This window comes from Dasypus novemcinctus, chromosome 26, assembly GCF_030445035.2.
Source record: "Dasypus novemcinctus isolate mDasNov1 chromosome 26, mDasNov1.1.hap2, whole genome shotgun sequence".
Classification (NCBI taxonomy): domain Eukaryota; kingdom Metazoa; phylum Chordata; class Mammalia; order Cingulata; family Dasypodidae; genus Dasypus; species Dasypus novemcinctus.
Window position 1 is genome coordinate 48,376,296 of NC_080698.1, and position 62,552 is coordinate 48,438,847.

The window sequence follows — 62,552 nt, forward strand, 5'->3', positions numbered from 1 at the left end:
CAAATTTTTCTTTATACTCACCCAGTGTTTTCATAATATCCCTTTATCTCTTTAGCCATATTTTCCCTCATCTCCTTGATTTGATTTAGCAGATTTGTTCAAACATCTTTGATTACTTTTTCCAAATTCTGTGTCTCCTCTCACTTTTTAATTTGTCCTTTTACTGGGCATACTAAGAAACCTCCTGTTTCTTAGTATGGCTTAGTATTTTTGCTAATATCTAGGCATCTGATTATCTTGATGATTTTACTCTGATAGATTCTCTCTTGCCTGCGGTTTTATTGTTGATTGGCCTTGTGTTAAGGTTCTTCTTTGACACTTGGTTCAACTTATTATAGATCATAGATCTTTTTTTTTTTTAAATTTATTTCTCTCCCCTCCCCTCCCGCCCCAGTTGTGTGTTCTCTGTGTCTATTTGCTGCATCTTGTTTCTTTGTCTGCTTCTGTTGTTGTCAGTGGCACGGGAATCTGTGTCTCTTTTCGTTGCATCATCTTGTTGTGTCAGCTCTCCATGTGTGCAGTACCATTCCTGGGCAGGCTGCACTTTCTTTCCCGCTGGGCGGCTCTCCTTACGGGTGCACTCCTTGCGCGTGGGGCTCCCCTATGTGGGGGACACCCATGCGTGGCAAGGCACTCCTTGTGCACATCAGCACTGCACGTGGGCCAGCTCCACACGGGTCAAGGAGGCCTGGGGTTTGAACCGCGGACCTCCCAAGTGGTAGACGGACACCCTAACCACTGGGCCAAGTCCGCTTCCCTTATTATAGATCTTTAGATCAGTTTTTAACCAATCAAAACAGGGCCATGGACCCAAGAAAGGTGCACAGATCAGTTCTAAAGGGCCCTGGCCAGAGGGTCAGGAAAGATCCCAAAAAACCTTTTTGTTGGCTTCTCAAGACTGCACTTTCCCAGCCTCTCCAGCAGATGGCGCTCTTGACAAACTGTTCCCTGCAGCCCTAAGGAAGGCTGTATATATATATATTTTTTAACCTCCACTGAGCAGCACTGAAACAATTGTCACAGGGATCCATGTATGGGACAGGCTAGAATTGCTATTCAGAGCTGGGACCTACAGATCCAAACATGCTGATCAGAAATGATGCTTAGCCCCTGACCCTGTTCCCCCTGCCCCCTATTCCCAGGGAGGAAGGCCTGCACGTCCCTCTCCATCCACAGCAGCCAGCCACAGGCTGTACCTGAGCTGCTGGTCTCAACAGTGGGGGATGGATGCTGTCCACTGCTGTGGAACGATTCATTCACATTTTTTTTGCTGCAGCTTCTCAGCCTCATCCTGCTCTTTCCTGGATGCGGTACAGTGCTCCCTGGCCTCAGGAGCCCCAGAACTATTGTTTTTGCCTATCCACTAGCTGTGTTTGGAGGTGTGTGTCCTGTAGCTCCGCCTCTGCCATCTTCCCCCTACCTGACTTCTGTAGTCTATTTTATCTGTATTAATAGAGACACCAACTTTTTTCCTGATTAGTGTTTATATAGTATATCTTTTTCCATCATTTACATTGTTTTGATCTATCTGCTTTTTCTATATTTTTAAAGTGGGTTTCATATAAACAGCATATAGTTGGGTCTTTAAAAAAAAATTAAATCTGATAATCTCTGCCTTTTAATTGGAGTGTTTAGATGAATTACATTTATTGTAATCCTGTAAATAGTTTCATTTAAATCTGCCATCTTACTATTTGTTCATCAGTTCCATCTGTTCTGCTCCCCCCCCTTTTCCATGCCCACTTTTGGATTGAATATATTTTGATTTCTTTTTATCTTCACTAGTAGCTTATTAGTCTTACTCTGACTTATTCTTTTAGCATTTGTTCTAGTTTCACAGTTTATAATTTTAAAGATTTATTTGTTTTTTCATTTCTCTCCCCTTCCTTGCCCCACCCCCAGTTGTCTGTTCTCTGTGTCCATTCGCTGTATGTTCTTCTGTGTCTGCTTGTATTCTTGTCAGTGGCACCGGGAATCTGTGTCTCGTTTTGTTGCATCATCTTGCTGCATCAGCTCTCCATGTGTGCGGCGCCACTCCTGAACAGGCTGCACTTTCTTTTGCGCTGGGCGGTTCTTCTTATGGGGCGCACTCCTTGCATGTGGGGCTCCCCTACGGGGGGGACACCCCTACGTGACACAGCACTCCTTGCGCACATCAGCACTGCGTATGGGCCAGCTCATCTTACACGGGTCAGGAGGCCTTTGGTTTGAACCTTAGACCTCCCATGTGGTAGGTGGACGCCCTATCCTGGGCCAAATCTGCTTCCTACAGTTTTTAATTTTAATGATAACCTTTCATATACTGTGTAAGACCTTAGCAGAATTTTGTTCTCCCCAGTACATTGTTGTTTTTGCTTAAAGCAGTCAATATTTGGAGATGCAAGAAATGTGCAATAGTCTTTTTTTAAAAAAAGATTTATTTATCCCCCTCCCCAGCACTTTAAAGATGTTAATTTCTTCTGGTTTGCGGAATTTCTGACAAGAAGTCAGCTGCCATTCTTATCTTTGTTCGTTTGTATGTAAAATGTCTCATTCTCTGGCTGCTTTTATAAATTTTTAAATTTGCTTGTATGTGTTTTAATATTTCTCTGAGTTTTATTTCCTTGCATATGTGGGGTTATAGTTTCCTTTGAATATGTAACATTTTGGTGGTTGTTTCTTTACATATTTTTTTTTGTTCCCTTACCTTTCCCCTTTTTCTTGGATCCAGTCACACATTTTAGACTACTTGATATTGTCCCACAGGTTACAGTTGCTTTGTTCGTTTTTTTTTTCCGTTCTCTTCTTCAGATCATATAGTTTCTATTGCCTGTACTCTTCAAATTTACTGGCCTTTTCTACTGCTGTGCCTAATCTGTTCTTTATCCCATCCAGTTTAAAATTTTCATTTTAGATGTCGAATTTTTCATTTTTAGATCTTCCATTTCTTTCCTCTTTTATGTTCATTTCCCTTTACATTGTTAAACATATTTCTAATAATTATTTGTAAGGTCCTTACCTGCTACTCCATGTTCTCTTATCTTTCTGAGCCTGTTTCTATGATTTTTTTTTTCTCTCATGGGTATGGGTCATATCTTGTTTTGCGTGCCTCATAATTTTGAACTGGATGCTGTACCTTGTCAATTTAATGTTGTCAGGTGCTGGATTTTATTTATTCCTGTAGGGATGGATTTTAATATAGCACAGAATTAAATCACTTGTGAATCAGTTTGATTTTTTGGGGGATTTTTAAGGGGCAGAGCAGCCGTTACACTAAGGCTAATTTAATGTGTATTATTAAGACTTAACCCCTGGAAATGCCCTATTTATTGTATTTGTTATGTTGTTCCACTCTGGTTATTTGGAACATGAACTCTCCCTCCCTCCCTCCCTCCTTCCCCTGCCATATGAGTTCCAGGAATTGTTTGGCTACTGCTTTCAGGTCATGTGGAGTTTACTCTTCGTATACGCCGATCAGTACTTGGTCAGACTGCAGGAGTCCCTTCACCTCTCACCTCTCTGATAGTCTTTTTTTTTTTTAAAGATTTATTTATTTATTTAATTTCCCCCCTCCCCTGGTTGTCTGTTCTTTCACCTCTCACCTCTCTGATAGTCTTTTTTTTTTTTTTTTTAAAGATTTATTTATTTATTTAATTTCCCCCCTCCCCTGGTTGTCTGTTCTTGGTGTCTATTTGCTGCGTCTTGTTTCTTTGTCCGCTTCTGTTGTCGTCAGCGGCACGGGAAGTGTGGGCGGCGCCATTCCTGGGCAGGCTGCACTTTCTTTCGCACTGGGCGGCTCTCCTTATGGGCGCACTCCTTGTGCGTGGGGCTCCCCTATGCGGGGGACACCCTTGCGTGGCACGGCACTCCTTGCGCGCATCAGCACTGCGCATGGCCAGCTCCACACGGGTCAAGGAGGCGCGGGGCTTGAACCGCGGACCTTCCATGTGGTAGACGGACGCCCTAACCACTGGGCCAAAGTCCGTTTCCCTCTGATAGTCTTAAGGCGTAAGCTCTAGCTGTCTTAGTGTTCCTGAGCTGTGATCTCTGTCTCTTGAACACAGTGAAATTGGTAAGACTGTTTCCCTCCCTGTCCTTTGGTCTGAAAACTGCCTGTAGGCAGGCAGGAAGCTGGGGCAGTTGTGGTGTTCATCGAATTTGTTTTCCTTTTCCCAGACATTGCCTATTGTCCCATGTCTGAAAACAGTTGTCCCATGTATTTTGTGTGGCTTTCTAGTTGCTTAGAGTGTGAGGAACATTCCTCTAGCTATTACTCCCTTGTGTGCGGAAGTGGAAGTGTCCTCTTGAACTCCCTTGGAAATGAAAGCCTGTGAACCTCTTAATTTTGAAAGTTGCCCTCATGTTGGCTTCCTGAATTTTCTATTCAGCATGGATGCATATTTAATGGCAATTCTTGAGATCCATCTCTGCTAAGACCATAAAAGCCCCCCTTTTCCCCCTCTGCTGCCTCATACGGCTACTGACCCTACACAGCTATCGATGCTATGGATGGCTTGGCTCTATTTCTTCATGTTCAAAGGTTTGAGGGACTAAATTAATGAAAATGTTGCCCTTGGGTTTCTTCTGCTACCCTATATTTTTTTTCGAGGTACTGAACCTCAGACCTTTTATGTGGGAAGCCAGTGCTCAACCACTGAGCCACACTGCCTTCCCTGGGTTGGTTGTTTTTTCCAGGAGGCACAGGGAACCGAATGTGGGATCTGCCATGTGGGAGGATGTGCTTGAGCCACATCCGCTCCGTCTCTGTACCTTTTTTTCCCTATACCTTTTAAACTGCTTGATTCAGTCAGGATTTTGCACAGTAAAAGAATCAAGGCATATACGAGGGTGTGTATAAAGAGAATGATTTTAAGGAATTGGCTCATGATTAAGGGGGCAGGCAAGGAGGTCAGGCTGGCAACTCAGATAAGAGCTGATATCGTAGTCTTGAGGCAAAATTTCTTCTTTAGGCAATTTCAGCATTTTGCTTTTTAAGGTCAAGATATTGAGAGTAATCTTCCCGTAAGTAATTGTAGATTTTAATCACATCTACAGAATACCTTCACAGCAACATCTGGACTAGTGTTTGACAAATAACTGGACACAACAGACTAGCCAAATTGTCACATAAAATTACCCTTATGCTCATATCATTTGGGCATGATGTGAAATGGTATTTCCACTGACTAGCCCATTTTTGGTAAAAGAAAATTTGAGGAATTTCCCTTACCCCTGGAATGCCTTAATGGCTATCATCACTTCCAGCAGACGGTGGTGGTGATTTTATTTCCCTCTGGATTAGTTTAACTGGTCTTCAGTGGTGTAATTACAGCGCATGTGGTTGGGAGTCCCGTGACCTACTGCCAAGCCCACTGTGTGTCTCTGCACTGCTCCCTTCTCATGATTCATGTTACGTTACCAGGCACATAAGGAAGACCAGGCCTGTCTTTGGGAAGCAGAGCTTATGGGGATGGCAGATGTTTACAGAGCTAACCAGTTTTGTTGTTGTTGATTGAAATTCAATGTTGGGTTTCCCGAGGCGTCTTCTCTTCCAGCACTTTTCACAGTTCCCCTAATATAGCTAACCAGAATTAAGTGAGATCTTCGCACATTTGAGAAGTGTAAGCAAAGGTGCTGCCTTAGGCCTTTTTTTACTTGAAAAGTGGAAACGAGGAAATAGTTTTCAATTTGTGGAATGACTTCAAACAAAGCATTTCTACTTTTATTCATTGTATGTATTATAATCTAAGATTTAGTTCAAAAAAGCAGCTTTGTTGCTTAGAAAGAAAGCAACCACAGAAGTAGCTGCCCTTTTAGACTTTTCCTTGATACCTGCGTTCTGTGAGAGATTTAGTGATAGGGTTATACATACAGTTTGATGCTTTCTGTGAGACTTGCTTCTTGTAGGATAGCTGTGTCTCTCCACATTCCATCTTCCCTTAAAGCTGCCCGAGGGACCTTCTTTATCTTACTAAGCTCTAGGTTTAGTGCACTTGGCTTTCAGAGACCCTTACAAACATGGTGGGGAATGAGCTTTCCCAGCGGTCACCACCCACGCGTGCTCTTCTTCCACACTGCGCTTGGAGCCAGAACAAGGCCCAGAGCCTCATGCGGGCAGAGGGGCCGTTTACATGAGAAGGCAACTGGTGAACCTTATACCCAATAGCAACTCCAGGGTTTTGAGACTAAATAAAATAAGGTACTTAGAGCAGAGGCCACAGGGGCATGTAGTAAAATGGTCAGCGAAGACTGTCCTGTCGCACAGAAAGGAAGCATGTGCCAGATGATTTGAACAAGACATTCTCCTCCTCTTCAGGGGCTTAAAATCCATTGGTGGACTTAGTCTGTGCTACACACCGGCTTTGACAAAATCACAGTGTTGCAGCACTTGTTTCTCGCACAGATTCTGAACCTGACCCCAGGACAAGTTAATGATGCCTCCCACAGGGGCTCTTGCTTGTGTGGGGGACAGGGACCGAGCACTCTCTTCTGAAGCTGGATGCTCTTGTGACCCAAGTCACTGGGGACATGGATACTTACAGAGTACAGCCAGGTCAACCCAGAACAGGCCTCTGTGCGTGCTGAGTTAGGCTGAGCTTTGGAGGGTTTAGGGATCATGCAGCAGGAATTATACACAATATGGTTTATTGAGTTACTTTGGAAATAATACCTCCAAATAACATGTAAATCCAAAACGTACATAAAATGACAAAAATATTTTTAAGATCAGTTGTAATTCTGCCCCACCCACTCATCCACCCAAACCAAGAGTGTTTTCAGCTAGAATTAAGTTACAATCCATACCAAATCATGTTAAGGCAGATGATCAATCTGTGGCTATAATTGTAACGGTAACTATTCCTAAGAAAATAATCTTTTCTTGGAGTTGAGCGTTTTTCCCAGTTGTTTGGTCAGCTGGCCCAGAAGGGGCAGTCCTGGCGGTGGTGGGCTGGCTTGCCTGTCCTGTCACTGCTCATTCTGCTGGCTCTCTGTGAATGAAGTTGACACAGAACCCTGGCCTTTGTTGACGTCACTGATGCACACCCATTGCCCGTCAACTGATTCCTTCCACAGGGTCACCTGCAAATCAACACGCACAGACTGTCACAGGTCTGCCACCGATCCCCTTCACTGTTCTCATCTCACTGGTTCCCTATCAAGACCAACCACTGCTCAGGATTGTCAGTGAAACAAAACACTTATCTTGTGGCATGGAAGTAAAGGAATACATTTTCACAAAGATTTAAAAAAAAGGAGTGTGTGTAATAGTTGCTGATGGCTGTGAAGGACAATGATGTAAACAATGGATGACGTTTTAACCGAGTTGCAATAGCTGTCCTGAGATGATGCAAGCAGTACAGAACAATGACCCTCAAAGTCTGTTCCCCAGATCAGAGCATCTCTACCACCTGGGAGTTTTTAAGATCTGCAAATTCTCTGGTCCCAGGTCAGATCTCTTGATTCAGACATTGGAGGTAGAATGTCAATCCATGTTTTAACAAATTCACATATAAGGAATCCTTAGTAAGACTGACATCTGATTTTTCATTAGAAACCATATAGGCAGAAAGCAGTGGGAAGACAGAAATGCTGGATGAAAAAAATTAAAACTAATATCTGGTAAAGGTATCCTTCAAAAATGAGGGAGAAAATAAGGCAAAAAGCTGAGGAAGTTCGATACCACTTAGACCTGCTGTACAAAAAAATACTAAAATATTGAAAGGATACTAGACAGTAACTCAGCTGTACACACAAAAAAAGGCCTCTGGTATAGATATGCAATCTAAATGCCATTTTTTTATTGCAGCTTAAAATTCAAATGTATAAAAAACATATATACACAGTGGAAATGAGAAGTGATTCAAACTAGATCACTTTAAAAGATCATCTAAACAAAAAGGCAGGCAATAATGGAGGAAAGGAAAGACAAAAAGCAATTAGCAAAATGGTAGAAGTTGTACCTTATTAATAATTATCTTAAATGTAAATGGGTAAAAAAGAATGACCCAATTATATGCTGTTTATAAGAGACCTGCTGCATGGACAAAAAATATTCCATGCAAACAGTAACCAAAAGGGAAATGGGGTGGTTATACTAATATCAGACAAAGTAGACTTTAAATCAATTGTTACAGGAGACCAAGAAGATATAAACATATAAGAGCTACTACATAAAAGTCGTAGAAGATAACAGAGACAAATCTTCATGACTTAAGAGTTGTTAACGGATTCTTAGATATGATACCAAAAGCAGAAGCAACAAAAGAAACAAATTCAACCTCGTCAAAATTAAAAACTTGTGCCTCACAAGGACATTATCAAGAAAGGGAAGATACCTACAGATGGGAGAAAATAGATACAAACCATGTATAAAGTAAGTGCTTAGTTTCTAGAATACATAAAGAACTTGAATAGACATTTTTCCACAAATGGCCAATAAACATATGAAAAGATGCTCAGCATTAGCCACAGGGAATGCAAATCAGATACCACTTCATATCAACAAGAATGGCTGTTTAAAAAAACTAGAAAATAACATGTGCTGGAGAAACTGGAACTCCAATTTATATTATATCAATCAATGTATATGACGCAGCCATTGTGGAAAACAATGGGGCAGTTCCTTAAAAAGTTAAATGTAGAATTACCATAATGACCTGGACATATATACAACAAAATAATATTCAGCTGTGAGAATGAAACTTTGAGACACATGGCAACATGGAAGAACTATGGAACAGTAAGGACAAATAATGCACCCGTCACTTAGAAGTGTAGAAACAGCAAACATATGGAGACAAAGTAGATTAGAGCTCATGAGGGAATATAGAGAGGGGAGGAATATATGTTTAATTTTATTTACAAACACTCCATATCCACCAAACTGCCTAAAGCTTTGTACATGTACTTCTTTGATAAAAAATAAAAATAACTCCTGCTTTAGGGATACTTTTTCCACTAAGCATGTACTGTGCACAATGTTCTGAAAATAGGCCTTCTAGCTAGGGGTGCTATGGAAATAGCAATGTAGTTGAACTTGTGGAATACAACTTTATAAAGAAAAGTGTAAGGAGCATAAAAGCATAGTGAAAGCAGATCCCAAACTGGGAAATGTGCAGCAAGGCACTTGATTACTGCCTTGTAGAAATTACTATAGAGCTTCTTGAGGCAAGTCCAGGTCCCTTGGCCTGTCCTGGATGCCATCAAAATTAGATTCTAAGGATCTAGTCCTGATCTCTACTAGACAGGTTTGATCAGCAGTCCACTGAAGGCCATTCTAGTTCCAAAATCCTGTGGCTTTCATGGTCTGTTAGGTTTTTCTGTGAATACTGGAGATGAAAGGGACATAGGCCGGAATAAACTCTGGCTGGAGAAAGGAGGAAATGCCATCTCCCCAACAAGTCAGAGGACCCAGAACTTCATCGGTTAGGTTCCAAGGGGAATGTTGGTTTCTCAAGTATATTTGCTCTTCAAAAGTCACTTGGTTAGGGTTCTCCAGCCCTCACTGCTTTCTTTCTATCCTCCGGTGTGTTGGGTCTTTGTTTCACTGTTTTCCAGAGGCCACTCTGGCTCTACGTCCTACCTTTCCTTGGGGTGGCTCATAGCACAGCACTAAGAGGTACACAGCAAGAACGAATAAGTCATGACATGTACTGATTTTTAATAGTGGCTTGGACCAAAAACCCCATGTACCTCCTTTATGGGTCCTTTTCCTTATATGCTTCTTTATTTGGCAGAGCTTATTGAGAACCACCATGAAGATGAGGTGCCTATAGGTTAGAGAGATGGATTAGGGCAGTGACTCTGTCACCTAAGAGCTTTGTGACCTCTATGCAAGTCCAATGGCCTCATTTGCTGTAAAAGGGGACATATTACCTCTCTTGCAGTTGTGAGATTTAATGCTCTAATCAAGAGACATGCTCAAAATGCACTCATTAAAGTTCCTTCCAAGCCTGAGATTAGATGGAAATGTCAACTGTGCTCTCTAGTGGGCAAAGTAAAAACCATCAGGGCCCTATCCACGATGTCACTGGAAATGGGGTGTACCTTATTGTCTCCACCGGAGACAGCCAGGATGTTGGCTGTAATAGACCAGCTTACATGCCACACGACATCATTGAATTTATGCAGGAGTTTGGGGGACCATGTATTGCTTGAGGCATCATCACAGGTCCAGATGAACACACGGCCATCCTAGGAAGAGAGAGGCGAGTCAGAAGATGGGAGGCAGGGAGGCTGCGTCTGTGATGGCTTCCCCATCCGGAGCCACAGTGGACCTTTCTGTAGGAGTAGGATGGGAGTAAGAGGAAAGAAAGTCTATACTTTCTCAACTGGAGTTGTATGACGGCTGTCAAAATCAAGCTCAGAGAATGAAAAAGGACAAACTAAAAACAAGTCGCACAAAAATCCCCCTCAAATTTAGAATGGGAAGTTAAGGCTTAGCATGTACATGGTTCCTATTTGGAATGATGGAATTGTTTTAGTAATGGATGGTGGTGATGGTAGCACAACATTGTGAATGCAACACACAGCGCTGACATACAGATCTGGATATGATTAAAAGAAGTGTGAGATTATATATATGGTAACAGAATTAAAAAAAAAAATCTTTGGAACTACACTACACAGTGAACCTGAAGTTAAACTACAGATTTTAGTAGTACAATTATAAAAATGTGCTATCATCAATTGTAATGAAAGTTTCCACACCAATGCAAGGTGTCGGTGGTGGGTGGTATGGAGGAAACCTGTATTTTATGCATAATTTGTTCTATAAACCCACAACTTTTCTGATAAAGGGAAAAAATATCTATCATTGGGAAAAACAAACCAAAAAACCCCACAAATACCCTTCAAATTTAAGCCAGACAACTGACTTAACTGACATAAGAGACCTGGCTAAACTCTCATCTGGCTAGAGGGCGTACATAATTGAAGGCTTCTCCTTGCTTTCACTCTGGTGATCTGTTGGGGCACCTGTGGCTGGGTAGGTGAGTCTGCAGTCCTAGAAATCCCAGCTCCCCTGGTCCTTGCTTGGGAACATTCAGAATTGTACCTGAGCATTTCCATTCCCCACTTTAGGGTGAGGTGGGGAAACTGATCCTGAATTTGGTCTCCCTCTTGGGACTGGTTCCACTGTACTCACTTCATCTCAGTGGAGACAAGCCATTTGTGGCTACTGACCAAGACTTTACCACATGACGAGGTGACTCCATGTGTTTCGACTCTGCACTGATCCAAAGGTGCCTACTGCTCTCTTTCCTTACCTTCTAAGAGGGCTGCTCCACAGCGACGGGACTCACTGAAAATTAAACACAGAACTTTCATGCGTCTAAGCTGACCTGGGAACAGCTGGCAATGGTGCTGGTGGGCAGACCAATGGAGGGGGCCCAGGCCACGTCGCGAACCCAGTCACTGTGAGCTTCCAGCTTCTGCTCCTCCTTCCACTGGCCATCTTCCTCCTCCCTAAGAGGAAACCAGAGGGGGAATTCAGCAAGTAGGAGCTCCAGCTGCCACTCCCACCCCCCCACCCCTCCATTCCTCTCCCACCTCTCCCATAGGTTCCACGGGCCCAGAAGCGATTTCATTCAACGAGCCTGTAGAATTTTATTCAGTTTACCCAAGTACTAAGAAAATCTCCAAGTAATGCTGTTATTCCACAGCCAGAAAGTCAGCCCCAGGTTGGGAACTGGGTGATTAGTATATAAGGTTGTCCTCTAACCGACTGAAAACAGTACTTTACTGCTAGAGGGAAAAAGAAAGGTGACACTGTTTCCTGTGAACTGTGGTTAAGTTCTGTTAGGCAGGGGAGGGTGTAAGAAGTACCTCCCTTGAGAAGTCCACATAACCCCACTTACTTCCACAGCCTGATGAGATTGTCGCAGCCCCCTGATGCAAACTTCTTGATGTAGTTGGGTTTCTGCCCCGAGGGCTGGTCTATGAGGCTTCCAGGTACAACAGCAGGGGCCCAGCTGACGGCATTGCAGCCAATCTGTAAGGAGGAGACGTAACTTTGCCCTCTGGCCCTGCAATACAACACTGCTTCTGCAGACCAAGGCTTCTAGTCACTTCCTCTTCAATTCTCAGGACTGGGTTGTGTAGGACACAGATTTAATGAACCAAGGATTAGACAACTATTTATTCCTCTAAATTCCTAATTGTGTGTGTGTGTTACAGCAGTATGTGTTTAAAGCAGGGATCACTCTCAGGAATTTAGGATACAGAATATACTTTTTCAAACACATGAAAGAAGGGCACATTGGTGCCTACCTTTTAAAAACCCTATTGTAAGTAAAATAGATTCAGACAACCACACACACAAAACAAGGCTTAAGGAATCCTCTGAGGCAGCCTTGAACCACACCAGATCCAGAACCCTGCTCCCTGCCCGCCCTGTCCTGTGTTCCCCCCTAACCACAGGTCCTCTGTCCCCCTGGAGACCACAAGCCTGCCTTCTAATCTTTTCCCTGTGTGTGTTTTATCACCCAATTATGCATCCTCAGACACACTGGCACATCCCCCATTTAAAAATACTATGTTTTATTACATTTTGTAATCTATGGATTCCCTCTCCAACTTTTTTTCCCCCTTCCAATTTTTCTGCTGAACTGGAGTCATCTGACTGTCGTCTCTCAGTCTGGATTTTGCTGATAAAACATAGTTCAACACGCTCCTCTGAATTCCTGAAAATTGTCAGGACTACAGGAGGAGCTGTGTCCTTTCATCAGGAGCACATGATGTGTCTTTCTATGATATGAGCAGCTGTCAGTGCTTTATGATTTTAATTCACTGGGGCTTGCAAAATGGTTATACTGTAATTCTGTCTTCTAAAATTTATTATACAGATTACTCAAGATGGGACAACTGTACTCATTAACCATTTGGCTAACCCCAGGGTATAAGACATATAAAAAAGGCAGAATAAACGTTTGACCCTTTCTGAAACTGGATCCCTATCATTGTCTAAAGACGACTAGTTCTTTCTCTTTAAATATCATTATGAAGTCATGATTCTAAGCATTATTTGATGGGTTTCAATTCATTGTAATTTTCAGTTTTGACACTCAAACTGCCCGTCTTTGGTAGTCTGAGCTTGTTCAAGTCGACTCCTTTTGACAAAACCCTGGTATGTGAAAGTAATTCTTTGATCATTGCTTTCCTATCTGGTATGACAAGATATTCTAGGTACAGCTTGTATATCTCCTGCTTCAGACCTGGGGTCAGCCATTTCTCCAAGAAGTTCTGATCTCTGTTAGAGAGAAAAAGTATTTCAAGACTATAATCTGAGTGCAGGGGATACTCACTGCCACATTATTTACTGACACAGCAGTTTCAGAATAATGATGCTAATACTACCACTAATGATTACTAAAATCATTAACTATTTTTTTGCAAATACTCTCCCCATCTCCCTCCATTATTTTTAGTATTTTAATGATGCCTAGATTTGAACCTTTTCACACCCTTAAAACTGTGAGCCAATAAATGTCCCTTGTTTAGGCCAACCCACTGCAAGGTATTTGCTTGAGCAGCCAAGGAAACTAAAAGGGTCAAGATGACAGAGTGAGATGCTCCAGGACTTTGTCCCCCACAGGAACTTTAAGCAACAAACAAGACCTGACAGAACCATTATTCTCAAAACTCCAGAAAAACAGATAAAGGATTGCAGTATTAGGGTGAGTGCTGAATCAAGAAAAAGAACTTAAAAAATGGTAGGATCTCTTCGTCAACAAGTAGTGCTGGGAAAACTGGATGTCTGCATACAAAACACACCATATACAAAAATTAACTCAAAATGGATCAAAGACCTAAATGTAAGAACTAAAATTATAAAAGTCTGGTAGGCCGAGTCTCTTGTGGACCCCAGAAAAATCCTATTCTTCAAGCTAATCCATTCCTGTGCATGTAAGCCTATTGTGGGTGGGACCTTCTGATTAAATTACTCTAGTTCATAAAAGCTAAGGAAGCTCAAGGACCACCAGCACTGGAATGTTACAGACTTGGGGAAAAACCATTGCCTTGCCAATGCCTCTATTTTAGACTTCTCCTAGCCTCAAAACCACTGTTCATTACTATTGCATAAAAAACTACTGAGACTCATGGCAGGGAAGATGGCATTGGAGTAGCTCAGGCAGGGTATAGTTTTCTTAAAAAATTGGGGAGAGAGTGTAGAAGTCATCAGAGGGAGCTACTTTGGGGACCTGTAAACCAGAAGAGAGCTGCACACATCATCCAGGAGGGACTGGGGACAGAGAGATGAAGAGGCCAAAAGGAAAACTGAGTTGCTGGCCCCTGGGCTGGGACCGCCACCCATCTCCCTGCCCTGGAGGTAAAGAGCCTTGGTAAAACCTGTGGCTAAGCAGCCAAAGGAGAGGAGGGGAAAGGACACAGTCCTCCCTGGGAAGAGGGCGAGAGTGGCTTCTCTTCAGCATAACTGGTTTTGAATCATGAGCTCAGAAAATCCCTTCAGTTGAAACTGAAGGATTCATCCCCGTGGAAAGATCTGCCAAAGAGTACCATCTGCTGGCCAGCTGGGGAAATGAAGGAAGACAAGGCTTGCCTCTCCTGTTTCTATCCCAGCACTGTAGATCTAGTCCATGCCTGCCCCTGTTTTGGTAACATAAACAGGATAATCTTTAAGTTAAAAAAAAAAAAAAAAAAAAAAAGAAATTGAACTCAAAATCAAAGAACAACAGTGACATAAAACCACTAGGAAACAGAGAAATTGACTGTTAGAGTAAAGTCAATCAGATGCCTAGATACCAACAATAAATTACAAGCCATAAGTAAGAATCCAGATGAAACACAGGATTTAAGACATCTAATTAATGATCACACAAATCTCCTTAGTCAACTTAAGGAGTTGAAGGAAAATATGACTAAAGAGATAAAGGATATTAAACTGACACTGTATGAGCATAAAGAACAATGTGGAAGCCTACAAAGAAAAGTAACAAATTTTTGGAATGAAAGACACAAGGGATGGGATTAAAATTACATTAGAGGCATATAACAGCAGATCTGAATTACGTGAAGACAGAATTAGTGAACTGGAAGACAGAACATCTGAACTTGAAAAGACTGAAGAACAGAAAGAGAAAAGAATGAAGAAACTTGAACATGGTTTCAAGGAATTGAATGACAGTGTAAAATCCACAAATGTACACATTATAGGTGTCCCAGAAAGAAAAGAGAATGGAAAAGGGGCAGAAAGAATATCTGAGGAAATAATAACCCAAAATTTCCCAAACCTTATGACAGACATGAACATCAATATTCAAGGACAATGTACCCCCAACAGAATAAATCCAAACTGACTTACTCTGAGACATCTACTATTCAGAATGTCAAATGACAAAGATAAAGAGAAAATTCTGTGAGCAGCAAGGGAGAAACAAGCCATCACATACAAGAGACACCCAGTAAAACTTAGTGCAGATTTCGCTTCAGAAACCATGCAGGCAAGAAGGCAGTGGTGTGCTACAATTAGGATATGAAAGAGAAAAACTGCCAGCCAAGAATTCTTTATCCAGCAAAATTGTCCTTCAAATATGAAAGTGAGTATAAAATATTCACAAACAAACAGAAACTAAGAGAGTTTGCAAAAAAAGAATCCTTTGCAGGAAATATTAAAGGAAGCCTAGAGCCTGAGAAAAAGACAGGAGAGAGAGATCTGGAGGAGAGCACAGAAGAAAGAATAGCAGGAAGGGTAACCAAAAGAGTAAAAAGACGAAAATATGATATGATATATGAAAACCAAAGAAGAAAATGGTATAAGTAAGTAATGCATTTCCAGTAGTATCATTGAATGTGAATGGACTAAACTCCCCAATCAAAAGATATAGGTTGACGGAATGGATAAAAAAACATGAACCATCCATATGCTGCTTACAAGAGACTCACCATAGACACAAGGATACAAACCAGGTGAAAGTGAAAGGCTAGAAAATGCTACTCCATGCAAACAGTAACCAAAAAAAGAGTAGGGGTAGCTAAACTAATAGTAGATAAAACAGACTTTAAATGCAAAAAGAATTTTAAGACATACAGAAGATCATTATAAATTAATAGAAGGGACAACCCACCAGGAAGATTTAACAGTCATAAAATCTACATACTCAAAAGAAGGTCCCAAAATACATGAGGCAAACTCTGACAAAACTGAAGGGAGAAATAGGGATCTCTACGATAATCACTGGAAACTTCAATACACAACTCATGTCATTAGATAGAACAACTAGACAGAAGATCAATAAGGAAACAGAATTTGAGCAATATGATAAATGGGTTAGACCTAACAGACATGAAGCAGTTTGATATTGTTTATGAATTCCAAAAATAGATATTGGATTATATTTGTAAATTTGTCTGTCCCTCCGGGTGTATCAGATTATACTAGATTAAGAGGTTTCACTTTTACTTGATCAGAGTAAGGCTTTGATTGCGCCACATCAGTAGGATGTTGCATCCCTGCCCCCTTGGTGGGCGGGGACTCAGAGAAACTGCACCACAGAGAAGGGAGTTTGGAGTTTTAATGTTGGAGCCTGGGAATTAAGCTTACAGAGAAGCAGAGAGAAGGCTCAATTAGACATGGCAGAGGTCCTGGGAAGACAGACAAGTCATTTACCTGATAGTCTACAGCTGGCCCAGAGAGAGGCAAGCCCCAGGAAGAGAGGAACCCAGGAAGCCTGAATCCTCACCGACATCGGCAACCATCTTGCTCCAACATGTGGCAATGGGCTTTGGGGAGGGAAGTTATAACTTACGCTTTATGGCCTGGGAACTCTAAGCTTCTACCCCAAATAAATACCCTTTATAAAAGCCAACAGATTTCTGGTATTTTGCACCTGCACCCCTTTGGATAATACAAGACATAGCAGAACCCTGCAACCAAACTCAGTGGGTTATACATTCTTCTCAAATGCCCATGGCTCTTTCTCCAGGATAGAGCACGTGTTGGGGTACAATGCAGTGCTCAGTAAATATAAAAAGACTGAAATTATACAAAGAACCTTCTCAGATCATAATGGAATGAAACTGGAAATCAGTAATAGGAAAGAGGTAAATTTGCAAATGTGTGGAGGCTAAACGACACAGTCCTAAATAATCAGTGGGTCAAGAAGAAATTCCAGGGAAGAGGACTTGGCTCAATGGACAGAGCATCTACCTACCACATGGGAGGTCTCCAGTTCAAACTCAGGACCTCCTTGACCCGTGTGGAGCTGGCCCACGCGCAGTGCTGATGCGCACAAGGAGTGCCCTGCCACGCAGGGGTGTCCCCCGTGTAGGGGAGCCCACACACAAGGAGTGCAGCCCATAAGGAGAGCTGCTCAGCGTGAAAGAAAGTCCAGCCTGCCCAGGAGTGGCGCCGCACACACAGAGAGCTGACACAGCAAGATGATGCAACAATAAGAGACACTGATTCCCATGCCGCTGACAAGAATAGAAGCGGACACAGAAGAACACACAGTGAATGGATACAGAGAGCAGACAATTGGGGGAAGGGGGGGAAGGGGAGAGAGAGAGAGAAAAAAAGAAATTCCATGTGAAATCAGTAAATATACTGAGACAAATGAAAACAACAATGCAACTTATCAAAATTTATGGGATACAGGGAACAACCAGCAAGATGGTGGCAGAGTAAGGAGCTCCATGAGTAAGATCCTGCTACAGAGAAGTTAGCAATCACCCAGAGCTATCTAAAGCACCTGTTTGGGGGCTCCAGGAGACCAGAAGAGCATCCTGCAACATCCTTGAAAGAATGCAGGAGACTGCCCATCTGCATAGAAGACTTTTAAGTAGAGCACTCCAAAGCCATGGAGGCCGGTGCCCATCCTCCAGGGGCAGCACAAGTCACCTCGGAGCTGTTCCATGCCTGGAATTGGAAGCTCTATTCCCCCAAAATGGGAGAGGAAGAGATGGTTGGGTACCAACCTCAGCTACTGATTAGTAAATTTGGCAGGCCAAAGTATAATACTAAGAACAGCTAACGTTTCAACCTGTCCAACTCAAAAAGAGGCCAGCAGCTGCAATTTTAACTCCACCACAGGCATGATGGGAAGTGGGGCTGACTGAAAATCACAGTGCTGGTAGGGAACGGCTTCTTTCTATCCAGATCGGATTGCAGCTCTAGCCTAAGCCCCAGCCCCACCTCTGGCAGGGCAAAGGTTGGTGGGACTTGTGCCAGCCTCTCCGGGAAAAGTCAGGCTATGCCAGGTAGGCTGGTGATCATCCTACTCAGGCTGCACAAGCCACTTCTGGACCTATTCTGTGGCTGGAGTTGGAAATTCCATTTCCCAAAAATGGGAGAGTTGGCCACCGAGTTCAGCTACTGATTACTGAATTCATCTGGCTAAAGTAAATTCCTAAGAACAGCTAAAGTTTGAACCTGTCCAAGCTGGAAAGAGGCTAGTAGCTGCCATTTTGACTCAACCCCCAGCATGAAGGGAAGCTGGGCTGATTGAAAGGGACTGGTTTCTTTCTACCCAGATTGTACTGCAGCCCTAGCCTAGGCATGAGCCCCATCTCTGGCAGGGAGGAAGCTGGCAGGACCTGCACCAGCCTCTCCAGATAACTGCAGGTATGTTTGGCTGGCACAGCCTGAAGAGTCAGAAGTCTACCGGAGCAAATGCCGACAGACTGCTGCCCACACCTGCAGCTGCATCCTTGTCTGCAAGGGAGGAAGGGCCATGAAGCTTCATTGGTCTCTCTGGGCAACTACAGTCTAGGCCTGCACAAGTTGGCTTATTACACATGGCTGTGGTTCTGTCCCTACCTCTGGCAAAGGAGAAAGTTGGGAGAATCTTCATTGATCCCTTAGGGTAATGTGGGCAGCTTTAGCCTCCATAGCAACAACTACATCCTTTGCTCCTATTACACAATCAGCAAGGGAGAAAGGACAAAAAAGCCCTAAACTAAGGAGAGAAACTGTACCTGGAATAAATACATCTAGTAAGCCAGATGCCAAGATACCAAATAAATTTACAATCCATATCAATAAACAGAAAAATATGGCTCAGTTAAAGGAAAAAGGTAAGCCTCTACATGACAACCAATCACAGATGTTCAAACAAATTTCCTTAATAAATTCAATGAGATGGCTAAAGAGATTAAGGATATTAAGAAGATACTGGTTGAGCACAAAGAAGAATTTGACAATATACCTAGATAAGTAGCAGATCTCATGGGAATGAAAGGCACAATAAATGAAATTAAAAACATACTGGAATCATGTAACAGCAAATTTGAGAAGGCAGAAGAGAAAGGATTGGTGAGCTTGAAGAAATGGCCTCTGTAAGTGAACACACAAAAGAACATGAAGAATGGACAAAACTGAACAAGGTCTCAGGGAACTAAATTGACAGCAAGAGACATGCAAACATACTTGTCAAAGGTGTCCCAGAGGGAGAAGAGAAGGGAAAAGGGGCAGAAGGAGTATTTGAAGAAATAATGGTAGAAAATTTCCCAACCCTGTTGAAGGACATAGATATCCATGTCCAAGAAGCAGAATATACTCCCATCTGAATAAATCTGAATAGACCAACTCCTAAACACATGCTAAGCAGAATGTCAAATGCCAAAGACAAACAAGGAATTCTGAAAGCAGCAAGAGAAAAGCAATGCATAACATATTGGGGATACCCAATAAGACTAAGTGCCAATTTCTCATTGGAAACCATGGAGGCAAGAAGACAGTGGTATGATATATTAAAGACACTGTAAGAGAAAAACTTCCAGCCAAGAATACTGTATCTGGGACTGACTTTCAAAAATGAGGTTGAGTTTAGAATATTCACAGGTAAACAAATAGAGAGTTTGTAACCAAGAGACTGGCTTTGCAGGAAATACTAAAGGGTGTGCTACACTCTGAAAAGACAGGAGAGAGAGAGAGAGACTTGGAAGACAGTCTAGAAATGAAAAACTGCCTTTACAGTACATTGAATGTTAATATATTAAACTCCCCAATCAGAAAACATAGACTGGTGGAATGGATAAGAAAATATGAGCCACCTATATGCTGTCTGCAGGAGACTCACCTTAGACACAATGATACCAATAACTGAAAGTGAAAGGCTGGAGAAAGATTTTCCAAGAATGCAATAAACAAACAAACAAACAAACAAACAAACAAACAAAAAAGCCGGAGTTGCTATCCTTGCATCAGATGAAATAGACTTTAAAAGACACTAGAATGTGCAAGCTGAGAAGGAAGTCAGGAAAAAAAATTTCCATTTACAACAGTGACTAGAAGAATCAGATATTTAAGAATAAACTTAACCAATGATCCAAAGCACTTGTATTCAGAAAACTATAACACACAGATGAAAGAAATTTAAAAAGATCTGAATAATTGGAAGAACATTCCATGCTCATGGATTGGAAGACTAAATATCATTAAGATGTCAATTCTACCCAAATTGATAGAGAAATTCAATGCCATCCCAATAAAAATTCCACCAACATTTTTTATATAATTATTAAATTTATTTGTAGGAGTAAGGGGTCCCAAATAGCCAGAAACATCTTAGAAAGGAAAAGCGAAGGTGGAGGACTCTCACTTCTGGACTTTAAATCATATTACCTAGCTACAGTGGTAAAAAACAGCATGGAACTGGCATAAAGACAGGCACATATACCAATGGAACCCAGCTGATGGTTCAGGAACAGACCCTCACATCTATGGTCAAATTATTTTTTGACAAGCCTGTCAAACCCACCCAGCTCAGGCAGAACAGTCCATTCTATAAATGGTGCTGAGAGAACTGGATATCCATAGCCAAAAGAAAGAAGGAGGACCCTTAGCTCATACTTTATGCAGAAATTAACTCAAATGGATCAAAAACCTAAGTATAAAAGCAAGAACCATGGAGCTTCTAGAAGAAAATGTAGGAAAATATCATCAAGACCTGGTGGTAGGTGGTGGATTCTTAAAGGAGATAAGAGGAGGACTGAGATGGCTACTGATGCTTAATGTTTGTAGAAGTTTTAATTAACTTTACTGTGTAAGTGTGTAAATGTATAGAGTTGTTGGTAATACAATGTAGTGAGTAATAGCTGGTTTATAAGTGGGAATGTGGCTGGAAAGGGTAGTCTAAGGATGTAAATGTCAACTTAGAGAAAGCTTGAGAATAATCTAGGGACCGAATAACACAGTGAACCCAGAGGTGGATGAGAACTGTGGTTGACGGTACAGATGCAGGAGTGTCCTTTGTGAGCTAGAGCAGATGTACATCACTATTGCAGGGTTGTGGCAATGCGCAGAAGCGTGGGAAAAATACAACTTATTGGCTGTGGTTAACAGCAATACTGTAACACTAATGCATCTATGCCAAAGCTGTACTGTGCGGATATGGAAATAGTGTGCCAGTGTACGCTAAGGACCATGGTTAGTGGTAATAGTCTGTTGAAGATATCGCATAATCTGTAACAAATGTTCTACCACCATTTGGTATGTTGATAGAGGGGTATTGTATCATAATTCTGCACATGTGCATGACTGTTTTCTAAATTCACAACTTCTGTAATAAAAATATCTTTTAATAATAAGGTGGACTGAGGGAAAAATATACCAAATATAAGATATGGAATATAGTTAGTAATAAGATTTTGACGATATTCTTTCATAATCTGTAACAACAGTCTCACAACCATGCAAGGTGTTTGTGGTGGGTGGATGTATGGAACCCCTGTATGATGTGATGCCTGTTTGCTTTGTAAGTTTGCAAACTTTTACTATACACTTCTTGTTTATATATGTTCATGTATAAACGATATAAACAAAGAAAGTAAGGTGGGTTGGGTGAAAAATACACCAAATGTAAGACTAAAAAAATAATAAAGCTTACAGTTACAAAGCGAAAAAACAAAAACAAAAAACCCCCACAAAACTTATGGGATACAGCAAAGGCAATTGAGAGGGAAATTTACAGCCCTCGATGCCTATACTGAAAAAGAAGAGTGAAACTCAAAAGATTTAACTAAATGACTGGAGAAACTAGAAAAGAACAGCAAACCAATCCCACACCAAACAGAAGGAAAGAAATAATGAAGATTAGAACAGAATAAATGAAATTGAGAACAAAAAAACTATAGAGAAAATCAACAAAACCAAAAAAGCTGTTTCTTTGAGAAGATCAATAAAATTGACAAACCCCTAGCTAGACTAATAAAGAAAAAAGAGGGAGAAGATGCAAATAAATACAATCAGAAATGAAAGGAAAGAATTTACACTGACCCCAAAGAAATAAAAAGGAGAAAGATATTGTGAGAAACTGTATGCCAACAAACTAGACATTCTAGATTTAATGGACAAATTCCTAGAAATGCACAACCTACAATGATGCTGAAAGAAACACAAAAACTTAACAAAACAATCACAGTTAAAGAGATCGAATCTATCATCTAAAATCTCCCAACAAAGAAAAGTCCAGGACCAGATGGCTTCAGGGGGGAATTCTACCAAGAATTTCAGAAAGAATTAACACCAGTACTGTTTGAACTCTTTCAAAAAATTGAACTGGAGGGAAAATTACCCAACACATTTTATGAAGCCAACATCACTCCAATACCAAAGCCAGATAAAGATGCTACAGGAAAAGAAAATTACAGACCAATCTCTCTAATGAACATAGATGGAAAAATTCTCAACAAAATACTTGCATATCACAATCAAGTGGGATTTATTCTTGGTATGCAAGGCTGGTTCAACATAAGAAAGTCAATCAACATAATACACCACATTAACAAATTGAAGGAAAAAAAACCCACATGATCATCTCAATTGATACAGAAAAAGCATTCAATGAAATCCAGCATCCTTTCTTGATAAAAGCAATTCAAAAGATAGGAATAGAAAGAAAATTCCTCAACATAATGAAAAAACCCACAGTCAAAATCATACTCAATGGGGAAGGTTGAAAGCTTTACCTCTAAGACCAGGAATAAGACAAAGATGCCCAATTTCATCACTGTTTTTCAACATTGTATTAGAAGTTCTAGCTAGAGAGATTAGACAAGAAAAATTTTTTTAAAGGTATCCAATAGGAAAAGAGAAGTAAAACTCACTATTTGCAGATGACATGATCCTATATTTAGAAAATTCTGAAATGTCTATGACAAAGCTACTTGTACTAATAAATGATTTCAGAAAACTGGAGGATACAAGGTCAACATGCAAAAATCAATGTTTTCGTACAATGGTACTGAATAACCTAAGTAGGAAATCAGGGGGAAAATTCCATTTACAATAGCTACAAAAGACTCAAATACCTAGGAATCAATTTAACCAAAGATATGCAGGACCTATATGTAGAAAACTACAAAACAATGCTAAAAGAACTCAGTGAAGACATAAACAAATGCAAAGACATTCCGTGTTTCTGGATTGGAAGACTAAATATGAAGATGTCAATCCTACAAAAACTAATTTATAGATTCAATGGAATACAAATCAAAATTCCAACAGCCTACTTTACAGAAATAGAAAAGGCAATTACCAAATTCATTTGGAAGGGAGAGTGCACCCGAATATCAAAAGCATTCTAAAAAGGAACAGGAATTTCACTGCCTGGCCTTGAAACATATTACAAAACTACAGTGGTGAAAACAGAATGGTAGGGAAGTGGACGTGCCCAGTGGTTAGGGTGTCCGTCTACCACATGGGAGGTCCGTGGTTCAAACCCCGGGTCTCTTTGACCCATGTAGAGCTGGCCCACGTGCAGCGCCGATGCGCGCAAGGAGTGCCATGCCACGCAGGGGTGTCCCCGTGTAGGGCAGCCCCATGCGCAAGGAGTGCGCCCCATAAGGAGAGCCGCCCAGTGCGAAAGAAAGTGCAGCCTGCCCAGGAAGGCGCCCCACACATGGAGAGCTGACACAAGATGATGCAACAAAAAGAAACACAGATTCTTGTGCCGCTGACAACAACAGAAGCAGACAAAGAAGAATACGCAGCGAGTAGACACAGAGAACAGACAAGTGGGGCAGGGGTGAGAGAAATAAAATAAATAAATAAATCTTTAAAAAAACAAACAAAAAACCCAGCATGGTAGTTGCATAGAGACAGACACAATGATCAGTGGAATAGAACTGAGAGTCCAGATATAAACTTCTACAGTCAACTGATTTCTGACAAACCTACCAAGTCCATGTTAACAAGACAAAACTCTCTCTTCAACAGATGGTGTTGCGAGAAGTGGGTATCTATAACCAAAAGAATGAAAAAGGATACATATCTCATTCCCTATAGAAGAATCAACTCAAAAGGGATCAAAAACCTAATTATAAGAGCCAGGAATATAATACTACTAGAAGAAAATGTAGGGAAACATCTTAAAAACCTTGTGGTAGGTGGTGGTTTCTTGGACCTTACCCCAAAGCATACACAACAAAAGAAAAAATAGATAAATGGGACCTCCTCAAAATTAATTACTTTTGTATCGCACAGGACTTTTTCAAAAGGGTGAAAAGGTAGCCAAAAGCAATGGGAGAAAATACTTGGAACTTGCATGTCCAATAAGTGTTTAATACCCATGATATACAAAGAGATGGTACAACTCAACAATAAAAAGACAAACAACCCAATTAAAAAATGGGCAAAAGATTTGAATAGACATTTGTCCAAAGAAGAAATACAAATGGCAAAAAACATTAAAAAAAATGCTTAACATCACTAACGATTAGGAGAATACAAATCAAAACAAAAAGACATAGAACCACAAATGTTAAGAGAAGATGTGGAGAGAGAGAAACGCTTATTTATTCACTGTTGATGGGAATGCAGAATGGTACAACCACCGTGGAGGACTGTTTGGCAGTTTCTAAAGAAGTTGAATATAGAGTTGCATGTGACCCTGCAATACCACTACTGGGTATATACCCAGAAGAACAGAGCAGTGGCACAAAGAGACATTTGCACACCAATGCTCACAGTGGCATTATTCACAATTGCCAAAAGCTGGAAACAACTCAGGTGTCCATCAACCTATGAATGGATAAAAAACTGTTGTGTATTCACATGATGGAATATTATGCAGCTCTAAGAAGAAATGAAGTTGTAAAGCATATGACAATATGGATGAACCTGGAAAACATTGAGTGAAGCAAGCCAGACAGAAAAGGACAAATACTGTATGACAGTGTTACTATAAACTAAATGTAGTGTATAACACAGTGTATGATTCCATTTATATAAAATGAGTATAAATCAATTTATAAAGATGAAATTTGAATAGTGGTTATGTAGGGCTGGGGAAGGCATACTAAGGGCAGTGGAATTTTTCTTTTTGGAGCAATGAAATAATTCTAAAATTTATTGTGATGATGAATGCACAACATTGTCAATATACTGGGAGCCACTGATTACACACTTTGGATGGATTGTATGGTACATGACTATATCTCAATAAAACTGTTTAATAAATAAAAACAACGCAAAACAAAACAATGTAAGGTGGTGGTAGTGATGTGCTCTATGGGAATCCCGTATGGTATGCGTGAATGTTTTAATCCACAACTTCTAAGAAAAAAAAAGGGCAAAGACTTGAATAGACATTTCTGCAAAGAAAATATACAACTGGATAAAAGCACATGACAAGATTTCCCATTTGGGAAATGCAAACCAAAACCACAATGAAATACTTTATACTTCATACACACTAGTACACTAACAAAAAAACCAGAAAATAAGTATGTGCAAGGTTGTGGAGAAGTAGAAACCCTTGAACATTGTTGGTGGGGATGTAAAATGGTACAGCCGCTGTGGAAAACATTTTGGTGACTCTTTAGAAAGTTAAAGAATTACCATGTGATCCGTCAATCCCATTTCTACATATACATCCAAAAAGAACTGAACGCAGGGACTCTGAAATGTATGTGCACACTGTGTTCAAAGCGGCATTATTCACAACTGCCAAAAGGGAGAAGCTACCCACGTGTCCCTCAATGAAAGAATGGATAAGTAAAATGGCATATATCCATAAATGGAATATTATTCAGCCATAAAAAGGAGAGAAGTTCTGATATATGCCACAACACAGATGAACCTTGAAGACATCATATCGAGAGTCATACTGAAATTGGACACAAAAAGACAACATTTTATGATCTCACTTGTATGAAATAATTAAAAGATACAAACACATAGAGCCAGAAATTAGACTACAAGGGTCAGGGTGGGGAATGGGGAGTTAATGCTTAATTGGTGCTGGTTTCTCTTGGGGTTAACAGAAAGGTTTTGGTCCTGGATGGTGGTAATGGTAGCACACCATTATGAATACAGTTAACAGCACTGAATTGTATACTTGAAAGTGATTACAATGGGAAATTTTATATTGTATAAATGTTATAAGGAAAAAAACCACAAAAACCTAGAGAACTGTATGACACAAAGAGTGAACTCTAATAAAAATTATGAACTATAGTTAATATAATAGTATCATTAACATTGCTTCATCAGTGGGACATGACTCCTGAGAATGGGCTTCCCTGGCACTGAGGGACTGCTACTGAGTACTAACAGTGCAACTGGTAGGAAAAAAGACCTTGGCCAAAAGGGGGAAAAAGTAAAGGCAAATGAGTTAACATGGTTAAGAGACCTCAAACTTGAGCCGGGAGGTCATTCCAGAGGTAATGCTTACTATGCATGTCTCAGCAGGATCTCACTAACAGCCAAAGTAGATAGTACCCCAAATAGCAGGGCTCCTGAGGGCTCTGGAAACATCCAGACACTAAAGTCAGGGCAGATAGCTCAGGAGTTTGGCCCCTTGTCAGTGGGCCTTACTTTGGAATTTATGTTCTCCAGTGTGACAGAGTTAAGACTCCATAGTGGTTTCCCTATTTGAATTAGTACTGTAGTTGGCAGGTGTATGTCCGAGAGACTTAAATCTTTGGGCTGTCCATGTGCCAGCTGAGCCCTGAATCTCAGTGGAGTTGCAACACCTACTCTTCAGTTCATTGGACTCAACCAAGACAACTAACAAGGAACCAAGAGTGTCTATAACTACAAGCAAGAGAGTCCCACCCACCCACCATATGGGAGCGAAGCCCCCGCCCCTTATTAAAGGTAGAATAGGCATCACCATCTCAGAATCCTCTCAATTGGGGAATGAACTATGGACTAAAGTAGACTTACTAGTATTCTACTATAGATTTATTGTGATTCTAGCAATGGAAGAAATATCATTGATGTGGAGGAAGTGGCCACTGGAGGTTCTAAGGGTAGAGGGAAAAACAGGCATTTTTGGGACTTGGGAATCATCCTGAATGACATTACAACAACAGATAAACACCATTATACATCTTGCCATAACCTACAGAATGGAGTGGGAGAGTGTGCAAACTACAATGTAAACTATAATGCATGCTTAGTGGCAATGCTCCACAATGTGTTTATTAATTGCAATGAATGTATCACATGAATGAAAGAGGTTGTTCCTGTGGTAAAATGTGGGAGGTGTGGGGAGCAGGGGGAGCAGGGCATATGGGAATCCCCTATATATTCTCTGTAACAGTTATGCAATCTAAGCATCTTTAAAAATTTTTTTAAATGAAAAGAAAAAAATATTGCTTCATCAATTTTAACAAAGGTAACACCCTAAGGCAAACTGTTAATAGGGAAAACTGAGTGTGGAGGCAAGGGCAGAAGGTATATGAGAATGCTATACATTCTGCATGATTTTTCTGTAAATCTAAAATAGCTCTAATAAAAACAAAAAAACAAAAGTAGGATCTTATGGCACCTTGTGGGCCCTCCCCCATCTACTAACTGGCTTGGGAGGGTCAGCCCATGCTCCCAGTGCAGGTCCCTGAAACTGGTTCCGGAGGGGAGGGGCGTAGAATAAGCTTTGTGTACACACTAGGGTGCATGCACAGCAGTGTTAATCTGTCTGGTGGCAGCATGAAAGACTCAATCAGGACACGTGTTACAGGCTTGCCGTCCCAGAATTTGCACAATGTGTAGAGGCAGTTCACTGGCAGAGGCTGCAGAACAGTCAAACTGCAGCTGTGAGACAAAGGATTGATAGCTGTGGGACACACTCCTGCGAATGTGAAGAAATCCTGTTTCTTAGGGAAATAAGGACATCTGTATCCATTTGTATCAGTTTGCCAAAGGGCTGCTGGTGTTGGGGCATCTTCTTGGGTCAGGAGAGGGACCCCACCCATGTGTGTAGAAAGAGTGAATTTGCCCTCATTTTTGAAGAGGCAGTTCTCCAGCTCATTGTTCAGGGAAAGGATGGCCACTCCAGGCTACAGAGAGGGTGAAGCACATTGCCTGGTGGAAGGAGAGAGTTAGGCTGTCACCCCACTGTTCTGAGGGGTGCCAGAGATCAGGGAGAATGTTGTCACCACTCCATTGTATTAAGGAGGCTGAGATGTCCCCCAGAGACTGGGGAAAGTATGGCTGTTGCCCCATTGTTCTTGGAGGGTGAGGTTTAAGCTCAGCTGGCACTCAGATGCTTGATGAGGGCAGAACTGAGAAGATGACCATTGGGCAAGCCCTTGGAAAGGATGTACTCCCATGAGGCCCCAGAGAGAAGATATCATTCTAGAGATGATGCTCACACTTTGAAATCTAATGGAGTATGCCTTGCAGGTTTTTGGAACTGTGTGAGACCCATGATGCCGTTTTCATCCAGTTTTTCCTTATGGTAATTGTACTGGTCAGCCAAAAGGGGTGCTGATGCAAAGTACCAGAAATCTGTTGGCTTTAATAAAGGGTATTTATTTGGGGTAAAAGCTTAAGTTACAAGGCCCTAAAGAGTCCATCTCAAAGTTACTTCCTCACCAAACTCTCTTGTCATGTATTGAAGCACAAGATGGGGGTGAAGTCTGTGAGGGCTCAGCCTTCCTTTCCTCTTCAGGTTCCATGTACCCAGCTTCTTCCAATCTCAGTTGTAGGCTGGAGGGTTCGTTTCTTTCCGGGCTCAGCCGTGCTGGTCTCCTTCACAAGGTCAGCTGTAGATTATCAGACTCATCTCTCTACAGTGTCTATGGAGCTGTCTCTCTTCCATTGTGTTCACTGTGTATCTAGTTCTGTGTTCTTGATTGAGTGTCCATTTATATAACCCACCAAGGGGATGGGGACTCAATCCTGCCCGTCCTAATGATGTGATTGAATCAAAGCCCTAATCTTGATTTAATCAAGTAAATGTAAAACCTCTGAATTTAACACAAAGCGTTGCCCAGAGAAACAGACCAGTTTACAAACATAATCAATATCTATTCTTAGAATTCATAATATCAAAACTGCCACAGTAATGCAAATGTTTATCCTGTGACTATCCCTCCTTGTATAATGGAAACAGATGATGTGTTCTTTAAGTTTCACGGGTCTATAGCTGGAGGGAATTCTGCCCCAAGATAAACTGCATGCCTATAACTGACTTTTTTTAAGTTCCCAGGGATTGAATCCAAGATCTCATATATGGGAAGCAGGCACTCAACCACAGAGCTACACCTGCTCCCCTATAACTGATTTTTATGAGATTTTATACTTAGCATTGCTATTGAAATGACTTAAGGTTTTTGAAATACTGTGATGTAATGAATGTATTTTGTATATGGAAAAAACATGTCTTTTTGGGATCAGAGGGTAGTGTGGGACAGTTTGAAGCTCTTTTATGAATACCAAAAGGAATAAGATTATGTTTTCAAAATAATCCATTTCTGCAGGTGTAAGACCCTTTTTTTAAAGGTTTATTTCTTCCCCACCCCCTCATTGTTTGCACTTGCTTAAGCCACCTCCACTCCCTGCTCTGATACGTCTCTTCCTTATGCCTCTTGTTGCATCATCTTGTTGCATCAGCTTGCCGTACAGCCCATTGTGTCAGCCCGCTGTCCTGCTTGTCTTCTTTTGGAGGCGCCGGGAACCAAACCCGGGATCTCCCAGTTGATAGGCAGGAGCTCAAATGTTTGAGCCACATCCACTTCCCAAGACCCTTTTGACTGGGCATCAGTGAGGCATGACTCAGGTTAAGTCTCCACCCTCTTGCTGGTTCTGAGATAAACATAGACACACACAGAGAAAAAGGGAGCTGCCATATTTGATCCTGCCATGTGAAAGAGAGGACTGCAGGAAAACGGAGAAGCCCGGAGAGGCTGAGAGAGAGAATTTACCCAGTCTAGAACAAGCAGAGCCCAGAGGCACAGAAAGAGGCTCCCAATGGGCTGGGCCCACAGAGCTGCTCAAGGTTGAGCAGACACCACATGGCAGGACACTAGTATCAACAGTTACTAACTTTGGTGAGAAAGCATCTCTGAAGGTGCCTAGATCTGGACATTTCAAGGCCTCAAAACTGTAAGCTTTTACCCCAAGTAAAATTACCATTATAAAAGCCAACCCATTTCTGGTACTTTGCATCAGCAGCCCTGTGGCAATCAAGACTAAAATGTAAATGGGGAATTCCAAAAGGCGCCATGCACACGCCGAAGGTAAGACGTGCGCATTGCATTAGTGTTCTCTAAACTCATTATCAGGATGGCTAAACTCTAAAGGAGAGCACGTACCCCAATGTGCAGACAGGGAAAGGTGTTTTCTTTTTCAAGATTGTTCATACATTCAAGAAAACCTCGGTCATAACACTATCTGGATATAAACTTAAGCAACAGACATCTCAGTAACTAAATAACTCCAGAGAAAACACATTAAAATATCAAAACACCCAGGTTGCAATAAAAAAATTACAAAACACACTAAGAAACAGAAAACAATAACCCATGGAAAGGAGTATGATAAACATTACAAACTATCAAAAAGGAAGATCAAACCTGGGACATATAAGACAAAGATTTTTTTTAAAGGTCCTAAATATGCCCAAAGTGCTAAAGAAAAACATGGACAAAGAACTAAAGGAAATCAGGAAAATAGATGAACACAAAGAGAATATCAATAAAGAGATAGAAATCATGAAAAGGAACCAGAGCTGAAGACCAAAGTAAGAGAATTTAAAAATTATCTAGTGTAGCAGTTTGATATGGTTATGAATTCCAAAAACAGATATTGGATTATGTTTGTAATCTGGACTATACCTGGGAGTGATGAAGTTATGATCAGGGCTTTGATTGGGCTACCAAGGGGACGCACAGATAAAAGGGAGAGAGTTGAGGGTTCTTGATGTTGGAGTTTGATGCCGAAGCTGGAGCCCCAGGGAGAGAGACAGAGCTGTTTGCCTGATAATCTACAGCTGACCTTGTGGAGAGAGGCAAAGCCTAGAGAGCCTCATAGTCTACAGCTGACCTTGTGGAGGAAACAGAGGAGATGAGCCCAGAAGAACCCAGGAAGCCTGAACTCTGGCAGACGCTGGCAGCCATCTTGCTCCAACAAGTGAAAATAGACTTTGGTGAGGAAAGTAACTTATGCTTATGGCCTGGTATCTGTAAACTCCTACCCCAAATAAATACCCTTTATAAAAACCAACCAATTTCTGGTATTTTGCATCAGCACCCTTTTGGCTGACTAATACACCTAGAGAGGGTTTGACTGCAAATTGGAGCTGGCAGAAGGATAAATCAGTGAACTTCAATGTAAGACAAGTGAAATCATTCAGTCTAAAGAGCAGAAAAAAAGAGGAATGAAGAAAATGTGAACACAGCCTAAGAGAGCTGTGGGATGCCATCAAGTATACCAAAATAAGCAATGTAGGAACCCCAGAAGGAGAAGCAAAGAAGGGCCAGAGAGAATATTCTCAAGAATAATAGTGGAAAACTTCCCAAATTTAATAAAAGACATGAACATACACAACCAAGAAGATCAATGAATTTGAAACAGGATAAACACAATAGTCTCAGATTGATATATAATATAATCAAACTGTTCAATGCCAAAGATAGAGAACTCTAAAAGACTCAAGAGGGAAATCATGGCATGTACAAGGGGGTTTCAATAAGACTGTAAGTGCCAACTACTCATCAGAAACTATGGACCTAAGTAGGCAGTGTGATGAAATATTTAAAGAGCTGAAAGGAAACAACTGACAACCAAAAATTTTATATCTGGTGAAACTATCTTTCAAAAATGAGGGACATTCCCATATAAAAGCTGAAGGAGTACATCACCACTAGACCTGCCCTACAAGCAATGCTACAAGAGATCTTCAGACTGAAAGGATAGGACATTAGACAGTAGATGAAAGCAGAATAAAGGAACAAAGATCCTGGTAAAGGTAATCATATGCATAATTATAAATGCCAATATTATTATATTGTATTTTTTGGCATATAACTCCACTTTTATCTGTGGGAGGTGTATGATGACTGATTCAATCTCTTTACTTGAAATTGGTCTGTTGAGAACTATCTCTTCTAGAATCAGTGTAGGTTTTATTTCCAGGAATTTGTCCACTTCATCTAGGTTGTCTAATTTATTGGCATACAGTTTTTCACAGTATCCTCTTTCAATCCTTTTTATTTCTATGGTCAGTAATAATGTTCCCTCCTCATTTCTGATTTTATTTATTTGCATCTTCTCTTTTTTTGTCAGTCTAGCTAAGAGTTTGTCAATTTTATTGATCTTTCCAAAGAATCAACTTTTGGTTTTGATAATGCTCTATATTGTTTTTTTCTTTATTCTCAAATTCATTTATTTCTGCTCTAATCTTCATTATTTCATTCCTTCTGCTTGCTTTGGGATTAGTTTGTTATTTTTCTAGTTCTTCCAGGTATGCAATCAGGTCTTTGATTTTAGCTTTTTCTTCTTTTAAGATGTAGGCCTGTAGGGCTACAAATTACCCTCTTAGCACAGCTTTTGCTGCACCCCATAAATTTTGATCTGTTTCTGTGACAATATGAATTTTGTGAATTCCAGAAAATGATTGTCTTAAACTAAACCATTTTTGTGGTGTGGGACCCTTTGATTACATTAAATTCAGTTAAGAGGCCTTTGATTAGCTTACTTGATAAGATTGCTTTAGGGCTTTTGATTAGAAGTCAGTGAGGCATGAGCCAGCTTTGGTCTCTGCCCTCTTGGTGGGTCTAATATAAGTGGAGACACAGAAAGACAGAGAGACAGAAAGGAAGCTGCCATTTTTGACCCTGCAATTTGAGAGGACTGGAGGATCACTGGCAGCCAACGCTGAAACACAAAGCCCCAAGAGGGGAGGCCCATGGAAGAGCTTAAGGCTGAATAGAGAAGCTTTATACCTGGTTGCCCACAGGTGAGCTCCAGGAGATGGAAGATTCTGATGGAGAAGGCAGGACCTCAGCAGAGATTGGTGGTCTTCTTTGCCATGTGGCAAAGGTCTGGGATCGCCAGCAGCTGACTTTGGTGAGAAAGCATCTCTGCTGATGCCTTGATATGGACATTCCACAGCCCTGAAACTGTAAGCTTTTACCCTAAATAAAATCTCTATTATAAAGCCAACTCATTTCTGGTACTTTGCATCAGCAGTCCTGTGGCAAACTAAGACAAGTGTATTCTCATTTTCACTCATCTCGAGATATTTCTCGAGATTTCTCTTGCAGTTTCTTCTTTGACCCACTGATTGTTTAAGAGTGTGTTGTTTAACCTCCATATATTTGTGAATTTTTCAGTTCTTTGCCTGTTATTAATTTCCAACTTCATTCCATTAGGTTGGAGAAAATGCTATGTATAATTTTGATCTTTTACAATTTGTTGAGATTTGTTTTGTGACCCAACATGTGGTCTATCCAGGAGAATGATCCAAGAGCACTCGAGAAGCATGTATATCCTACAGTTTTGGGGTACAATGTTCTGTATATGTCTGTTAGGTCTAGTTCATTTATTGTATTATTCAAGTTCTCTGTTTCACTATTGCTCTGATGCCTAGATGTTCTATCTATTGCTGAGAGTTGTGTATTGAAGTCTCTAACAATTATTGTAAAGATGTCTTTTAAAAAAGGTTTCTATTTTTAAAAAACAAACACCAAATTATTTTTCTGTTATGAAGAAAATAATACCACTAGACAACTCAGTACCCTGGCAGCCTGGTTTCTGAAGTTAAACTGGGCTGCCAAGTAAATCCAATGATAAACGTATAAATCATTGCGCAGAATGTTTTTAAGTTATGTTTGGGGACTATTTATTCAGTGATTCCTATGGCAGGCACATATATTATCTCATTTAATACTCCAAGAGTTCAGTGGGATATTAACACCATTTTATGGATAAAGAAATAATTCTTAATAAAGAAGTTAAATAAGTTTACAGTTACACAGCTGGTAAGAGGCAGGGTTCAGATTTCTACCAACCATGCTGACTAGGAAGTCTGTCCTCTTAGTCACCACACTGCAAGACTACTGGCAAGTGGATTTGGTTCAACTGATAGGGCGTCTGCCTACTACATAGGAGATCCAGGGTTCAAACCCAGGGCCTCCTGACCCATGCGGTGAGCTGGCCCACACGCAGTGCTGATGCGTGCAAGGAGTGCCGTGCCACGCAGGGATGTCCCCCGTGTAGGGGAGCCCCACGTGCAAGGAGTGCGCCCCTCAAGGAGAGCTGCCCCCCACACACAAAAAAAAGCTTAGCCTGCTCAGGAGCGGTGCTGCACACATGGAGAGCTGACGCAGCAGGATGACACAACAAAAAGAGACACAGACTCCTGGTGCTGCTGACAAGAATGAAAGCGGACAAAGAAGAACACGCAGTGAATGGACACGGAGAGCAGACAACAGTGGGGAGGGGGCGGGAAAGGGGAGAGAAATAAATAAAAATAAATCTTAAAAAAAAAAAGACTACAGTTGTGGTAATGCAATCATGAGAGTTAAGATTTCTGAGCACTGTCAACCTGTTCAGTATCAAAAGCTATGAATTTTTGACAATGATGGCAGATACTGTGGAACAGTCAAGAAGACTCTACACAATCATTAGTGTAGTATAGGTGAAAAATTACTGAACTAGGATTGAGGACAACCCTTTGCAACAGGGGGTTAAATTACTCTATTTTCCTCACTGTCTTCCTCAGAACACCTTTCTCATTGGGTACGCTAAACCAACCAATTTAACCAAAAGACAAATAAGACAAAGAAGCAAACAAACAAAACCAAACCAAAAAAATCCCTTAAAAACCAAGGTTCTAAACTCCAATGTTAGGAAAACAGTAAATACCCAAATCATCGTCTTGGAGATTGATACCTGCACATTAGCATATTATAGGCTAAAACAACTGCAGTAAAGGATTCTACGAAACTTTAACCCAGAGTTCCCCAAAGTTGTTTGATGAATGTAATCTCTATTTCCTTTATTTTTCGGTTAGTTACCCCCCAACCCATTCCCTTTCGAGCCCATTTTCATCTTGGGGAACACCAGAACTAATCGCAGGCCTGTTCCAGCTCTGTGGGCCTGCCTCTCTGTGACTATGAATGTGCATCTGGAGGCCAGATGGACCAGACAGATGATTAATGCAAACATTTAGTTCTCTGATGAAAATTCTACCCATGTTTGAGACATCCAAAGCTGATGGAACCGGGTCTTTGCATGCGGGCATGTCACCATTTGCCATTCCATGAAGAGTTGAGTCTCACAAAGCCGCCATATAGTGAAACACTTTTAGTTGGCTCATGTACCCAAGGTTAAGTCACACTGTAAGAGGAACTATCTGACGGCAACAGAGTTCTTTTGAAAATATCCATCTTTCTCTGGGAAAGAGTGTTTATATCCTTTTGCCTACCATTGATATTTGATATTTTCATTTATATCATACTTATAACTAGAAGCACCCAGTCTCTGTGATAAGCAAATTCATTAAATTCTTATGTGCTTTTGTGGTGGTGAATGCACAACATGATTATACTAAAAGCCATTCATTGTACACTTTGGATAGACGGTACGGTATGTGAATATATCTCAATAAACTGCTTGAAAAAAAAGAATAACATTCAGAAAGAAAGTTCACAAAACATTAAAAAAAATTCCTATGTGCAATTTCTATTGGGATGGGTGTTAAATCTAGAGTGGGCTGTGATGCACAGAGAACAAACACCTTAGGAAAAGTGAAACTAAAAATCTCATCTTTCCTTGTGCTCCAATGATTACTTTAAAAATTTTTTAAACAGGACTTTTAGACTTGGAGAGGACTTTGGAAATCCTTTAGTCCAAAGCCCTCCTTCACAGATAAGGTGAGCAAAGTTTGAAAAGCATAGACAGCAGGTCCACAGAGCTTGTTTGTGGGAAAGCTGGGGTTGGAAGTCAGCTGACTCATTGTCCAGTACTCTCTCTTGTATTCTCTTCCTCATTTACATCCTGGTATCAGGTTAGTTACTCTCTTGAGCATTCATTATAATGGAAAAGCTTGCCTCATATCCTTTTCTTTAAGACTCTGGTGGCGTGGAAAGTGTGCCCTGTGCATACTATCAGCTCTTTGATTCTCTTGCCGTATCTACCATCCAGTAGCAGCTGCTCCCTCAATAGCCCTCCATTTTGCCCCCTTTCCCGACCTTCTGCTCCCAACTTGCTCTCCCCTTCCGTTATCTTTGGAAATATGTGTGTGCACGTCCCCATTAGCCTGGGGCAATGAGAAAGAGAACTCTTTGTTTAATGGAGTTTTTCTAGTGCTTGAATTTGCCCCAAGGATTTGGAAGGCTAGGTAACTAAGAAAAGGTAAACAGCCATCCTTTGTCCTTTCTGCTGGTCTGTGTTCCCGTGTGGTGTTAATATAAGGAAGTTCTGAAATAAGGGCAGAAGCTCTATTTGGAGTACTTTTCTGCCCCTGGAAAAGTTCAAGGCTGTTGAATTTTTCCTTTGTGATTCACCTGTAGTCCTTAAGTCATCTTCAGATATCTGATCAAGGAAATATCAGGGTAAAATAAGAAGGTGGGAGACTACAACCAAGTCAGTTTCCTGGCTCATGGGAGTCGGTGGAGAATGTGATTTTTTTTTGGCACTGGAGAGGGTGGAAGCCCTATGCAGGAAGCCCTTTTTGCTGCAGGGGCATAGGAGCTCCCCTTTTCATATTTTTCATTCCTCATTAGAAACCCTGCAAGGGGCAGTTCTGTTTTTTCCATTCTAGCACTTCCCCTCGGACCCTTCTAAGTACCCAGAAGGGTTGTGTTTTTAACCAGAGGTTGAAATGGAATCTCTCTCTGGGTACCTCGGAGTCCCTCTGGGGTAGTGCCCCCCACCCCTTCTGAAGGGCAGCATCCTGGAATCAGCTTAGATCCCAGAGAACCTGTCCCTGGAGATGTCCTGCCAAACAGGTAGGAGGGAAAGTGCTGTCTGCTTTCTAGGGTGGCAAGGGAGGGGTTTGGGATGGTAGCTTTGGAGAAGGCAGGGAGTGGAAAACTGCAAACACAGGTAGGTTCAGCGAACTAACTGGGCATCTCAGAGAACTTTGGGCGGGGTCACCAGTGCATGAGCCTCTTTCCTCTAAAATCCATCTCTTAGGCACAGTAACCCCACTTCACACTTAAACTCACGGAGATTAGGTGGGCGTGGGGTTTGGGGAGGTGGATTCAGGAAAGGCCAGGCCCCAGGGCTGAGGCCCCAGGTGCTGACTCTACTGCCTTGACCCGAGACAACCTGCAGGACAGTCCATACAAAGACGAGGAGGAGCATCCTGGACTTGGGCTGGAGAGTTCAGGAGGCTGGACAGGCCTGGGTCCGTACTGGGGTGCCCTGGGAGTGCTCTGAGGTCTCCTTGAGGCCAGGCTGGTTGCCATCTCCATTGCCAGGTCCCCCTCTCCCTTAAGTGTCACCACTTTTTACCTTATGTGTTTTGGAATACACTGGTTAGGTGCCTAAATATGCTTATATCTTTTTTTTTTTTTAAGATTTCTTTCTTTCTTCCCACCTCCACGTTGTTTGCACTTGCCGTGTCTGTTCATCTTCTTTGCTTCTTTAGGAGGCACTGGGAACTGAACCTGGCACCTCTGATGTGGGAGGGAGATGCCTAATAAGCCACTTCCATTCCCTGCTTTGTTGTGTCTCTTATGCTTTTCCTTGTGTCTCTGTTGAGTCATCTTTTTGTGTCAGCTTTCTGTGCCTGCCTGTTGTGCCAGCTTGCTGTCTTCTTTAGGAGGCAACAGAACCAAACCACAGACCTCCCATGTGGTAGGCAGGAGCCCAATCACTTGAGCCATATCTGCTTCCCTTGTTATTTCTTCTTGGTGGACTGCTGCTTTTATTAATATATAGTGTCCCTGTCTCTTTTAATAGCTTTTGACTTAAAGTCTATTCTGCCCAACATTAGTAATAGTTGCCCAAGCTCTCTTTTGCTTACTATTTACATGGAAGATCTTTTTCCATCCTTGAGAACATGATGTCAAGTGAAAGAAGTGAGTCACAAAAGACTATATATTGTAAGATTCAAATTCCTAGAAACAGAAAGTAGATTAGTGATTCCTGGGGACTGGGGTGTGGATATGGAGTGACTGTTAAGGTAATGGGATTTCTTTAAGGGTGATGAAAATATTCTAGAGTTAGTGTAATGGTTCACAATTTTGTGAATATACTGAAGACTACTGAATTGTAAACTTTAAAGGGTGAACTTTATAGTGTGTGAATTGTATCTCAGTTTTTAAAAAGTAAAAAAAAAACCAACAACATAAATACAAAAAACTTTTCCCAGATTCAGCCATATCCTGAATCACCTGACCCCTTTGACTTGGGAGCCGCTGAGAAGCCAGGACCAACCCCTAACCTGGGCTGACAGAGATTGTACAGCCTGGTCTCCCGGGATGCAGCTTCTGGTCTGCTTCAGAGCGGAGTCTCGGAGCTCTACCAAGCATCTGATCAGCAGCCCCCTCTCCTTGCCCACTGCACGTCACAGACACCACCCCTCACTCCTGACGGAATCTACAGCAGACACACGGCGAGGCCGCAGAGCCCCCCCTCAGCAGGCAGTCTGCACTTACAGTGTGAGCATTGTTGATCTTCTTCACTTCCCACTGGCCCTCCCCGGTGTAGGTCAGCAGGGAGATGGCCCCATCCGAGCTCCCACAGGCCAGGATCAGGCCGTAGTCATGGGGGGCCCAGCACACAGAGTTCACTGTGGGAAGGAGGGAAGCACAGTGAGCAAGGAGGACATGGTATGGCCCAGGGTTCCAGACTTTGATTTCCCAGATGTACTGTTTCTTAAAAAATTAGCAGGGGTCACCATATTCCCAATTGGCTTGATTTTTGCCAATTAATGGCATAAAAAACAAAATCAAACTATCAATAACTAATGTTATCTTTTCTTAAAGTATATCTGAACAAAGAAGTACGCAGGACAACAATTTGAGACTAAAGGCCAGTATTTAAAATGAATAAACTTTGCCTTAAAAAAAACCCACTGTGTTGTTTTTACTTTTTTCATTTTGCTTTTCATTAGGGCTTGGGGTCTTTCCTCAGCTGTGGGCAGGCTAGCTAACAAGCCAACCAAACCCCGGGGGACAAAGAGGCAGCATCACAAGGAGAAAGAACCCAAGGCTTCGACCACGACGCTCTTCCACCCAGACTCCTAGGCCCCCTCCATGTGCCACACCCAGTGCACCTGATGAGTCGTGGCCTGTGTGCTCATGGGTCTTCTCCCAGGTGCCGTTTTCCTCTTTCCAGATGATGACTTTCCGGTCGTACGAGCAGGATGCCAGGATATTGCCATACATGGGGTGGGCCCAGGCCACTTGCCACACAGGACCCTCGTGACTGCAGGGGAAAGAGGTCAGAGGTTGCTCAGAGGGGCAGAGGAACCCACTGTGCTTCCACCAGACAGTAGTTTGGACAGATACGAGTGGCTTCATTAGTTGGAGGAGACTGTGTCTCAGGTGAGAACTGCCTAAGACTTTCAAAAGGGAAAGCTATACAGTGTCACTGCCAAAAGGGACCCTCCCCGGGCATGTGAACCTTGAGGCCCAGAGAGGCTAAGCAATTTGTCTAAGGCACAGAGCTATTAGACACAGAATCAAGGCTTGAAGTCAGCCTCCCTGTCCTGACTAGGCAGAAATCTCCTTTGCCCCAAACTGCATGCAGCAAGTCACTGTCATTAGCACAACAATGAACTGACCTGGGTATGCATCCCAGTGGTCCTCAGTAAATACCTACAGACTGAATCACTTTCCAGATGATCAGCTCCCCAAGGAGGCAGTTATCTGTTTCATTTTTACATATTTCTGCTTTTTAAGATTTGTTCAAAAAGCATTCCTTCCTTTCTCTTCCTTTCTGATCTTTATCCATTCACCTGAGAAGTACTGACTTTTATCGCCTACTTTGTATTAGGCTTTACACCAGGACCATTTCTCTTCCACAAGAGAGCATAAAAGAGTGGTTGTGAGCCCTGACTCTTTCAAATCCCACTCCCCCATTCACGAGCTGCCTGGTCTCAGGCAAGGGCCACACCCTCTCTATGGCTTAGTCTTCTTACCTGAAAATGGAAATTTCAATTAATATTTCCTTCATAAGGTGGTCATGAGAGCTAACTACTTGTGATGATTCATACACAGAGTTTAGAACAGTGATTATACAAAAAAAGGGGTGGGGGGTGGATGTAGCTCAAGTGATTCAGTTCCTGCCTACCAATGGGAGGTCCCATGTTCGATTCCCTCCCTCTCACATTGGAGGCCCCAAGTTCAGTTCCTGGTGCCTCCTGAAAAGATCGTGCCTTGTGAAAAGAAAGGCAAGCACAAACACTGAGGGGGTAGGGAGAAATAAATAAATAAAGTAAGTCTTAAAAAAAAGGGGGGGGAGGGTACAATCAATGCCCATTAGCTAGTACTGCTCCTTATTTACTTCTTTACGTTAGAGCTGGAGAAACTCCAAAGTCAGTACATTCCAAGTCCTTGCAAAGGAGCTGCTACTGAAACTATGAGAAGACTCAATTTACTGACAACTAGCACAGTTTTACCAGGAGAAAAAACAATGAAGGTGTAAATTTTTATCCTCCAATATTTCACATCCTTTGTGCACAAAAGACTAGTAACAGTAAAGGTGACCACTGCTGCCAGCTGAAACCAGGCCTGACCCCCAGGGGCTCCTTCACAAGGAAACTGGCATTTGGCTGATGGAGTGGTTTAATTCTTGACATTCAGGAGAAGGCTAACTTTTAGGCCTGTTTCCCCAAATGACTACTTAGTTCTATTTTCTTCAATTCATAGTTAAACATATACTGAGCACCTAATTTTCAGTTCTTAATTTCTTTTGTGCGGGCTGGTGAAGGCAATGGATGCCTGCAGAAAGTAATGGATAAAATATACAGAACTAGGATTACAGTTATTAAAAATGTAAAAAAAAAATTATGATATAGTGATATTAAGTAATAAGTTCTCATGGCAGGTCTAATAACCTCTGTAATTTAAAGGGATGATGAATATAAATATTTTGAGATAGCTACAACTATAATGTGATAAAAAATACCTAGTGATTTCTACTGGTAACCAAGTGACAAGTACTATGAATATTACTGTGGTTCCTTGCTTACATACGTAATTGAAGGAAACGCTAAATATCAGTCACTGAAAATAAAGAAGCGACTGTTTTCCTACCACAATTCACCACACCTGAATTCTACCCACAAAACTTACTTTGGAGATCTGTGAATCCCAGGTTAAGAAGCGCCAACTACGTGAAAGGCAGTGAACTGGGGGGAAACCAGCAGGGATGTGGCCATAAAAATGGGAGACAGACCTCCTCAAAAATCTTGTAGGGAGAAGGGTAAAGCAAACATTTGTAAATATTCACTGAACACCTGCCAGGGTAAATAGGCCACATTATGGGATGTGGGGCATTATTCTTATTTTAATGCTCTGAATGACACTTAAGATCACACTAGCTATAACTGCAAAAATGTTAACATTTGCCACTCGTAAAAGCAGCCCTTTGTAAAGGCTTACTGTGTGTGGGCCCTGTGTGAGGACTGTGTGCACCACCTGGGAAGGGGTAGCACCATCCCCACCCTGTGGGTGAGCAGAGAGGTGAGCGGACTCATTTGCCCATGGTATTCTAGGGGACATGTGGGTGGCACAGCTGGGCTCCCTCCTGAGCCGCACAACACCTGAACCTCGGCTAAATGTACTGAGGTTCATCTGGGCTCTCCTCTTGTCCTCCCTTGCCTGAGGCAGGGCCCTTCTTTGAGACCTTCCCCATGTTTAGCCACACTTACCCCCTGAGGTCGGCAATCAGGATCTGCCCTCCGTTGCGTACATCAAAGATTTTGACGGACCTGTCGGATGAGCAGGTTGCCAGGCGGGTGCCATAGTAGTCCATTTGGGCATCGTGCTGCAAAGGGAGAAGAGCTAGGGAAGCCTGTGGGTTGGGCAGGTGGAGGCGGGGGCAGTCCCTAGGACAGAGTCTAGTTTGGAACAGAATCTACCTTACTCTACAGGCTACCTCATTTTATTGCACTTTGCTTTACTATGTGTGATGGGCAGGCTAATGCGTCAACTCAGTCAGGTAATGGTGCCCAGTTGTGGGGGCTAGCTGTAATACAAGGACATTTATGGGTTTTAGTCATCAATGAGTTTACTGCATAGAGGGCTGATTACATCTACAATCAACCAGGGAGATGGTCACCAGCAATGAGTGATGTTTTATCTAATCAGCTGAATGACTTAAAAGGGAAAGTGATTTTAGCATTCAGAGAGAATTTCCCAGCTAGTCTTTGGATAGCCAGCATCTCCCGGACACTCATCGAGGACCTTCACTGGACTTTCATCAGAGCCCCTGGTTTGTAGCCTGCCTGAGGAACCTGGACGTGTGCATTTCCGTGGTCACATGAAAGAATCCTGTAAAATCTCATACTATTGAAATATATGTCCTGTTGATTCTGTTTCCCAAAAGAACCTAATAACACTGTGTTTCACAGATATTGTGTTTTTGTAAATTGAAGATTTGTGGTAACCCTGTGCTGAGCAAGTTTATGGATGCCATTTTTTCCAACAACATGTGCTCAATTTGTTTCTGTCACATTTTTTTTATCATGGTAAAGACTGCTTTATTTGTGTCAGTTAGTACAAGTCAATAAATATTGATCCCCAAAAGCTCAGGAATTTATTAGATTACTGGTCCATAGAGAGCTTAATTAAATTGAACCAACTGATTGCTGGAATGATAAACTGAAGTCAATCTTGCTTCTTGGAAAATGAAGCCATGCCCAGCTGATACACAGTATATGCTGTTTCATCAACTGTAGAACCACAGGGGCTCGCACAGGAGGGCATCAGGTAACCTGCCCTTCAGATGTACTGGAATTCCATTATCCTCCTGAAATAGCTTTTGTTTTTCTGGAACTTTATTTTCAAATTGTCTGTGTGAAACAGTACTTAGGGTCCTCTGGGCAATCTGATGAGTAGCAGATTCCTCAGAAAGCTCTGCTGCCTGTCACCATATACATATATATATATATATAGTGAGATACTGGGGGCCAGGGATTGAATCTGGGACCTCATATGTGGGAAGTCGGCTCTCAACCACTGAGCCACATCAGCTCCCAAGTTGGTTTTTTTGCTTTTTGTTTTTAGGAGGCACCAGGAACCTAAACCAGGACTTCCCATGTGGGAAGCAGGCACTCAACCACTTGAATGACATCCACTCCCCACAACTGCTTAGAGTATAGTGTAAACATAACTTTTATGTGCACTGGCAAACCAAAAAATTAATGTGACTTGCTTTATTGTGATATTCACTTTTATTGTGGTAGTCTAGAATCAAACTGTAGCATCTCTGAGGTATGCCTGTGATCTCAAGGATCCTTTACATACTCCAGGGAAGGACCCTTCAAAACCTGTTCTGCAGGGTGGGGGTGGGAGAAGAAAAGCTGGCCTAGCTCCCCTCTTTTTCCTCTTTCTTCTCAGATTCCAACCTGTTCTTAGGCTCCATGGGCTACAGGGGAATACATTAGGGGATAAACTCAGCGCAGAACCAAGGGCTAATACGGACTCAAAACAGCAGGTGCTTGACTGACTCTAGGCCCCTGTGGTCCTCCAGGATGTCCCACTGGCCTGGACACAGGGATCCACTCAGATATCTGAGCTCCTTCCTCTACCCCTGGCACTGAATTCTTTGTATACCTTTGTGCCTGGGCTTCTGCCTTATCTTTCTACTAGAAGTGTGCCAAGTACCCCCAAGGAAAACAATGCCCCGGCACTGCTGGTCCTGCCATGCATGCACTGAATTCCTTGATGCGGATTAACCATACAGACCTAGGGCAATCCCCTGCCCATGGCTCCTCAGGTGTCCATTGCCTGCTGCCCTGCTCTCTCTTGCTTGCTCAAAAAAGCTCCACGGATGCCACTTTCCTCAGTCGTCCCACCTTGGGAGTTTACGGTGCTTCCAGCTGTTACTCCTGTGGTCACCAGGAGCAACTGTGCCCTCTCAAGGGAAGTACACATTTTGTCTGCCTCAGTCATTTCCTTTCATCTTTCTACCCAAGGAAAACATCTCAATTCTCTGGAAGTCAACCCCCTCCAATATTTCAGGCTTTGGTTTTTTTGGAAGGCAGGCAGTGCAGGTGGTAAGAATGATCTTCTCTGCAAGTGTATTTCCAAAGCACCTGTCCTGCAGAATGCTAACACACACTTTGCAAGGAAAGAGGGCATAATACCTAAGAGATTTAAATCCACTTCCTTACTTTATCTGCTATGCAACCTTTGAAATATTATCCAACCTTCTCAAACCTCACTTTTGTTGTCCTTAAAATGGGAAATCTTTTAATGATTAGGGAAATGCAAATAGAAACTACAGTAAGAAACCTCTCCATACCCACTGGATGGCTATAATTTAAAAAATGGAAAATAACAAGTATTGGCAAATATGTGGAAAAATTGGAACCCCTGTTTACTGTTGTGAATGTGAAAGAGTGTGGCCAGTGTGAAAAACAGTTTGGCAGTTCTTCAAAAGTTAAATACAGAATTACTACATGACCCAGCAATTCTATTCCTAGGTATACACCCTCCAAAATTGCAACAGGTACTCATATACCAATGTTCACAACAGCATTATTCACATTTTCCAAAAGGTGGATGCAACCCAAGTGTCCACCCACAGATGAAGGGACAAATAAAATGTGGAATACTTATATATACAGTAGAATATTATTCGCCATAAAAAGGAATGAAATTGATACATGCTACAACATGAATGAACCTTGGAAAACATCATGCTATGTGAAATAAACTAGATAGAAAAGGACAAATATTTTGAGTCTACTTACATGACCCACCTAGAATAAGCAGACAAGAGGTTATTAGGGGTTGGGGAGAGAAGGAATGGGGAGTTATTGTTTAATGGGTACAGCATTTCTCTTTGGGGTGATGGAAAAGTTTTGGTAATGGATGGTGGTGATGGTTGCATGAAACTGTAAATGTAATTAGTGCCACTGAATTGTGCACTTGAAAATGGTTAAAATAACAAATTTTATGTTATGTGTATGCTACCACAATTTTTTAAAAATGGGGCTAATTGTGGTATCTGCTTCAAGGGTTGATATGAAGGTTAAATGAGATATTGAGTGAGAAGTGCTTAGCACAGGGTCTGACATTTAGTGAGCGTGCAGCAATGACATTAGCCAGTCATTACTACTTTTCCTCATTTGCTCCTCAAACAAAACCCACCCAGTATTTTCCTTTATTTTTCCCACTGTAGCTAAAAAGAAATTGAGGTTAGCTCAGAAAAGCTAAGAGACTAGCAACAGAGTTTTGCATTGTTTTTTTTTTCCTATGGAAGACCATGCTGTTTCCAAAGGAGTCTCGAGTGAGACCACATGTGACCGAATTCAGGGAACAGATACATCTCTGAGACCAGGAAACGTCTCAGAACCCCAAAAACAGCGATGAGGGCAGAAAGCCTGGGGTGAAATCATATAAGTTGATGGACCTGGTGGGAATGCTCTTGCCTAATGGTTGCCTAGATTGCTGGGCCCTGCACAAAACAGAGCCTGCATTTTCCTACTGGCGTCTCTAACCTCTGGACCTTTTCCTGCAGCTCTGTCCTCTTTAACCAAGCCCTATGTTTGGCTCTCAGGAGATGTCCTAAGCTAACGACTTCTGGTGCAGAGGGCCTTGACTGGTCTGCTGTCTGTTGTGGTCCTGCCTAGATCTGCCTTGGGCTTTCTTCACTGCTGCCCTCTGTCTTTGTAGCAAGTCCTTTTCCCTCTCTCTCTTCATGTATCGTGCTTTTAACCCCCTTTCCAATGGAGGAAAACCAGTGGGAAAACTACTGCCAAACCTCCCTACCTACTTGGTTTGCATCTCACAGCAAGTCACCTTTATTGGCCAGAAAACTGAGTGTCTTGAGCTATAAACGATTCCCAGGTTCCTCTCATCAGAAAGTGACCAGCCTGTCATAGCTCTGCCAACTGAGAGGACACTTCTGGGGTTGGGACCATACCCCCTAAGGCAACTGCCTGACTGGCAAAGCCGCACTTGCGTTCAAGAATGATCAACAGAAAGGGGTAATGAAAAACTCAAACTGTATCCCTCCTACAGAAATGCCCATGTCTGCAGCCTCCAAGGGAGGGCTGGAAGAATACTTACAATCATGTCCTCATGGGACGTGTCCACGGTGTTAATTACCGACACCTAGAACCACAGACATCAACGATTAATTAGTCAATGGCAGTTAGAATGCAATTTTTTGGGAAAAAATTTATTTTCAAGTACTTTCAAATTTACAGGCCAGTTACAAAAATAATACAAACCCTGTACAGATAAGCCCAACATTCCCCATCCCCTCAGCTATAGCAATAACATTTTGCCACATTTGCTGTATCATTCTAGCAATCTATCCATCATTCTATCAATCCATCTATATGTATATCTATTTATCAACCCATTTTCTGAACACTTGAGTGTGGGTTGTATACATTATGCTCCTTGACCAGAAAATACTTCCAAATACATTTCCTAAGAACAAGGATATTCACTTATTCAAGCACCCTAAGTACAGTTATAAAGTTCCAAAAATTTAAAATCGATATAAAGCTTATAATCTACATTCCAATTTTTTCATATGTCCCAATAATGTCCTTGTAAGCCTTCTCTCATCACTTGTTAGATCCAGTCCAGGATCACATATTGCCTTTACCTCTCACTGTCTCTTTAGTTGTTCCCCCTCTTTTTTAATATTGTGGGAACGTATATACAACATAAACTTTCCCATCTCAACCTGCTCCCACTCTGATCATTCCATTCTGCGGGATGAATCGTATTTCAATATTGTGGTACCCTCAGCACCCTCCATTACTAAAACTTTCCCACCTCCCCAAACAGAAACCCTAAGCCCATTCTGTATTAACTCTCTGTCTCCTCCCCCACCAACCCAACTGCTGCCCCTGGCAACCTGTACTCTGTCTCTATGAACTTGCATATTCTCTGATATTTTCTTTGTCATTACCATGGGGCTTGAATTTAACATTTTAAATCTCTAACAATATCATTTGCTTTGATATCAATTTAACTTCAAAAGTACACAGGAGTTCTGGGTAGATGGCACCACAGGAGGCAGGCAGGGTTCACCTCTCTCATAAGCAACAGAGAAAGGGCCAAAGGTTGAGAGACCTGCTCTGGGGGTCAGCAGAGCAGGAGAGTGCTGCGCAACCCCCAGGAGGGCAAGGGACAGAAAGACAAGAACCCAAAATGGTAACAGTGAATAACTAAACCCCTGTGGCGGCCGGGAAGGGCACACATCCCCTGCCCTCAAGGTGTGTGCCCTGGATAACACCTGTGGCCCACTGCGGCTGAATGAGGGGAACAGACACCTTCCTCCCTGGGAAGAGAAACGGTGCAGTGGAGTGAGGAGAGTGGCTCCTCTTCAGTGAATTTGGCCAGCAAAGCTCACTTTGAATCTTGACTCTGGCCAGACCAGAAACACCAGCAAATGGAGGTTGAAAAAAATACCTTCCTGGAAAGGTATGCTGATGAGTACCATCTGCTAAATGGCTGGGAAACTGCAAGAAGAAAAACTACTTTTAGATCTCTTAGCCCGAACTCCTGGGAGAAAATCTGTGCCTCCATTAGCGAGAATCCTGGCCTGATTTTGATAACTTAAGCTGGGCAATTTTAAAGATTCAGAACAAGCTGAACCAAAAATCAAAGAGCCATGAAACAAAACAAAACAAAACACTAGGCAAGATAGAGAAATTGATTGTCAGAGTAAATTCACCAGCATATGCTAGACATCAGTCAAAAATTACAAACCATACTAGGAAACAGGAAGAGATGGTCCAGCTAAAGAAATAAACCAAATGTCTTGACAAGATACAAGATTTAAGACAACTAATCAGTGATAATCACACCAATCTCCTAAATCAATTCAAAGAATTGAAGGAAAACAGGATGAAAGAGATAAAGGATATTAAGAAGACACTAGAGGGAAGCGGTTGTGGCTCAACTGACAGAGCGTCCACCTACCATATGGAGGGTCCTGGGTTCGATACCCAGGGCCTCCTGACCTGTGTTGTGAGCTGGCCCACATATTGCGCTGCTGCACACAAGGAGTGCTGTGCCATGCAGGGGTGCCCCCCACGTAGGGGTGCCACACACGCAAGGAGAGCCGCCCCGCACTAGAAAAGCCCAGGAGTGGTGCCACACATGGAGAGCTGACACAGCAAGATGATGAAACAAGAACCAAAAAAAGTGACACAGTTTCCTGATGCCACATGACAAGAATGCAAGCGGACACAGAAGAACACACAGTGAATGGACGCAGAGAGCAGACAATGGGGGGGGGGGGAAGGGGAGAGAAATAAATAAATCCTTAAAAAAAACAAAGGATGACACTAGATAAGCAAAAAGAACAATTTGAAAACTTACAAAGAAGAAAGAGCTTTATGGGAATGAAAGACAAAGTGGATAGATTGAAAGTACATTAGAAGGACATAGCAGTAGATTTGAATTGACTGAAGACAGAATTAGTGTTACCGAGGACAAAACATCTGAATTTAAAGAGACAGGAGAAAAGAAAGAGAAAAGAATGGGAAAAAATGGGAAAGGGTCTCAGGAAACCGACAACACAAAGTACACAAATGTATGTGTTAGTTGTGTCCCAGAAGGAGAATGGAAAAGAGGCAGAAAGCATATTTGAGGAAATAATGACCAAAAACTTCCCAACCCTTGTGAAAGACATAAAAATCAGTATCAAAGAAGGACAGCCCACACCCCAAACAGAATAAATCCAAACAGACCTACTCTGAGACACCTACTATTCAGAATGACAAATATCAGAGATAAAAGAGAGGACGCTGAAAAGAGCCAAGAGAAAAGAAAGCATCACATACAAGGGAATCTCAATAAGGTTAAGTGCTGACTTCTCATCAGAAACCACAGGGGTGAGAAGAAAGTGGCATGATGTATTTAAGGTACTGAAAGAGAAAAAGCCAGCTAAGAATTCTGTACCCGGCAAAACTGCCTTCATAAATGAGGGTGAGTTGAAAGTCTTCAGAGACAAAAACTAAGAGAATATGTTAGCAAAAGACTAGAATTAGATACAAAAGGGTGTGCTGCAGCCTGAAAGGAAATAAACACAAGGTCTTGTTTGTTGGTCTTGGAGAAGACGGTAGAAATGAAGGTTATTAAGAAGGGTAAATTAAAGGGCAAAAAGACAGATAAAAGTAAGATATGACAATGAAAAGCCAAAAGATAAAATGGATAAAGTAATGCCTTTATAGTAATAACATTGGTATTAATGGCTTGAATTCCCCAATCAAAAGACACGTACTGGATTAAAAAAATTTTAGCCAGTCTATATACTGTCTACAAGAGAGTCACCTCAGATGTAAGGACACAACCAGTTTGAAGGTGAAAGGTTGGAAAAAATATTTTAAGCAAATAGTAATCAAAAAAGAGCTGGAGCAGCAATACTAATTTTGGACAAAATAGATTTTAAATGCAAAACTAGTATAAGGGATGAAGAAGGTCAACATATATTAATAAAAGGGGCAATTCACCAAAAAGAAACAGCTACAATAAATATGTATGCCCCTAAGCTGGGTGACCCAAGATACATGAGGTACACACTGATAGGAGAAATAGACGTCTCTACAATAACAGTTGGACACTTCAATATATCACTCTTGGCATTGGATAGAACATCTGGACAGAGGATAAAGAAACAAAGAGCTCGAATATTATGATAAATGAACTAGACCTAAAAGACATTTATAGAGCATTATACTCTAGAAAAGCAGGATATACACTCTCTTCAAGTGCTCATGGATCCTTCTCCAGGATGGACCATATGTTGGGTCATAAGACAGGTCTCAATAAATGTAAAAAGACTGAAATTATACAAAAAACACCTTCTCTGATCATAACAGAATGAGGCTGGAAATCAATAATGGATGGAAAAAGGGAAAATTCAATGGAGACTAAACAATACACTCTGAAATAATCAGTGGGTCAAAGAAGAAATTGCAAGAGAATTCAGTAAATATCTTGAAATGAATGAAAATGAGAACAGAACATATCAAAACCTATGGGACTCCCCAAAGGCAATGCCGAGAGGGAAATTTACAGCCCTCAGAGCTTATAGTAAAAAAGAAGAAAGCTAAAATTGAAGACCTAACTGCATACCTGGAGGAACTAGAAAAATACCAAACTAATTCCAAACCAAGCCAAAAGAGATAAAGATCAGAGAAGAAATAAATGAAACAGAATAACAATAACAAAAAGACAACAGAGAATCAACAAAACCAAAAGTTGGTTCTTTGAGAAGACCCAACAAAATCAACAAATCCTTAGCTAGACTGACAATAGAAAGGGAAGACAGAAATAAAAAAGATAGGGGAAACACTACCACTGACCCTGCAGAAATAAGAGAGATCATAACCACTTATTATACAACTGGACACCCAAAAACTCAACAATGTAGACGAGACAGACAAATTTCTAGAAACACATTAACCACCTACACTGACCCTAGAAGAGAAGAGCTCAACAAACCAATCATGAGTAGAGATTGAAACAGTCATCAAAAACCTCCCAAAGGAGCCTAGAGTGCCTACAACTGAAAGCAGGAGAATTGCATCCAGCATCCATGTGAAATCTAAGCCCCCTCTTGATATAGATGTGGAGTGGACACAACCATTTACAGTCCACAGGATGGAGGAATAGAATATGGATTAGAGTGGACTTACTGATATTCTATTCATGAACTACTGTGATTAGTAATTGAAGAAAATGTGGCATTGGTGTGGAGAAAGTGGCCATGGTGGTTGCTGAGGGTAGGCAGTGGGAGGAAGAGATGTGATGTGGGGGCGTTTTCGGGGGTTGGAGTTGTCCTGGGTGGTGCTGCAGGGACAGTTACCAGACATCATATGTCCTCCCATGGCCCACTGGGTGGCCTGGGGGAGAATGTGGGCTATGGTGTGGACCACTGATCATGAGGTGCAGCGGTGCTCAGAGATGTATTCACCAAATGCAATGAGTATCTCAGGATGATGGAGGAGACTGTTGTTATTGGGGGGAGGAATGGGGTGAAGGGGGTGGGGGGTATATGGGGACCTCATATTTTTTGAATGTAACATTAAAAAAAATAAAGACAAAACAAAAACAAAAACAAAAAAAACTCCCAAAGATGAAAAGTTCAGGACCAGATGGCTTCACAGGTGAATTCTACTAATATTCAAAGATGATCTAATACCAATCTTCCTCAAGTTCTTTCAAAAAACCAAAAAGGAAAGAATGCCAACATCATCCTAATACCAAAACTAGATAAAGATATTACAAAAAAAGAAAACTATAGACTAGTATCTCTAGTGAATACAGATACAAAATCCTCAATAAAACACTTGCAAACCGAATCCAAAAGCAGTAAAAGAACCAAATATCATGATCAAGTGGGTTTTATACCAGGTATGCTAGGGTTTTTTAACAGAAGAAAATCAATTAGTATAATAAACCACATTAATAAATAGAAGAAAAACCACGTGATCCTCTCCACTGACAAAGGAAAGGCATTTGACAAATATAGCATTCTTCCTTGAGAAAAGCACTCCAAAAGATAGGATAGAAGGAATCTTTCTTAAGATGGTAAAGTGCATATATGAAAAACCTACAGCTAGCATTGTACTCAGTAGCGAAGGACTGAAAGCTTTCCCACTGAGATCAGGAACAAAACAAGGATGCCTACTGTTACCACTGTTATTTGATATCGTGCTATAAGTTCTAGCTAGAGCAATTAGGCTATAGAAACAAATAAAAGACGTCCAAATAGGAAAAGAAGTAAAACTTTTGCAATTTGCTGATACTATATCTATAAAATCCTGAAAAATCCACAACGAAGTTACTTGAACTAATAGACGAGTTCAGCCAAATGGCAGGATACAAGATCAATACACAAAAAATCAGTAGTGTTTTTAGAGGTACCAGAGATCGAACCCAGGATCTTGAACATGGGAAGCAGGTGCTCAACCACTGAGCTACACCTGCTGCTTTTTTTTTTTAAAGGATGTGTTAGGGATTTAACCTTGTACGTGCAAAGCAGGCATTCAACCATTGAGCTACACCAGCTCCAAAATTTTTCTGTGACTTGGTATTAAAGGGGACCTCCTTAGGGCTAGAGGTGACCTTCAGTTCTCTTTTTAACTGAATGCTCAAAGAAATTCTACGCCCACTGAATCACTTTGATCTTTTTTTTTCAGGAGGTACTGGGGATTTAACCCTGGACCTTGTATATGTGAAGGAGGCACCCAACCACTAAGATACACCTGCTCCTCAGTAGCATTTCTAAACACTTCTGCTGAACGATCTAAAGAAGAAATCAGAAAGATAAATCCATTTATAATAGCGACTAAAAGAATAAAAAATTTAGGATTAAACTTAATTAAGGACATCAAGGACCTGTATTCAGAAAACTACAAAACATTGTTAAAGAAACTGAAGAATACTTAAATGGAAGGACATTCCATGTTCATGGACTGGAACACTAAATTGTAATCCTCATAAAAACCCCAACAACCTTTTTTGCAGATATGGAAAAGTCAATTATCAAATTTATTTGGAAGGGTAAGGGGCCCTGAATGGCCAAAAATGCCTATAAAAAGAAGAATGAAGTTGGAGGACTCTCACTTACTGACTTTAAAACTTATTATTTAGGAACAATGATAAAAACAGCATGGTACTGGCATAAAGACAGACAGATTGACCAATGGAACCAAATCAAGAACTCAGAAATAGGCCCTTACTTCCACAATCAACTGACTTGGCTGGGTCAGAGCAGCCGAGTCAACAAATGGTACTGGAGAACTGGATATCTATAACCAAAAGAAAAAAAGAGGACCTTACCTCACACCTTATAAAAAAATTAACTCAAAATGGATCAAGGACCTAAATGTAAAAGCTACAATCATAAAACTCAGAAGAAAAAGTAGGAAAACATCTTCGAGATTTTGTGGCAGGTGGTAGTTTCTTAAACTTAACATCCAAAGCACAAGCAACAAAAGAAAAAAATAAATAAATGGGATCTCCTCAAAATAAAACACTGTTGTTCTTCAAAGAAGAACAGTGTTCTGTCAAGAAAAAGGGAAGCAGACATGGCTCAACTGACAGAGTGTCTGCCTACCATATGGAGGGTCCAGTGTTCAATTCCCAGGGACTCCTGAGACGTGTGGTAAGCTGGCCCATGTGCAGTGCTGCTGCATGCAAGAAGTGCCATGCCATGTAGGGGTGCCCCTGCGTAGGGGTGCCCCATGTACAAGGAGTGTGCCTGCATCCTGCAAGGAGAGCCGCCCTGCGTGAAAAAAGTGCAGCCTGCCCAGGAGTGGCGCCGCACACATGGAGAGCTGATGCAGCAAGATAATGCAACAAAAAAGGGACGCAGTTTCCCAATGCCGTTGGATAATGCAAGTGGACACAGAGGAACACAAAGTGAATGGACAGAGAGAGCAGACAATGGAGGGAAGAGAAATAAAAAAAATATAAATCTTTAAAAAAAAGAAAGAAAAAGGCAGCCTACTCAACGGGAGAAAATACTTGGGTCAACGGGAGAAAATACTTGGAAACTACATATCTGTAAGGGTTTGATATCCATGTTGTATAGAGATAATACAACTCAACGATAAAAAGATAAGCAACTCAATTAAAAAATGGGCAAAAGACTTGAATAGACATTTTTCTGAAGTGAAACACAAATGGCCAAAAAGCACATGAAAAAATGCTCATCACTAGGTATTAGAGCAATGCAGATCAAACTACAATAAGATACCGTTTCACACCTTATAGAATGGCCATTATTAAAAAACAGGACGGGAAGTGGAAGTGCCTCAAGTAATTGGGCTCCCGTCTACCATAAAGGAGGTCCAGGGTTCGAGTCCTGGGGCATCCTGGTGAAGGCAAGTTGGCCCGCGCAGTGAACTGGTCCACAGTGAGCACTGGCCTGTGGGGAGAGCTGGTGCAGCAAGATGACACAACAAAAAGAGACACAGAGGAAAGACAATAAGAGATGCAGCAGTCCAGGAAGCTGAGGTGGCGCAAGAGATTGAACACCTTTCTTCCACTCTGGAAGGTCCCAGGATTGGTTCCCACGCCATCTAAAAGAGAAGACAAGCAGACACAGAAAAACACACAGCGAATGGACACAGAGAGCAGACAGTGAGCGCAAAAACAATGGGGGTGAGGGAAAGAAATCTTTAAAAAAGAAAAAAAAACCCAGGAAACTGCAAGTGCTAGAGAAGATGTGGAGAACCAGGAAGACTCCTTCACTGTTGGTTGGAATTAGGATGACGGTACAGCTTCTATGGCAGAGAGTTTGCATTATCTCAAGAAGCTGAATATAGAACTGCCATTTGAGCAAGCAATCTTGATTCTGGGACTCTGTTTGGACTGAAAGTAAGGACGCAATCTGACATTTGCACATGATGTTCAATTGCTAAATATGGAACCATTCATAGTCTATCAACCAATGAATGGATAAACAAAATGTGGTATACATACACAATGGAATACAATTCAGCTAATGAAATTGGGATGAATATGACAGTAAGGATGAACCTTGACGAAGTCAGATATAAAAGGACAAATATATAGTCTCACTAATACGAACCAAATACGATGAGTAAACTCACAGAGGTAAACTCTAGAGTAAGTTGAAGGTAAGTTGAGAATGGGAGATAATGCTTAATGTATGTAGCATTATTAGTTAGGTTAATTGTAAAAGTGTAGAAATGAACAGAGCTGAGAGTAACACATTATAATGAGTATAACTAACACTGCTGATTTATAAATATGATTGTGGCTGAAAGGGGTAGTTTGATGAAGTAAATGGCAATTGAAAGGCAACTAGAGAATAATCGAGGGAATGTAAAACATACTGATTTCAGTGATGGATGAAGACTGGTTAATAGTATAAATAAAAGAATGCTCTTCTGGGAAGCGGATTTGGCTCAAGCAATTGGGCCCCTGTCTACCATATAGGAAGTCCAGGGTTCAATGCCCAGGGCCTTCTAGTGAAGGCAAGCTGGCCCATGTGGAGTGCTGCCCTAAGCAAGGAGTGCTGGCCCATTGGGAGTGATGACACAGCAAGATGATGCAACAAAAAGACACACAGAGAAGGGTCAATAAGAGACGCAGCAGACCAGGGAGCTGAGGTGGCGCAAGAGAATGATCGCCTTTCTCCCACTCTGGAAGGTCCCAGGATTGGTTCCCAGGACCGTGTAATGAGACTACAAACAGACACAGAAGAACACACAGCGAATGGACACAAGACAGTAGACGATGGGGGTAGAGAGAAATAAATAAATCTTAAAAAAAAAGAATGGTCTTCTTTTACAAAATGCTAAGAATATAATGATACATGGGAAAACCATGACTAATGTAACTTATGGACAATAGTTAACAGTAACATTGTAATATTTTGCAGCAAAGGCAAGAAGGTATTTTTTTCAATACTAACAGACAACAATTGGGGGGTATAAGGGAGTATGGGATTTTTCTTTTTGGAGTAATGAAAACGTTCTAAAAGTGAACTGAGGTGATGACAGCACAATTTTGTGATAAAAATGAGAGCCACTGAGTGTACACTCTAAAGTACAAAGCATGGGACTGTATAACACAAAGAACCCAGAGGGGGAAGTGGATGTGGCTCAAGCAGGTGGGCACTCATCTACAACTTGGGAGCTCCCGGGTTTGGTTCTCAGTGCCTCCAAAGAAGAGAAGTAAGACAACAAGCTGACACAAGATGATGCAACAAAGAGACACAATGAAGAAACACAATGAGAGACACAACAAGCAAGGCGCAGAAGTGATTCAAGTCATTGGGCACTTCCCTCCCACATGGGAAGTCCCGGGTTCGGGTCCTCCTTAAAAAAAAAAGACAAGCACACAATGAACAGACATAGAGAATAGTGAGTGCAAAAAAACAGGATGTGTGTGTAGAAACAACTAAATAAAATAACTTAAAAAAAAATCCAGTGGTAGATGATGGATGGTGCTTTACAGGACAAGTATGAGAATGTTTTCTCATGAATGATAACCAATATACAATACTAATACAGGGTGTTAATAATTGTGTGGGTTTGGGAAAAAAGTCACCAAATATAAGATATGGGCTATAGTTAGTAGTAATATTTTGAAGATGCTCTTTAATGGTTTCTGACAAATGTTTCACAACAATGCAAAGGTGTGAGGAGCAAAGGTGGTGAGGAGCTGTATGGGGGCCTTGTATGATACTATGCATGTTTGTTTTGTAGGTTCACTAATTTTCCTATACATTTATTGTTTATGTATGTTCATGTATAAGTTATATACTGCAATTAAATTTTATTAAAACAAAAGTATGCAAAAATGGTCTTCCTATACCCCTTTAACCTCCCACCTTTATTCAGTTCTTATCACAAATTACATGCTAAGACTTTAAGTCCAAAACCAATGATTTCTCATTAAATTTTTTTTTTTTTTTTTTTTTTTTGAGGTACTGGGGGCTGGGGATTGACCCTGGGACCTCATATGTGGGAGGCGGGCACTCAACGGTTTGAGCACATCTGCTCTCTTCTCATTACATTTTATGTAATTGCCATTTTGATCTTGTAGGAATTAGTAAGTGGGGTTACAAACCAAATAGATTGCCAACTTAATCTCAAATCCTCCAAAGGTTTCTAAAGTTCTTGACTGCATTTGTTTGTTCCTTCATTCATTTGTAAACACTCCAAGCACTTATTTTTGCCAAGCATTGTGCCAGAGACTGGAGATATAAAGATGGATAAGAGGTACTCCTTGCCCTTGAGAAGCTCACACATAAATGACTATCACATGGCATGACAAATACTTTAATGGTGATTTATTTATATGTCCTAGGGACCTGGGATACTGGTGGTAGTGGAGGAGGATGTAAACTGGAGTTCAGATGATGAGTAACAATTCTGCCAGGTGGCGCATGTTAAAAAAGTACACTAGACAGAGAGAACAACGCAGCAAAGACGCCGGGGTTTGAGAGTGCTGGATGTGTGTGGGAAAATGGCAAGTCCAGGCTCCCTTTGAGGGTGAGGAGGGACCCAATGGCGCTCTGGCTGGTGCTCCCTTCAGAGATAACAGCTTCTGATGTTCCAGGCAGTTTCTACATAACAGGGTGAATACCTAAGTCTTGGAGACTTGTTTCAAGTCCTTCCCAAGTCTGTGTGTCCTGGACCACCCCCATGACAGACAGACCCTATACTGTCACCTAGCAGGAGTTATATTTAGGGCTGGAACACAGCTGTTATGGTCATTACCTTCCCACCCATTCTTTGAGATCCTGCTCACATTACATACCCATACTGAAAATTCCCAGATAACCCAAATGACTAGACTCTTCTGAATATCTTCAGCACTGAATGTCTACAACACTCTGTTTTCTCTCCTGACTAATTGAGCTTCCTGGCGCCAGGGTCTGACTCATCTGCAGATTTTGAACCCCTTCAAATCATCAGGCACAGTACTTGGCAAACAGAAGGAACTTAGTGACTATTTGTTGAATGAACAAATGAATGACCAAAAACTGACATTTTCACTTTGCTCAACCACTAATCTCTAAATTCTTCAGATATAAAGGGACTGAAAATGAATTTTCAGTTTGGGATTGATATTTTCCAATTCCCCTATTTCATCTTTTTAAACAGAAGCCCTGCAGATATAAAGTTTGACTTGGGTTTTCAGAAAGGTGGACACTTGAAGAGGATGGCTGCAAAGCAGGACAAAATGGACACACCAAGTAAGCACAGATTCTTTCATGAAATTCTAGACTCTTTAAAGAGAGAGACCTAAGGACTGCAAAGGAAGTAAGGAAGACAAGGGGGAAAATCTGTGTATAGAGTTCTACAGGTTTCAAAGTGCTTTCACATATGTGCTATGATGTACAAAGGGCAAAGTTATCTAGGGGATCTGAATCTCTGGACTGACAATATGATAGCCAGGCCCTGAGCCTCAACAGACTTCAGCTCCTACACTCTGATTTATTGGATTTATCTCACTCAGCTAACATGGAGGTGAAGAAGGTCAACCACCACACCATGGAGCCTAGAGTGCCTACAACTGAAAGCAGGAGGATTGCATCCAGTATCCATGTGGAATCTAAGCCCCCTCTTGACATAGATGTGGAACAGACACAACCAAGCCAAGGTCCACAGGAAGGAGGAATACAGTAAGGATTAGAGTGGACTTAATGATATTCTATTCATGAACTACTTCTGGTTAAATAATCGAGAAAATGTGGCATTGGTGTGGAAAAAGTGGCAATGATGGCTGATGGGTGCGGGGAATGGGAGGAGGAGATGAGATGTGGAGGCATTTTCGGGACTTGGAGTTGTCCTGGTTGGTGCTGCAGGGACAATTACCAGACATTGTATGTCCTCCCATGGCCCACTGGATGGAACGTGGGAGAGTGTGGGCTATGGTGTGGACCATAGGCCACGGGGTGCAGCGATGCCTAGAGATGTACTCACCAAATGCAATGGATGTGTCATGATGATGGGGGGAGAGTGTTACTGTGGGGGGAGTGGTGGGGTGGGGACAGTGGGGGTGAATGGGGACCTCATATTTTAATGTAATATTAAAAAAAAAAGAATAAAAACAAACAAACAAACAAAAAACAAAGGGCAAAGTTAATCAAGGCTGTCTGACAAAGTCAGGAACTGAAGCCCAGAGAAGAGAAAACACCTGGCCACTGTGACAAGACTAAGTAAAGGCAGAACTGGGAATAGAGCCTCACCTAACTACCAACACACAAGACTGCCTATCTAGAACATAAAGTAGCTGTTACACTGAATTCCCTAAACCCAGTGACTGAAGGCTACGTAAAGCCAGGAATAAAGTTCACTGGGAGCCAGTTTCATAACAGGTCACCAAAGGACCTTAGAGATAACAAGCATTTATTGCTAACCACTCTCATCCACCAGAGTTGGTGAACCATGATTCTCAATGTATGTGTTTTAAGCTCTTAGAGTACGTCCTCAATACCTGGTTATCTGTTCTTTGTTGTTGTTGTTTTTAAATACTGAGGCGGTACTCAAAAAACAATCCAGCTTTTCAGAGTGAGCTAACAAGTTAAAAATTCACTTAAAATGAGCAGAATGTCACAGCATAAGAGACCATATCTGATCAGCAAGTGAAGAAGCTCCAAACAAAAGAGCATGCTGCAGAGCAAGAACTAAACCCAGTGTCCTGACTTCGGGTTCCTCAAGTCTGTGCCTGAGCGTGCATTTAATGAAACCCCACTCTGTGCCAGGCTCAGGCTGGATGCTTTCAGCCATTAGTTCTCAATTCAGGCATTCACTCAATGAGTAAGTGTGGAGTGAATATACATTGTGGATACCACGAAAGTAAAAACGGAGTCCCTGACCTCCAGAGAGTCCTTCAGCCCATCCTTACATCAGTTTCCTGAAGTGCTCATCATAGCTAGGGCACCTTCTGTGGGTCCCTGCGCTAGGCAAGAGTTCAACAACCATCTCTGCTGTGAGAGATGGTAGGTGGCAGAACAAAATGGTTAAGAGGATTCGAATCTCAGCTCTCATTTACCCGCCTGCAAGACGCTTCATCTCTCTGGACCTCAAGTTTTCTCGTTTGTAAAATGCTGAGAACAACAACACCCACTACAAGGAACTATTGGCAGACTAAATATGAACAATGCTTGGAACCGAATAAAGGCTCGGGGCACAGCAGCTATAGCAGCACTTTTGGTTTTGTTTGTTAAGGGAAGAAAGGAGCAGGAGATGCGGCAGTGGCGCGGCAGAGTTCCGGGAGGTTCCGCGGCCTTCCCCTCGGAAAGGTCCCGAGAGGCAGGGCCAGAGCCTCCCAAACCTCGAAACCGTAGAGGACAGCCCCTGCCCTGGGCTTGAGGCTCAGCGCGGAGGAAGAATCCGGGAGAGCGAGTTCTGTCAAGAGAGCAGACGCGCCGAAACCCCCTCGACGTCTCGGACCCCAACAACACTCACCATGACTGCAGCGGTAGCGGATCCAGTCCTCGGACGTGGCAGCTCCCAGGGGCGCCGCCAAACTGTCTACTTCCGGCGCCGGCTGGCAGAAGCGTCCGGCTGGCAGAAGCGTCCGGCCAGCAACCTAGCGCGGCGCACTTGAAGGTTCCGCGCCTTCCAAAGGCTGCGCCCCGCCCTCTCGTGGCCCCGCCCCTCAGCCTTAAGGATCCCGCCGGCCAATGGGATAAGGCTCAGGTTTCCACGGCGACTCTGGCCCAGGGCAATTTGCAGTCTGAAGCTCAGTAAGGTTTTCCCTTTTGTAGGGTCCTTCCTTCCTTCCCTTTTCCCGAGATCCATAAATAAAAGAAAGGATTCATAACTACAGCTTGGCCTGCCTCCCTGCGGGTCTGGATGCGACTGGCTTATATGACGCAACATTGTGGGATGATTACGGATCTCACCCAGTACTTTCTTGTTCTTAGTCCCTCCTCAGGACTCAAGGGCTAGGACTGAGAAGGCCAGGGCCTCCGAGACTTGTTACCCCCTTTCTCCCCAAGCCATAGGGCCAATGTTTCCAAACTGCCCCTTCCCCACAGTCCGGGATCCTGTGAGTCTGCCCGATCAGGTAGATCTACCAGGCAAGGAGAGTCCTCAGCTAGGTTCTTGCAGCTAAAGCCCAGACCCAACCACCATTGTCCCCAAACCCCAGGTCCTTCACTGCCCAGGTGAGAATGCTGCACGGCTGCACCAGACCACACGCGGTCCAGGAGCCCTGGGCCCCCTCAGGGCCTTAAGGTGGCGTTGAGCTAGGTGAGCTAGGGTGGAGCCTAGTTCCCCTTAGGTAACATTTCCTCTTTTGAAAACAGGGTAAGAACTCTTCCTGGAGATGGTCACATCCGGAGGGAACTCAGGACCTGCATTTCCCTCCAGTGGACTTCAGGACTTGTATTCCCTCTGATGGAAAAATATTGCAGGGATGTGTTTGGGGTGGGGAGGTGGGAGTGGGGATTGGTGTGGAGCAGAGAGCAAAGGTGTGGGGACCTTTTGGGTCTCCAGTTCTCGAAGGGGTAGACCCTGGCCTCGCATCTGCAGCTGCACCACTGGTTCTCTGGGTGATAAGGTCAAGTCAGTCTTTTTTCTGAGCCTCAGTTTCCTCAAGTGGAAAATGGGGATAGTGGCATATTAGATACAATGTAAATGTAACATGTGGTGGAATGCCCCGGTTTAGACATTGAAGTTGAAGGGATAGGGGATTTGGGACAAGCAACAGAACTGTATTTTATTCATTATGGCATTTGCTGGCAGGCCTGAAAGGCATTTTTTTTTTTTAAGATTTATTTTTTAAATTTGTTTCTCTCCCCTCCCCCCAATCTGCTCTCTGTGTGCATTCGCTGTGTGTTCTTCTGTGACCGCTTCTATCCTGAGCGGCACCAGGAATCTGTATTTCTTTTTGTTGCGTCATCTTGTTGTGTCAGTTCTCCATGTGTGTGGCGCCATTCTTGGGCAGGCTGCACTTTCTTTCGCGCTGGGCGGCTCTCCTTACGGGGCGCACTCCTTGCGCATGGGGCTCTGCTACGCGGGGGCACCCCTGTGTGGCACGGCACTCCTTGCTCACATCAGCACTGCGCATGGGCCAGCTCCACACGGGTCAAGGAGGCCCGGGGTTTGAACTGCGGACCTCCCATGTGGTAGGCGGACGCCCTATCCTTTGGGCCAAGACTGCTTCCCCAAAGGCATTGTTAATAAAGGCGGTTAGAATACAGGCTCTGGAATCAAGACGGCCTTGGGATAAATACTGGATTGCCTGCTTACTGGTGGGCATACTCTTCGCCAAGTGGGAATTGTAATAATACATCCTTGAAGGTTGGGATCAAATGGATGTGAAACTGGAAGTTGGGCCTGAAACGAGGCTGGGATTTGGGGTGCGTGTGTGATCGCATCCCCCTTCCCTTGCTCAACATTGGGGATGGTGTCTGGGTCTGGGCACATTCTTTCTCTGCCATTGCTCAGCAAAGACTGCCAAGTTCAGATTCTCTGGGCACCAGGGTCCTCTCTTCCTGGTAGGGGATGCCACCTACTTCCGGTGCCCATATCTCCCACCCCTTCCTCGGCTAGCCCCAGAACCAAATCAGGCCGTTCTTAGCTCTCTCCGATTTTATCCCCCACCCCCACCCCCAGACTCTTCGATCCTGAACCTTCTCCTCCTCCTCCTCCTGAGGCCTCTTCTCCCAAGGTCTTCTTCTTGGGGACTCTCGGCCATTCCTCATGGATGGTTAATGGCCGATGGCAGATTAAGTTTGTCTCTCTCCTGGGCTTTCGGGTATGGCTACGAACGCTCATTCC

The 62,552-nt window shown here is 42.2% G+C and overlaps 1 protein-coding gene across 2 annotated transcripts; it reads right to left on the reverse strand.

The window, feature by feature from the left end:
• Nucleotides 1–6,607: 6,607 nt before the first annotated feature.
• On the reverse strand, nucleotides 6,608–60,323 carry SEC13 (SEC13 homolog, nuclear pore and COPII coat complex component). 2 transcript variants are annotated; one of them, XM_004452696.5, is made up of 9 exons: nucleotides 60,231–60,323; nucleotides 46,369–46,413; nucleotides 42,000–42,115; nucleotides 39,399–39,550; nucleotides 38,779–38,912; nucleotides 11,838–11,971; nucleotides 11,322–11,445; nucleotides 10,027–10,173; nucleotides 6,608–7,059 (listed from the first exon to the last, which is right to left on the reverse strand). In XM_004452696.5, the coding sequence occupies exons 1-9, from the start codon at nucleotides 60,231–60,233 to the stop codon at nucleotides 6,946–6,948; spliced, it is 969 nt and encodes a 322-aa protein (XP_004452753.1). In that variant the 5' UTR covers nucleotides 60,234–60,323; the 3' UTR covers nucleotides 6,608–6,945. The 2 variants fall into 2 exon arrangements, with proteins under 2 accessions (XP_004452753.1, XP_071068325.1); XM_071212224.1 differs by having other exon boundaries at nucleotides 42,000–42,142.
• Nucleotides 60,324–62,552: the final 2,229 nt, after the last annotated feature.

Bases quoted from the DNA above. Each gene is read 5' to 3' on its own strand.
- SEC13 (XM_071212224.1), bottom strand. The intron at 42,143-46,368 runs GTAAGTATTCTT...CCCAACCCACAG, and splicing joins CGTCCCATGAGGACATGATT to GCTTCCCTAGCTCTTCTCCC. The intron at 7,060-10,026 runs GTACACCCCATT...GTTGATTTGCAG, and splicing joins TCTCCGGTGGAGACAATAAG to GTGACCCTGTGGAAGGAATC.